Below are 65,810 nucleotides of genomic sequence, written 5' to 3'. Positions count from 1 at the left end.
TTTAGACAAAACTTTTTTCATTTCGGGTAGTAGCTGCGTGGAATGACCTTCCTCCGACGGTTGTACACGCTCCTTCTCGAACCCAGTTTAAAGCACTATTAGACATTTATTTATGCGAATCCTCGCGCTGGCGAGCATACTGCCCCGCGCTGAGAACATAAAGAGCAGTGCTACACCCTTTTTTCACTTGTGCCTTTCAGGTGAACGAAGGCCACTGACCGACAAGCACAAAACCGACCCGGGAAACTTGGGCAAAAGCCTCGATCCTGTGTATCAATCCGTGAATCCGTGAATCCGTGAATCAAGCATGACCAAATTGATTCAAGGTGCCATCTACAGCGATGTGGGCGAGACGGGTCTCCGTCAATCGTAAGACGTGGTATGCAGTGGAACGCCTGCAACGCCTGGTGACACCTTAAATACAGTGGTTTGCAGGATGACCATGCAAGCCAACTAATGAACTCTCCTGACCTGTTTGTCTGCAACAGCTGTAAAACAGTGCACTGCATTCCATGACAACGCTTCGGATGCGTGCCGGTTGAATATCAAAGTCAGGTGTTGTAAAATATTTTTTTACCCTGACCCGACTGTATCGTTTTACTTACTTCTAGTATGGCATTTAGCTAACAATTTTGGACGCCTCCTCTTTAGCAACACTCAAATAACCGTCTAACCCTTTCCCGCTTAATTAGGCTTCCTATAGTTATAAGCTTGCCAGGAATATTCCAGTGGGGCTTTCTAACACCTTAGTCAAGTCAAATAATGTAACCACTCTAATCTTTCCCTGAGCGGTTGGTATAGCCTGATTCCCCATCATTCTTCCCCTAATTGTGTCCAAGGAAGCACTTTGCAGGCAAAAGGCTCAGTACCAGACCCCATCTCTCCCCAAAAACGGTCGTTAGAGCGCTCCAAGTAAATTCAGACCGCTCAGCAGTAGTGACCAACAATCATCTTTCTGCTCCACTCAAAGAATGTCTTTCCTCCTCGTTAGCAAAAGAATATCAGCTCTACACTGGCCTGGAATATCTCAGTTCATGTACATGAAATGGAGAGCGAACTAACATCCTACCATAGAATTCAACTGGTGGCCTGCCTACTAACTCCTGATGCAAATGTGATCCATCAGATCTTGCAAAAGCTCCAGTCCTTGTTGACATTTTAGCCTTCAAAATTGGCCAGCGTATGGAATGCCGTAAACAGGCCTTAAAATGCAATGATTCTGATTGCGTCCCGCTGAAACGGACAAAAGCTGTTATCCTGAAAGCATGTAGCATGCATGAAACAGTCTGTAAAGCTAAACAGCTGCGAAACGGAACCAACCATGAGTTGCCCAATACAGATGCAATTCAGAGATGAAAAAGATGCAATGTCTCTCTTAACATCCCAGGCCCTTCTGTCCCCCCCCCAAACATTTCAGACCGCAGAGGTCAAAGCCGGCCGCACTCGACTACGAAGACAGCGCATGAGGAATTCACTCCAAACCGCTGGAGGCCACAATTAGCGTTAATTATGTAACGAACTTATTTGTTTCCCTATTCCTCAGGCTAATTCGCCACGCTCCCGGTGACTGCTCAAGTTTCGAGACTGAACTATTCTATTTTATACAAACTTGACTCTACCTCAACCGCTTTTCTATAGACGATTTGTTTACATTTATTTCTAGGCCTGTTGTTGAAAATTTGTGTTACTTTGAACTGAACAACATTGTTCTCTTTCAGTTTGTCCGATAGTGCATCGCCCTTCGTGTGCCATCCTGTGTTGCTAACCGCTGAAGGTTCAATGTAGCCACTAGCCTTTCTTTACTTCTCTTCACGATTTACTGTTAATTTTCCATAGAACCACGGTCTACCTATCTATACACTCTGCCCAAGTCCAATTCTATACATTGTTCGCTGCGAATACTGCGACTAGTGAACAAACACAGGTGAAGCTTGCAGAGTTCGGTTTCGCCGCAACTAATACTGACCGTCCGTCGGTGAATAAGATTGCGCGTTACCTCTCAGATAGGGCACCTAGATTGTGCGTTTAGGCTAATTAACCAATTCCTTGCTTTGAGATCACGGCCTTAGCACAAGTTCGTTCAATTAGTATCTATAAAAAGGAATCGATCCTTGTTTCAACAACCTGTATCAGCAATCACTCTAGGTGTGATTCAATTGCGTATTTCTCATGCAACCACGCCCTTAGAGTATCGCAAAATTCATATCACCGATGACACATGTGCACAAAGTGGCTAAGACCCCCTGATTGAAACAACAGATCACCAAATCGGCCACCTGTTTCGGACACTTCTAACCCCCCTGGTTCCGTCGGGCACCCAACGGTCAATGACATTGGTGCAGCATGTTATACTCCAATCGGATTTACAGGCTCCTCTCCAAATAATGGAACTGAACTGGTATCCCCTGACACTTGATGTTGTAGCACTGATCCCCTCCGTAAACTTCATTACTCTGGAATCGCTCCACGTCCAATATCTCTATACTATGATGCCTACTTGTTGCCTGATGCGACACGAACTACAGTGATGACTTCCAGCTCCGCTTCTTCTGCTCATGACCCTGAGCCCTCCACTTCCACCTTTGGACACTTGCCTAGGCCACCTCAGGTCTCGATCGCATCAACAAAAATTTGCCGCCGGGATAACAGATGCGGTAACTCATCAGCCCTTATAATGTGCTGCAATCGATGATGAGAGCACGGTCTCTCGCTCCAGACATCCCGATTTAATGACACCCCCCTCCGCACCAAAACGCGTCCTCAGGCTCAAACACCTGTTAATAAAACCTGAAATCGTAACGTCCCGCCCACGCAAACTTTCCGAATTCCCACTCTTCTCCCTTCGTCTACAAACCTGACCATGCCCCGCATAGTGCATAGATACCCTGTGGCCCCCAACCCCATGCCAGCCTTTGCGGTCCTTGGTAGGGCCCCCAACATACGAACGCTGTCACCTAACTTTAGCTATACCAAGCTTTACCACATGGCCACCAACGTACTACCTAACTGATATCATTATTTAGTAGCAACCACAGTGCTTCCTTCTCTAACTCCTCCGAAGCCGCGCATGGCGGCCTTTAAAAGGAACATCAAGCCAAACACATCACAAGCCTGGTAGATGCTCGTATCTACAGCGACCGGTGACCGGTTCCGACCCTCATCCGTTTCCATTACCCTATCCACAACTTTTCGTCCCACCTAAACACCATTTTCGGAAGCCACACCCCCCACAGACACCCTTCATTTTTACGTCTTATTCACTCCACATCTGACGATGCAGAAGACATAGACTGACAACTCTGTATTCAATTGCATGCCCTTCTCCCAGAGTAATTTTCTACCCTATACTGAGCCTGATGCAGTGCATATTGCCGTGGGTTCAGGCTTATCTCACCGGTTATTCACCCGTATACCACCAGTATTGTATACTCCTCCCCGGACACCAAACGATGATTCATATTATTACACCTCCAGGTACCAATTCCCTCTAGTACTAAACTCCACCGTGAGTGAGGTTGCAAACTTACTACTTTGTACCGCTTGCTCGCTTATGAGTTTTTCAACGATGTTGTCTAATGCCCGCTGACTGCTGCTAAAAGTCCACAATACCCGAGTCATTATTGCCACTGCATGACCATGTCTGATTTGTGTGACCGAAACATAGATCTCAGTTGAAATTCTAGACAGCCGTTTTAATACCCAGTTACACTGTCCACTTATCTGACAGGAGAAACTCAATAAATAGAGGATGTGCCATCTTTTCCAAATAAGGACTTCGCGCATCCCATTGATGATTCAGACCTAGAAGGGAATCCAAAGGCCACCCAGATATCTACAGAACAGACCGAACGATCCGTAATAGAAGGCTGTACGCTTCTACTACCACCCCTCTCATCTATATTGCTAACTTGTCCCGTGTTATCTCCACCGCACATGCCCTTCCTCATTCGTCAAAATTTGTGTTGGGTGACTTCAACCTACAATACATTTCTTGGTTTCCTTCTTTGAGCCCTGCTCGTTATGCCTTGCTTCTCGCCCAACTTAATGTAGAAGGTTGTTCATAGATTGTACGCAACCCTACTGTTGGCCTTCATACATTAGATATGATATTCTCAAACGAGGGTCATCTGGCTACGGCCACAGTTTATCAATCCTTCCGAGAAAGCGACCACTGCGTCGTTCCGTGCAACGCAATCACTTCTGGTGCAACCGCCCCCGCACCCTTCTCTCTTTCACGTCTTGTCTCCAGATAATTTAATGGCCTTTTCATCCTTTCTGGCCTCCCTGGACTGGGGTGACTTCTTTCTAACAACAAAAATAGAAAATATTTGTGACATCTTATACCCAAACCTACTGATCTCTGTCTACATAACTTCTCTCACTCAAAGTTTTCGCTCGGGTTTCTCGCAATGGTAAGTTACTTAAGATCTTGGATATCAAAATAAACCGATTAGGCGAAGAATATTAGAGATCTCGGGATTTCCTATTGATACTACTCATCAGCAAGCTCCCAGCTGGTTGAGAATCCTAACGGGTATCCTTCGAACCCTGTGGAGAAAGCATCACTCATGAGACCCATTCTCGCTACAAATTACTTGGCTGTCTGCTCCATGGGCACTGTACCCTGAGAAATCACTCAGTTAATTGCCTGCATTCCAGTGACGTTGGTCATATCACCAATCATGTCGATATAGCTGACCTCCCGAACGCATAACTTTCCGGCTGAGACTGGCCCCTTTCTCCAAAACTCAAACCCACAATCCATGCTGAACATTTCACATCTCCACAACAGAGTAGCCCCTCTATTTGCAATGTGATGCATCGGTCCTTCCTCAAATCCTCAAGGATTCCGTCATGCCGGGAGGGGTGACGGCATACGGCCCCGTGTTTTGGGAAATGGCGGTCAAGTTGTCAAAATTATTGTCCTAAATCTCTTTGGTCACTCAGTAAAATATGTATTCGTCTCCTCCCAGGGAAAACAATATGTCGTCCACCCGCATTTTAAATTCAGATCTAAGCAATCTACTTCAACTGCATACAGATCCATCATACCCCTCCTTTAACGCGAGCCCTTGAGCATCTGGTCAAAGATCCGTTAACTAGACTCCCCATAACTACGAATGCCATAGATAACGGGCAGTAAGGATTTATGTCTCAGATAGTCGTCAATGGTTGCCTCACTTCTTTGAGACCGACACAGCTGCCTATGATGCCGAGCAATCTATTGGGATATTCAGAAAGCCCACGACCAAGTACCTCATGCAACCCTACTGTGATGAACATGACTGATGCTCTATTCATTGCTCTATTCCTTATTCTCTTGTTTTAATATTCCATATGCTGTACATATTCGCCAATTCGAATACATACGTGCTGGTTGCCACTCTTCGTTGAATTCTGGATTTCTAGTTTGTCGGGTTGTACCGATATACGTACGAAACTTAATTACCACATTTTGGCGTCGCGATTGGAACAATTCATCATGCCTGCCGAAATGGAACCATTAGATGTTAATTCAACTGCGCGTGACGTAGAGGATTATTTGGAACGATTCGACATATGGTGCCTCACAAAATCCGATATGGATGATAAGAAACTCACTGCATATTTCCTACATTTCGTTGGCAAGGAGGCGTATACTTTGATCAAGAATTTAGTATATCCTGAATCTCCAATTGATATTTCTTACACTGCATTGAAAAACAAAGTTCTTCAACACTTCAAACCGATTAACTTCGTAGCAGCCGAAAGAGCTAAGTTCAATATGTTAGCCCGCTCTCATTCTCAGTCGGTTCGTGATTTCGTGTTACAGCTGCAGACACAGGCAGCCAAATGTGACTATGGTGCCCAACTGGAAGACCAGCTGCGTGATAGACTCATTGCTGGCATTCAACTGCCCGAATTACAGCAGAAGCTGTTACTCTGTCCGGATCAGAAATTTCAAACTATTCGGAAAATATGTGAGCAGTATGAAGATGTGAAGCATGTGACGAAGACTGAGGAAGCAGTCTTGTTAAATTATTCTAAAAGAAATAATTCAAGGATGCGGACGAACAACAAATTCAAACCTCGAACAGATTCTCGTGCCTCAAATCCATCAACACGTCACTTCACAGATCGTAACCCTAATCCGATGGCTCAAAAATTCGGGAAATGCGAGTCTTGTGGACGAAACCATTCCAGATATTCATGCCCCCACAGACGAGCCAAGTGTTTTAGCTGCGGTAAAACAGGACACATTCAACTTGTCTGTAAGTCCAAGAAAGTGTGTCACTTAACTTCTGACCCAAACACTGACGTGAAGACATTATCTGAAGATATTTCTACTCTTTCTCTATCTGTTTTGTCCCAAAATTCGTCACATGTTTTTAAAACGTTGATATCCGCTTCTGGTCAAAAGCATGGCTTTATTGTTGATACTGGTAGTGTTGAGTCCATCATTCCACAATCAGATCTAACTGCATTCTACCCCAGTGCCGTGATAGTGCCTACAGATATTAACATTCGCGGTATCACTGGACATTCTGTACCTCTCGTTGGTAGTTGCACGATCCCTGTGAGGTTACTACAAGGTACCTGTATCGATTGTAATTTTTTGGTATCAACGTCGGGACCATCGATCGTCGGACTCAAAGTTCTACGCTTACTGCAAACCAGTATCACCTTACTGACTTCTGCGAATGAGAATGAACTCAAGCAACTGATTCTTAAATGTTCTAAGGCCACAGGTGGCATGCAAATTCCCAAGATGAGGCTCGAAGTTACAGGAGAGCCTATATTTCTTAAGAGACGGATTATTCCATTTGGTTTACGCGAGCCTGTTCGTCAAGCATTAAATTCAATGTGTGCGAAAGGAATACTGACTCCTGTTGAGTCATCGAATTGGGCAACTCCGATCGTTACCCCACTGAAGGCTGATGGTATTACTCCGAGAATTTGTGGTGACTACCGGCTTACGCTAAATACGCGGCTACTACAACGTACATGCACCACGGAAGAGCCAGAAGATGTATTGTATCGTTTATCAGGTTCAAGTGTGTTTTCAAAAATCGATTTAAAAGATGCTTATCTTCAAATACCACTGGACGAAGCCTCCAGTAACCTTACCGTGATCAACACACCCTTTGGGTTATTCCGATACAATTTTCTTCCCTTTGGTCTGAACGTTTCACCAGCTGTATTTCAGCAAGTTATGAATACTATTGCAAAAGATTTGGAGGGTGTTGAGACGTACCAAGATGACGTCATTGTGCACGCTGCTGACAAAGCTACCCATGATATGCGTCTGTTGTCTTTACTGAAGAGATTTTCTGAGTTCAATGTAGCTATTCATCCTGAAAAATGCACTTTTGGTGTCCCATCATTTTCATGCCTTGGCTACATTGTGGATGGCAGCGGTTTTAAACCTGATACAAGACGTCTATCCCCTTTAGTAAATGCGCCATCACCGACCAATCTACAAGAACTGCGTTCAGTTCTAGGAGCACTTCAGTATTACTCTCGTTTCATTCCTAATTTCGCCAAACACGCAAGTTGTCTGTTTGATATCATATCTTCCAATCAATTTTCTTGGTCTTCCAACCATGAGAAGGCGTTGCGTGCACTGCTTGGTTATCTTCAGACTTCAGCTGTTTTGAAGCCATTTTCCGCCAAACATCATTCGACGATCATTACTGATGCTTCTCCCACTGGAATAGGAGCAATCCTTGAACAGTGTGGTAGACCAGTGATCTGCATTTCCCGTCGACTTTCAAAAGCCGAACGTGGATATTCTCAGACTCAACGAGAAGCACTTGCTGTATATTGGGCTGTCAAACGGCTTCATAAGTATCTTTTTGGATTGAACTTTACCATTGCTACTGATCACGAGGCTTTGAAGTTCTTGTATCATCCAACGAAGTCTCTGGCGAAGTCATCTGCCGCTATGGTGCAACGGTGGATTATTGCATTGAGTTCTTACACCTACACAGTAGTTCATCGTAGTGCGAAAATGATTCCTCATGTCGATTTCTTGTCAAGAATTCTATCATGTGACTCTGATTCAAACAACTCAGATTGTCTACTGATTCAACCATTACCAGTCAAGCGGGATGTGCTTGTTGCTGACACTAAAAGATATTTCGCTCCCATTTTCTCTGCACTGCGACGTGGCTGGACGCAGCAAGAACGACGCCGATTTCCTGCTTTTTACTGTCGCCGCGAAAGCTTGTCCGTTACTCCGGATGGTTTGCTGTGTTTTGAGGATAGAGTTGTCATTCCACCGACTCAGCGAGCGGCTGTTCTTGCAGATTTACACTCTGGTCATCTGGGTGTCGATAAAATGAAATCCCTTGCACGCTTGTCATGCTGGTGGCCGGAACTGGATGCTGATATCAAGCATACTGCTAAGAATTGTGTTAAGTGTGCACATAAGATTCATAACAAGTCTTCACAGTGGCATCCGTGGCCAGTTACTTGTGAAGCATTTCAACGAGTTCATGCTGACTACTGTGGTCCTTTTCTTGGTAAATACTATGCTTTAATTCTTATTGACGCATATTCCCGTTGGCCTGAAGTTTTTCTAACTACTTCTCCAAGTGCCGAATTCACTCAGCAAGCCTTGAGGAAAGTATTCAGCCACGAAGGTGTACCAACTGTTTTGGTCACTGACAACGGCACACACTTCACTGCAAAATTCCTCGAGGAATGGTTGAAGGGTCTTGGTTGTCGACATCTGTTTACTGCTCCGCGACATCCCCAGTCGAATGGACTTGCTGAAAATTTTGTCCGAATACTTAAATCTGCTATTATTTCACTCTCTCCCACTACTTTTGTGGAATTGGACCGTGGGATTGATAATTTTCTAATGCAATACAGGAACGCCGTCCATTCCGTTACTGGGAAGAGTCCCGCGCTTCTATTTAAATCTCGTTCGTTGCGTACAAGTCTTGACTGTGCCAAAACGGCTGATGTTACATTTTTCAAGGGTAATGATTTACGACCCGCAACAGGAATAGTGCTTTCATCAAATGGCAAACGAATGGTCACAATTCTCGATTTGGATGATCTCTCTTGTCATCGGAGACACATTGACCAGGTTGAGTTCAATACCAGAGGTCAGTCTGTTAACGGCACTCCTGCTGTTTCAAATACTAATGAGTCCTTTGTAGATGATCTTGTGGTATCCGAACAAAATGCTGTATCTGAAGAACGTACTACCTGTGAAGATTCTGAAGTTTCCATTCCGAGAAGATCCGAAAGATTGCGGTCAAGACCACCACTGGACTATAAACACCCGCACGCTCATTCAAGGTGTGGCGGATGTGATGAACATGACTGATGCTCTATTCATTGCTCTATTCCTTATTCTCTTGTTTTAATATTCCATATGCTGTACATATTCGCCAATTCGAATACATACGTGCTACTTGTTGCGCTGATCCGAATTCTGGATTTCTAGTCCGTCTGGTTATTCCGATATACGTGCGAAACTTAATTACCACACCTACTGAAGAAACTTAGTTCTGTTAGCATCACTGGATCCTTATTTCGGTGGTTTCAATTCCCACCTCTCTGATAGGGCCCAGATAACAAAACCGGTGACAGGCAATCATCTCCATTACCGATTACCGGTGGAGCCATTCAAGGGAGTGTTCTAGGTTCCCATCCTATCCCTACTGCACAGCAACGATGTCTTTGCCACCATGTCCTATGGTGAACCCTTCCTTTTTGCAAACTATATAAAGAACGCTTACACATTTCCCTCTGCAAAAACTTTTGCCTTTCGCCAGAGTCATCAAAACTGAGAATCTGACTGACTGGCTAAGTGCTCTTGACCTAAGCTTCTCTTCTTTCAGGTCCCAAACAACTTTTTGCTTCTGTTCCGTCCCACCTGATGCATTCGCCATTGGGAATACTGTAGCTCACTACACAGAGATCGAAGATCTTGGTCCCAAGTTTTCTCGTACTTTTAGCTTTTCTCACCAAGTCCATTTCGCCCGGTTAAGTAGGGTATGCTTTCTGATATTGTGCTCCTTTCATCCTGACGACACAATTTTCAAGCTGTGCGTGTAACCAATAGCAGAATTATGTATTTTCTCTCTCTCCTTTATAGCAAAGCTGTAGGCCATCGCTTAGGAACATCCAACGTTCCCTCGCCAAAGACTTATTCCTACGGCACAGTCCTCTTTCCGACCGCTCTCGCTGCGTAGTCTTGGGCCTTGAGCCTATGGCTCAGATGGTTAGAGGTAAATCTAACTCCCTACACCGTTTGTTGTACCGAAATGCTTCATAGCAGAGACTAGGTGAAGCGTAAGGTCCTATAAGATTCCTATAAATTTCGTGCAACCAGCAGACTCTTGGTGTATCTTCCAGGCTGTATAAACCTACGCAACTACTTTCTGGTTGAATACACTTGCAGTTGGAACATTCTCTCCGATCGACTTCGAAAAATGACATACCACCACAAGTTGTTGCAATTCATAGACAACTTTCTTATACGTGAAGCCGCAGCCGCCATACATAATGCCCAACTGTCTTCTAATATCCTTTATGAATCAAGTTCGACTCACCTCTGAATTTGACAAAGGTACGTTTTGTGAAAAAAACCAAGAAATGATTGAAAAAATAAGACCACCCTTTCACTATACCTCTTCACCTTTCACTTACTTGATGTATCAGTTTCTCCAAGAGGCCTGCTTGATCCGAGCGTGTTATGTTACTGGCTCGGCCTCTTCCCGAAGCAACTTATACTAGGCTTCTTTCAGCTTGCTACCTTCCCTTGACTACTATATCAGCTCTGTTTAATGAATGGTGTCTTGTATTGCCTAGCTCCAACTAACACCAACCAAAACGTCGGTTTTTCATAACCGAGAACGTATTTTACGCCACATAACCCGGTAAACACACGCGCATAACATTGCCGTACGCCTTAGCTTGGCTAGGTTGCCCACACTCTGTTGTCGTTTGGCCATGGTTCATACGCTTTGGGCAATTTGGTTCTCTTCCCATCGTCCCAATGGCGACTGCGTTTCATGTGCTTCCACTACGACATGCCCTTTCCAGCGGCTTTTTGCTGTGTGCTTGTTTGAAATGACTGTGATGTTTCACTGGCCTGGATTTCCCTTGGTAGGATAATATATCTGGTAGCTGGGATTCTTCAGTAATGCACAAGCCACGATTATGACCGCTTGATGAAACGCCACCCAGGAGGTCTGATAGCATGTACAAGGAATAAAACCTCGTGTTGTTGTCGGTGAGACCCGCAGACTGTGTCGCCCCGTGGTCTTGCACCATGGTGCATTCGAATGCACACCACCTCGCCAGTGACAAGGGTGCTTCGCCCATCGCTGGTGGTGCCGAGCATGACCCTTAGTTTAGGAAATATTCAGAAGGGCACTGTTGTTTTCTGCTTTCCACTGCTGGCCTGGATTCGCCCCGATTGTGTCATTTAACTGGCAACGCCATGAACTACGGACGGTAAAAAACGGACCTTCCGTCTGTTAAAAAAGAGATTTGAAAAATATCAGATGTGCTGCTCTGAGGACACTGAGCGCCCACGGCCTACATCGACGTGCAGAGCCGCATCTGCCTTCGTCATAGATAGGGTTGCACCGCACTAAAGCCAACGTCGTCAACTAAACGAAACACGCATCTACCTACTGCTTTGAAGAGTGGACACATACGGTGATGGTTGCACCTAAAGCCAACGTCGTCAACTAAACGAAACACGCATCTACCTACTGCTTTGAAGAGTGGACACATACGGTGAGAAATATACATGCACATACAGTGAGGTTCCCAGCCTTCCAACACCAGCCTTCAGTAATAGCGCTAATGACCATGCACCACTTGTTAAATGAAGGTTGTAGTAGCGCTTCGGGAACTGGCAATTATTTCCCTTGCATTCACTTTCTCTCCTAAATTATGGTCCTGTCCGTCTTATGTTAATACTTCCAGGTAAACTAGTCTGTCATCCAGGCGATCTACTCCTGCCAGTCCTTGCTCGTCTGAGTTCCTTAACTACACCACCTCTTCATGTGCTTATACGCGTTCGCTCTACATCTTTTGTCTTTCAATATCATATGTTAGCAAACTGGTCCGTTGCTTGATCGCTAGTCTACCGAGTACAAATCTACCCCAATCCTGTCCCATTTAATTGCTCCTCGTCACCACCAAAATCGTGGTAACCATTAAGTCTTTTCTTTCTCTATTGTTGCACACTGTCCAATCGAATGTCTCCTCAGACTCACCAGGCTTCACTGATATTGCCACATTCCCTCGTCTTCCCAAGCTTCGACCTTCGCCATTACCTGGTTTGGACTGCTTGGGCTGTTATTCACCCAGCAGGGCCTTTGATCTACATTCACAGAGGCATCCAAACGGACCAGAAGAAATGACTGCGACCTTACATCTGCCCTGTTCTAAATATGATGTCCGTTACGGAGCTGTCCAAAAATTGAAGTATGACAAGTTAATAATGGCACGGAACTGCCGTAACCAGTTTGATAGCACACCCATAACTATTCTTTCCACTCTCTTCCCCACTCTTCCAATTATGGCAAACACGAATAAAGTCTTCACCTGACCCAGCCGCCATGAGGACGCGTTCATTCAAATGTGCTGAACCTTTTGTCCGGATTTGACCATTTCGGAGGGCTTGCAGTCTGTGCTCTCCTCAAAGTCAATTATTTTCTGTACACTTCGCTTTCTGGCTCATGTGTTGTCACAAACTCGCTCGTTAAGGAACATTCGCACTCAACTGCACTATAGAGGCAACACCAGTGAGTCTCCACATTTTCACTGCACAACATGATTAGGAGATTCTTGCTAATATTTACCCGCATTTTGCTTTCCTCCACTTTTGCTTTTCGCGAATCCAGTCCAAGACAGCGAAGTGTCAAGGTAACCGGCTGAGTTACACCGAATCTGCTGCTTCACCAGGTCCGCCGTTTGGACTCCTCAATTCCCGAGATTCGTGGTTTCATTTTCGTGTGTCAGGCAGGATGTTTCTTATTTTGCCTTTTCTCGTTTTGTTTTTATCCGCCACCTTCAAATACCAACGTCTACACCAGAAAATATCGATAGTTTACGACACTGTCCGTTTTCCACACAACCTTCTTCCAGTCGTGCTTTTTCCGGCTGTGACGTTAGGATCATGCCTGACGGTAGGCCACCCACCAGTTGGGAATAAACATTATCAGTATTAAATAGAGCTACCAAAAACGAAACCTGATCCCCTTCGCCAGATCGGAAGTGCCAGTGTGGATGTTCCGCTTCAATTGGGATACTCGGAGCAAAACTGGGTTGTTTTTAAAGCTCTGGGCGACAAACACAAAGAAAACCACGACATGAACGAAAGTTATTAATGAACTTTTTTCCTTAAACAAGCAACTTGTGCCATCCACCCCGGGTCCGCCAGCAGCAAAAACATTACTCAAGCTCTCTGATGTGCAATAAAGACCGCCACGGCGTCTTTGGTGAACAGACGCATGAGAGAGAGCGGGCTAACCCAACTCTCAAGACCCCACACAGACAACATACCGATCTAACCGCACTCCGACGCCCAACAAACCAAACGGACGCGCGTTTGCTCCAAATCCTTGTACAGCGGAAATATACTCGTCCGAGAGGCGGTGTTAAGCGAGCTACAATTAACAGTGGTCAAACTTTTCGCCCTCAAAGTGAAAAACTACGTCCTCCAAAGGTAGAAGGCTTGCTTCAGCTGGGCTCCCACGGATCGAATAACCCTGCAAATGAAAAGCAGCCCTCGGAACCACCAAGATAGAAGGTGGACAATATGCCGCAAAGTCCGCCTTCAAAACCTTGCCCTCAACCTGGACGTACAGCTAATAAATCCGCCAGCCTCTATGGTTGCACACTCCTCGGCTCCTCACCTTCATAGGCAGTGGACGCAGTGTTGAAATGCTCGTCCAAAACTGCCTCCGCCTTTTCAGCGCTCTGCGATATTTAACAGCCAGTTTACCTTGAACAGCCCCCCATAATCGCACTCACACAGACCTGGCCCACACCAGATATCTCTAATGCAGAGACCTCGATAGATGGCTACTCTGTTTTTTCGACCTGGCTCATAACGGGGGAGGGTTTGTGAGGTGGCTTTGTACTTACATACGGTCCTACCCATCCCTTCTGTCCTCTCTGATATCACTTCTCTACCTTGTCAAAATGCAAAGCGGATTCAAATCCCACCGCACAAGTCCGATTTTCACTTCTTGGTGTGGTCTATTGTTTATCCTCGAGTCCTCCGGAAAGTGACTGATTTCCCATACAAACCATTAAGCAAATATCCTACAACTACAACTTCACTCATCTTTTGCCGGTAGGTGGGTCCAGATTTTCGAAGTCCTCCTTGATAATACTTTAGCGCGTTGGATCAAATGGACTATTTGCTGACCAGAGTCGTTCAACAGAGCGCTTGAACTCGGCCTGACGTCACACCCACTAGACACCGCGCAGGTCAACAACCATTCTTACTGGATTCCGTCATCAACAACAGAAAACTCCTCCTCCATCAGATGATAATTAACGCTCCACTGGGCAGTGCCCAGTGTGTGCTGACCTTTGATTTCATCCGCTACTGGGCTGGAAATCCGGAACCTCAAACGTAGATTCCACACTTCTGTGGTGCAGATTTCTCAGAATACACTTCTTTCTTAAACAAGTTAAACTTCTATAAGACGTATATATTGGGCTTATATATAGGGCTTATATAGGATTATATGGGACCATTGTTCAGAAACTTCATGGGGCTGACGCTATGTTTGTCACAAAAAAACACCGCGCAGTCGGATGGGCCGAAACCTAACTAAGAGGTCTTGGTAACCTCCGGAAAAGAAATCTCAACTATTTCTTCAAAAAGTTGACTAGTGAAAACACGGAAGATGAGCTGGTTCTTCATAAAATGTGAAACCGCTGCAAATCAGCAATCCGCTAATGGAAGATACAAAGACAAAGCACCATCCTGGACCTCGCTCGGAAAAACAGAAATGTGCTTTATAAACGCATGAGATATCGCTGCAGAAATAAGTAAACCGAGTTCTCCTTGAGGGATAGAAACGGGGAACCCACGATTGACCCAATAGTTTGATCTGGAGTTTACACAGAACATTACTCAGGTCCATATTCAGCCACCGCGTCCTCGTCACATCCAATCTTGTCAAGGCATAAGTACAAACGACTACTAAACGACCTGGTATTGGCGGAGGAGGACGGTCACCAAGTCTTGCACAATATCTACGCATTTTTTGCGTTAAGGCCAGACGAGATCCGTCCAAGCAGCTCAAAAGAGATGTCGTTAACGGTGATAAAACATTTTTACCTGTGTTTCGTCAGTCGCTTGACGAAAGGAAGTGATTGACACGCCAACCTATGAAACTTATGGCCGACTATTACTGGGCAGCAACAAGCCTATTATCCACACTAGCGTACCGTACAAGGTGATGGAACGCATTCTGAAGCTGATCATGCTAGATCGCGTTGCTACCAACAACATCGTATCTCCAGTTCAGCATGGATTTCCCTCAAACCGTTCCCAAGTGATGAATATGCTCGTTTTTATGGGTAGATTAATCCAAGCCAAGGACGACGGACTCACATCGGATGCCATAATTTTCGACTTCTCAAAAGAATTAGATTGAGTCCTACTTGTACCACTGCTCAAGAACTCGAGTCTTGAGGGATCCAATACGAAATTCTACGGTGGACTGAAGTGATCCTACTGGACAGATCGTTCCGAGTGAAAGTATGCTAAACCTACTCTTCTTCAGCGCCGGACTCTATCGTAATCCCCCTAGAGACCAATGATGTTTCTAATATACGTTAACGATCTTTAGACTCAGCGAATGCCTGCGTCATGCAACTTGAGAATCGACCAGAAGACACCACGAGGATAGATGCCAGAAAGAACTTTGGTTTCTTGACCCCTCCAGGCACACCATTATTACTGCGCCATGAGAACTTAGCCTGAAAGGCATTCACTATTCTACGGGTGACTTCGCGCAACCTATCCCGCATTATTCTTAGGGACTTCCAAAAACTCTGTGGGCACTACGTCAGACCGCGTCTGGAATCTGCCAACCAAGTTGTCTACCCAGGAGGCGCTACAGAAAAGCCTCATTGAGCGTGTCTGGCGAGCTGCCACAAGCACGGTTGCTAGCTTTAAATTTCTGGACTGTGAAACGTCTCGTGGTGCTTGACTCTTTTCCTCTGTAGTATCGTTGCCTCCAAATATATCTGCTTCTTAACTGTAACCTGTAACGAGGTTTGGCTGACAGGCTTTCACCGTGAACCAAGATAACACGACGGAATAATGGTAAGGGGATTCTCAAGCTCAGAATGCACCCTCCGATAAGGCAGAACATTTCTCACTTCGGGTAGTTGCCACGCTCAACAACCTTCTTCCGACAGTTGTCCACGCTGCACCTAGAACCCAGTTCAAAGCACTATTAGACAATTTTTATGCAAGTCCCCACGCTGGCAGGCATGCTGCCACGCACTGAGGGCTTGTAGAGCAGTGCTTTACCCCTTTTCACGTGTATCTTCTAAATGAACCGCAGCCGCTGAACGACAAGAACAAAACAAACCCTGGAACTTGGGCGAAACCCTCAATCCTGCAAATCAATCTGTGAATCCGTGAGCTCCAAGGCTGGATGTGACTGCATTCTTGTCTTGCCTGAATGGATGGAACAAAACAAGGTATACTGTCGATGGATTCAAACTGGTCTCGATCCTTCACAATTCCTTTGCCAATCCTAACTACTCTAATAGCTCCAGCATATTCGCCGGAAACTTTCTCGTACGAGGCCATTTATAGACCAGAGTACGATGGCGCGATAGCGACACCACTATTGCCATACACAAACTGGTGTCCGGCCCCTAATTTGTCAAACGTGCTGTTTTTCGGCCGGACGTGTTACGTGAGTCCTGATTAGTGATTGAGTCATTGTGCTGATTGCCAATTCCGTCCATAATACCATCTATAGTTGCCGTGGCGATAATTTTGTTCCATGCAATGCCAACAATTTCCATGCTCAGATAAGCCCCAACACACACTTCTCAAAACCAGTGAGTTTGTCCGATTTGAACTTGACCTAAATACATGTGACAGAAACCCACTTTCTTCCATAGTCCGCTAAGGTGTGCTTCGTCACCATCACTTCGATTTCTTTGGCTTGGGCAAATATTCCGACAGCCGAGCATGCCATTCTTTCAAAGGTTATCACTTTTAGTCCAGAGATGTGAGGCTTTCTTTATAGCAAGCTGTGATGATTCTAGTACAATTATTCCAACGTTCCTCGTGTCCCGAGTTGCCTTCACAATACTTTCACGCCAGTTTTCTTTCACCGCCCCCAATATCCACTGCATTTAGATCGCGCCAACTTTGGCAAGAGAATTGCCGCATCAGAAATGGTCATTTCTCTCATGGTCGTCCAGCTTCCACACATCGGTCAGTACCCGAAAACGACCTCAGTCATTTTATTGATCTGACTGCACCAAAGTATTCATGTCTGACGTGCTGCCACTCACAAGTTGTAACTGAACACTTGTTATTTCAGTTTATTTTCCGCAATCGGTCCCCGGAAACCGCCCGTGAGTTAAATTACAAAGGATCGCATCAAACCGGCGGTCTTTATAAAAGAAAACTCCTTCATCACTGGGCCGGATAATGTAACCGAAAATCTTCGTGGCCACTCATCCAAATAGCTGAAGTAGTAGAATTGATAGCAAATATGGAACACCTTGCGGTCTTGGCTGTTCATAACTGCATATATCCTCCAAAGCGTCGCCAGGCTCCCGGTCCGAATATCCTCCCAGGTGCGTCGTTAAAAGATGGGGGTGTGATCTTCAGTCAGAGTTGGTATGTCTGATGGCGTCTGGAAAAGGATGTGGACAATGGAGGCACTATTCAAAATCCGCGACGGGACGCTTGAGGTTTAGAACGCTTCATGTCTCCTGGAAGTCATGCTAACTTCACTTATTAAAATCCATGAACAAATATTCAAGGCTTAGGCCGCGTTTACTAATTTGAAAGCTATACTGCAGCAAGCCTGCATGTCTCTGAACGTCAAGGGACCGGTTTATCATGCTACATTGGAAGCTGCTTTGTTTTATGGCTGTCAGAGCTGGTAGAGACAACGGAACTGAGACGTTTTCAAGTTTTTGACAACGGCTGCTTCAGGGGCATGGATTATATGGGTCGGTGTCGGCAAAGCTGTAACGACGCACTTAGAGAAAGGGCTTTTGGTTGTGAAACGAGGGCTTCCTCTGGAAAATGCATCGGGCACCAGATCTTCCGTTACCAGGTCACGTATTGTCCATGTAGAGCCATCGTTCACCAGTGTGCTTCTTTCTGCGCCAAATTTACAATGGCAGAAGTAGAGAGGTGACCAACCTTTGACCAAGTAGACAGGCGTGAAAGAATTTACCAAAGTCTGAGTGCTGTTGGCTCGCTGGCTTCATAAAATGGGAGGCATGTAATCCCAACTGCACCTTGTTAGAGATGCAGCAGGATATGACTGCTAATCGAGAATCGTGACGAATCAAGACCAGTATGGATTAAGGATATTTTTAGATCCGTCGGAGACGCGCGGTAGTTTATTGCCGGCATTTTAGCGAGGCACTTGGACAACCGAATCTACATGGGAAAAGTGTCAAAAAAGTCCCCGACCCGGAATAACACACAGCCAAGAGTGGTCACAATTCGTAACTACTTCAGAAGACGGCACTGCCCGTTTTCGAAGACAGATATCGATATTCAGGTTCAGCTAACAGATATGCGGTCTACGCGAACATGCGTGGGCATGTGCAATTAAGAGTGTTTATATTGGCTTATCTGTGCGTAATCAAGGTAGCCCGAATCTTGCAGGGACACGAGATCGGGTAAAAACACGAGTATCTGGCGGTGTTTCGTGTTTGTAGGGTGACGTGACTTTGGAATAGTGTGATTGCAGTCTTGAGAAAAACATGGAGCTTTGCATATCCCGTGTATTTAGTGAGTCATCGTTAGCATTTTTCGCTCTATTATCAATGAATTTTTCGATTCATAGGGGGACTGCCTGGGATATATGCTGTTGGTGATTTGCCTTCAGTTAATTACGGGAGCTTTATTTTCCACAGGCTAGTAATGCATATTTGGGAAAGAGAATAATCCACACAGTTGTCCCTTGCATATCCTTTGCAAAACTCATGCTGCTGTCTAACAGTGTTGTACCTAATGGAAGCTGAACCCTATGGGAAAATGTTTTGTGACGAAGCTCGCTGAACAAAATCATCTCATTTGTTGAAGTCGAGGTGTATGAAGCAAAACAACGTCAGTGACTCATTTTCCTGGCGAATTTGAATTGAGTATTCTGCATATGTTGATTCATTCTTAAAGGATACCGAAAGAACACCAAAATATGCTAAAGTGCTATTTAGTGTTTCATCTCCCGTAAACCGGTAACAAGATACGGATCTGTGATGGTCCGCATTGGAATTTAGCTCACCTAAACAAAATATGACCGAAAGGGACGAATGGATTAGAGTGACTGTCCGTAAAATTCGAGTCATTGAAAATGCTGTAGTGACGGCAAAAATAATGTGGGTGTGCTTTTAGTGAGCGTCCGCCCCAGGCACACAGGACACACGCAAAGCTAACCGCCAATAATGGAGTAATATACTAAAACAAGTCCGTCAAATGAATGCGTAGTTCAGGGATATTAAAATGCGGGGTATTGCATTTTTCATTACGTTGAGACAAATGAGGAGGTCCTGATGCCACCAAACTGCCCTCATCTCCTTCTGGTTAAGAGGCCACCCATTGTGCGGAACGTTCTGCACAGATTCCTCACCCGGGCACGGACGCGTTCTATCCGGTCTAGGGAGCTGGTTAAACGTGGGTGACTAACTGTCCACCATCTCTTGTGCGCACTATAAGAAATATGACTTTCCTATGGATCAACGGCGATTACTTTGTGCTGAAGTCGGCCCGAGTAGAGAATAAACGGGAAATATTATCACAAGAACTGTCTGCTGTGGGCATCGGTCAGTATTGTGGCCCGCACCCCACCAAAAGAATAAACACACAGATTATGAAATAAGAGTGCAGACACTGATACGAATAAAACACAGTTGGGTTATTCATTGCTGCATGAACGTTTTGTTGATCATCTCATATGCCAAAACAACAAAATTGACAACCATCTGATAGTTCCTTGCAACAGCAACATTGGAAGCGGCAGCCTAGCTTTCGAAGAAAACCGTCAGTCTCATTCAGACTAATCCCAGTGGGGTGTTACCATACTGGAACACTTCACAATCACCTCCATCGAGCTGGGAATTAACACATGGGTGAGATTATTTCCAGTCACAAAATTCCAGGGAGTTGCTGTGAAAACAGAAAGCACTCCAATATAATGCGTATATACGCCCCATATCCTTGTTGCGTGTAGTACCTGGTATTAGCTGTTCTATCAGGCAAACTAAAGAATATTCGGCTAGAAAAATCCCAGGTAAATGCGTTTAATGTGAGACGCTGTTGCATTGGTCATTCCAAAACTAGCTTGGCCAGCCGCTGTAAATTTGTTGGGACGAAAAGAGTTTAATTGGGGGACAACGTAGCAGTGGCAACGCGACTGATCCTTGGGTCATCTAAAGGAAGGAATTGAAGTTTGCGCTTATTTAAAAAAGCAAGCAACAGTCGGCGTTTGTGAACCGCCTTATAGAAAACAAAAAACAAGAGGGTGCGTGTGCAAGTAAATACATGAGAAATCAAGATGACGCAGTACGCACAACTGTAATTGCTGCACAGAACGAAGAAATGGCGCCAAATTGGGATGAACATCGAGGTGTAGAAGGAACGGCATGAAGAGCAAGCAAACTGAAACTTCCGACTACCTCGATCACCATAGCGAGCCGCTATAAGAACCCATCGGTGTTAAACTGTCAAGCATGCTGGAAGACTTCTGTTTTTGAGCCGGAAGGAGGCTTGAGGAGGCCACGAAATCTGCACAAACCTGCCAAAAACATGGGTTTCTCCCTGCCCTTACCTGGTCAGTCACATAAATCAAAGTATACTCATATGCATAGTTGGTGTCTTTTATCCCGGACACAAGATTTTGTAGCTGAAATAGGATTCGCCATTTCGTAACGTCATTAAAATGGTGGAATAAGCCACAAAAAACAGGCATACAGTTTGCCCAAGCAGAAACATGCACCACTCTGGTACTTTTCGTGGCTTGTTTGATCTGCTTTGGTCTGAACTCTAGGCTTTCATCATGGGCATACGGGTGTGCCTGTTCACTGAAAACACTGAAAAACAGTAGTTGAGCGACTTACAAGAGAACTCAAGCAGTGGAAGACCGAAAACAAGTGAGTGAACCACCCGGGGGATACAATGACTTCTGAAACTTTTTCCAAGTTAGCTAATTCTTGTTAGCTTCACACGTGCTGGTTGATCGACATTTGGCTTTAAGAATGAATGCTTGACAGAATTTACGGGGCAACTTGAAAGTTGAAGAGGAGAAGAAGCGCTCTTCTCAAGAACCGACAAAATCACACCATTGTCTATGCATCCGTCAGGTTCAGGCTTAAATTCTTCTACCGCCTCGGGGAATATCACAACTGGACAAGCGGATGATGTTCTAGAAACATCCTTCTGGAAACGACTGAGAGGCCAACGTTGCACCCATCTAATACGGAGACACCATCCTTCAGTTTATTTTCTGCGCACTCATGGGCGCTCTAGACTAGCTGTGCTCAAACATAAAGGTAGGAAAAAATTATAAAAAACCAGGGCAAAGCACTGTATTGGAAAACATGTGGTTGCGAAGACAAACTGCGAGTGCATGTGGCAGTAGTGAAGCTTTTTTCGCTTGACGACACATGGTTGGATGCCTTCCGTGTGCTGGTGATCACGGCATTACGCCAGTGACTTATGGGGGACAGCTCAGACGAAGGCTTATAGCTTGTGACCATCGTCGGCCTTGAGTTTTTGAGAACTTCCAGTCCCCCTGTTGATGGTTTGACCAAAAAGGCTAAGCATTCAATTCAGTCAGCAGAAATTAAGTAACTATTCGGGGTCAAACATTTAGAGCAAACGTCAAACATTGCAGCGCCGTAAAGGGTTTAATTGCCTCAGCCTCAAACAATGAAAAATCAATCGAACCATCCTTCCCGTTAAATATATCTAATCATGGTCAATCTACCGAAGTCCACCTCAGCTACTTCACCCACAGCGTGATTGTAACGAGCGAACGGTATCTTTGAGTGGCGCGTAATACCAGAATCTCCGGAAGGTAAAACAAATTGGGAGCTGGGTTTCTGTACGGTACTATTATTGTAAGACATTCACAAATTATACAAAACTTGACAGCAGATACTTGTCCGAAAAAATGGTTCACTTGGAACACAAAAATACAAACGAAAGGAGTAAACAGGCTCCTGTGTAAGACCTTCACCCGCGCACAAAGTCGGGTACAAGTGGCCGGACGACCTCAAGGCCAAATGGGTGAAGTGGTAAGGACAAACAAACGTCAGTTCATATAAACACACTAAACACACAAATAGGGACAGAATGAACGTGGGAAATTTCAGTTGGCAACGTAATGGATGATACAATGACCTTAAAATTTTTCAAGTGAAACTTCCTCATTAAGGCTACGAGAACATGGGGGCATCTATCGAAAGGAAAGCTCGCAGCCATCTTTTTTGGTCGACTCAACTAATTTGACTGCCCTTCGTTCAACTGGACAAACAACAGTCGTGCACGCACTGCCGACCTGTACTACATAAATTTCCGCGTCACAGTACCAGAGCTATACCTACGTCAACATGTGAAGGGAGCAACAATGTCAACAAACCATCCTCCGAACATACTTTATTTGGTGCTGCTGCCAAGAGGATCAGATATGATTAGGCAGCATGTGATATCAATGAAGTTGCGTTAGTTATTCGCATTAGCTGCGTAGCACCACCTTTGCGGCGCGTGACAAAAATGCGAATAGCCATTAAGCTGTGACACCCTTTTGGTGCTTAACCGCTATAACACCAGAAGGAAGCACGAGGGCTGGGATACCGCCAGGTTGCTCAAGCCTAGACAGAGGAAGTCGAGATACAGAGGTCAGGTTCGAACCACGGACCATCTCGCCAACAAAGATGTGGTACGTTTAGAATTTTTCCTTCCATGAGATGATGGGGGCTGTAAACCTGGTGGTTTGAAAGTCGGAATCATTGGATGTTGGGATTTTGTAGGAGCACATGAACTGCCATACCCGGATCCAGTTGGATGCTTCTGCAGCCCCCATGGGTTAGAAAGCCTCCTTGGTTCTAATTCAAAATTCCTACGTCAATCAAATCGAGCGTGAAAACTTCCATAGTACTGGTGTAGGATACTACCGCAACATGGATATCCATAACAAATAGACCAAGTTTTTTGAACTTCCAGAATTTGAAGAGATATTAGAATTTGAGCAAAAAGCGCCTCTTGAACGTCAGTCAAATATTTTCGCCAGCACATTTCAAAGTTTGCTCTCCGTATTGCGAAGATGAGACCAACAGAGACAGGGCAACTCTCTTCTCATACCACTTTGGATCTATCCACTTTTCGGAGATTGAGACAGGCAATTCAGGATGATACTACGTTCGACGTCCGCGACATGATGGAGGGCTACTCGCTTCATGACATACTAATCGCCTAAACCCAACGGTATTAACACTGGTGTTTAAACAGTTAGTTAATGTTGTTATCAGGCCCTTGGTGAGATTATAAATTACCTCCTCGGGGCGCGGTAAAACTCTTCTGAGAATAGAAGACTGTGGTCATCAGCCAGAAATTTGAATCAAGAAGAGAGAATTTAGCAGTAAATAACCGACCGGTTGGCCCGACTTGAGTGCTTGGCAAAGTCACTGGTAAGTGTCGCCTGACGTTTCATCTAGAAGTAGGTGAAACGTCACAGAACATCTAGCACTGTTTCTGCCGGAATCTCTCTCATGTGAGGGTGCTGGGTGACCGTAAAGCTCACCAGGGTTGATGTGATATTCATAAGCTCAAGTAAGACGTTTAGCAAAGATCCCCACAGCTGACTGTTAAAAAACCAGTCTCCCCAAGGAATCTTTTGTGGTACATTCGGCTGGATCTCAGGTTTCTTTGTCAGTCGCAGTATTTCTGTAAGGAGACAAGGGGAATCATCTGCAAAGATCGGTCATCAGCGGCATCCATCAGAGTTACGTCCTGAGATCGGCGCCAATTTTGTTGATTTCATTGTTAGGCACAAGATCATTGATCAACTTTCTTAGCGTGCACAGACGTCACATTGCAGTGGAGGCCAGATGACGACCAGACCCACTGAAGAAGGACAGCTGCGGGCTTGATAGATCATTGTTAAACCAGAGAAATGAATGTTCATGTTTACAGAGAAGTAGATGTCAGAGCGTTTCACTCAATTGTGACTATACTTGGGATGCTCCAGTACGAGGAAAAGTTTCACACTTACCATCTCGAATAAACTCAAAGCACTGGGAATACGAACTGGGCTTGTGTGTCGACGCGAGCAAGCGTAGGGCCGTTCGACGATCATTCTCCGAATTAATACAGGCAGCATATGGGGACAGGCTTATACTTGCACTGAAGAACATTTGAACCGTATCTAACGTGTGCAGAAGGTGGTTACAAGTTTGATGGAGGTTAGAGGCAGCCTAGTCACACTTGTCACATTCTTCGTGGACGTACAAACACTGAAATACTAATAGACTTGCTGTCATTTAAAGGCGGGCTACAGAGAATGCATCGTTCTACGCTCCTTAGGTGGAGTGTTTGCAGGCTCTCATAGGCTGTTATTAGGGGTTGACAATGCTCAGATCTCGTCGCCTGCTTGGCCTGAAGGGTAAGAGGATATCAACACTTTTAAACACAAATCAGACGAACATGTGTGAGAGGGATGTGATGAAGAAACCGATCTTGGTGACGAGGCACTCCCTATTAATGTGGCGATGGGGCTCAAACGGAATGCCTACTTACCTCGGTTGAATACTTACAAAATTATGAAATAAAGCTAAAACGGAGCATGAAATTTGGCTGGCCTGAACGTGGATTCGGGGTGTGTACCAGGGTTGTTTCATCACAATTTTGGCCAGTTTATTCGTATTTCCGTGATTTCGCTCATGGTTAGAAGATCCACCATATTCGATGGTGGAGGTCCGATACATCAGTAGTACAGTGTTGAACAAATTACGCAGGGCAACCCACTCTTTATACGACTCTAATTAAGGTATATAGTCGTTGACTGACAATATTTGATTCAAAAGTTCGTCCTGAACTGTTGTTAATATTTTGGATGGACAAATATTTTGGGACTAGTGTAGCAGTTGATGATAAGTGATCTACCGCTGTCTAGCGGTAGATCACAGTTGAATTTAAGAGGCACTGGACATCCATGGTGAAGTTTCGTGAATTTTTATGCATTTTTGAGCTTGATTTTGTTCTACATTGTATCTCAGGTGTCGCCATTGATCGCATGGCTAATTAGGCACAGGAATTGTAAGTCACTAATAAAACCTGTCCTTTTAGTGAGAACAGTTGACTAATTTGTACTGCTTTGCCATGTGAAACGTTTGATGGTCTCAGTAACCAACCGGTTGAATGGATTCATATGAAACTTGAATGAGAACTTTGTAGAAACACGACACACTGTGGATGGTCCAATCATGGAGCAGAGCATGACGAACCATAATTGCCGTGCCAGAGTGCTCGGTGTTGGCAATAGTGCAGAAAATCTCATGCGGTGCTTACGGTCTGTCTATTTGTGCATGTTTTGCACAATTGGGATAGTATGCACTTCGTTTTCTGTTTCCAAAAGCCCTTATTCGACTGAAGGTAGGTCAGCTAAGCTTTGTGTGCCACCCCTTGAATGACGGTTTGGTGACTACCATTTCCTTCATGTTTGTACTTTAAATGGACTCGCACATCCAATGATAACGGTTACTAATCACTCTTCTGTCCACCATGAGCCATTGTCCTACATAAACTGCTTCTCACATCAGGGAAGTTCAAATAAGTTGCTTTTTAACGATAAAAAGTCGATAAAGTTCAGCTATCCGAATGCATATTGTACGAACCCTGGAATGGACCCGAAGATCCCGCTGAAATTGATCGATAATACACGTGATATTATGTTCTACTTCAAAAGAATTCTGAGGCGTGCCAAATTACTTTAGCTGTGTTCCTATATAGATCTTTCTTAATTAAGGAAATAGGATCAGTAGGAATTGGGTTCCATTATTGTTACTCCCCCTCCTGTATTAAATCTAATAATAATAGTCCCTCTTACACCTTTGGTGGTTTTCAGCATCCACAATTAAACTAAATTCGTTTATTGATGCCTCTGATTCAAACTTGAATATGGTGAGCAAACGGTGGAAATAGGTGTAATATTGAAACTCATTTTATGATACAAACCTGTTACGAGTGGTCAGGATTGTCTCTTCTATCATGTACTCAAAAACAACAAATGATGGTTGTTGGTTTGTTCGCTGAGCTGGGCAGTTTGATTGTAAACGTCCCATCAACACAGGAGGAGACATCATCAGTGCGTTGTTAGGGAACGTGGTGGAGCGTAGCAATGGGTTAGTGTTTGTGCTACCACAATTCTCCTCTATAGCAAACAACAAATGATGTGGTCTAGCCTAATTCACCAAAACTGGTGCATAAATTCACCTTTCGAAGTGAAAGTGGAATAACGCGACCCATTTGTAAGAGTGGATAAACATTAGCTGTGTTTCTAGTATAGTCGACGTTTAATATTCGCACATACCACATACATACTAGTTCACTGTAATGATTTTTATTGCAAAGAAATTAAGAGAGCAGTTAAACATATCTACAACAGTATTCTTTTGTAGCCATCAATGGAGTTCAGGCTAATTTGAAGCTATGAGAAACACTGAGCCAATTCCCAGTGGCAACCTGATACTCATCAACAAGGTCGGCATTTAACAGAGGTCCCACAGACAAAGAACACTTTTCAGTTCTTCCGAGTTTTACTACACAAGCATATTGTAGCCGTTTCGGTAAATATTGGTATTCGGGAAGTGAGACGACTGCACTTTGGCTCCAGCAAGAATGATTTCTAATTGCGCCTAGACTAGAGATATATCTTTCAACGGTGACTTTTCACCACATCAGTCCAGTATTCAGTTACTGTTATTGAGAGCGCGAAACAGACTAAGCGGAGTTCAAAGAAGGAGGGACTACGTTACTGGGTGGTATTGATAACCTCGGTTTACAATGCAGTCGATAGCTTATAGCTTGTGAGGAAATGAAATCTACGCAATGTTACTTGAGTTCTTCTTTGGGAAACTACACTTGAGGTGTTGTCCAACGACTCATCTTTAAATTTTTGCGCACTGCGCACTGATGATGTCTCCTCGTATGGTGACGAAACGTTTGCAAGCCAATTGCCAAGCTCGATGAACAGATCAACAACCACCTGATCAACAACCAAGAATTTTTGCTATATATATTGATTTTATTGTAGTTCCTAAAACACAAGTAGTCCAAATACCGCCTTGATGAAATGGTGACTTTTCAACAATTGACTTTGGTGCAAACGAAAGTAATCTGTCTGCTAGATAAGATGGCTCACAAATGCTACTTAGTTGAGAAGAGAATAAAACAGTAACAAGACGGTAACCTGCCATTTCCGGTAGAACGACACATGTAGTTCTTTCTACAGTAGTTTGAACCTCAATCTACGAAACAAACACAGTTTGCCGTACCAGTTGAGTTGAGTTAAATTAAATCAACTCGTGTTGACTTTTCCGATAGTTTGCGCTGTCCACATGCAGTTTCACGCGATTCAGGCTTGTGCTTGCTCAGCCACCGGAGGCCGTAAAGGAACCATTGGTTTATCGATTAGAATTAGACATTCGTTTTGCTTGAGTTTTGCGGTTAATTCTACTCAGGTCCAATGTTTACTTCACTGATGTTGACACAGCTGGAGCGTGCTTCGATAATTGCCTGTTGAAAAAGTCCCAACTCAATGTTCTTCCGTTTCGCTGTTCGGAGCAAGAAATGCAAAAATATTGTGCGCTTTATCCCGTAACAACCAAAGTTTCCATACTGTAAACTTGGTGATCCGTTGCTTGTGGTGAAAGCCTCTTGGGATATGCAAGAAACCTCCCTCAATGAGGATATTTCTTCGGCATGTGTATTTTGTGTTGCTTTGGATGACATCCGAAGTTGTTTTTAATACTTCCTTCAGGGTTTAGAGTGATTTTATATCGTCTAATGCAGGTCGGAGAGAGGACCTCTCTTAAATTTATTATGATGAAGGCGAGATGACCCAAGTGGTTAGAGCACGAATTTACTGACCGGAAGGTTCGTGGTTCGAACCCACCTTCCGCCCCTCGACTTCCCCTGTCTAGGCTTTGGCGACCTGTTAGTACCCCAGCCCTCATGCTTCCTTCGAGTGGCGTAGCAACTGTGCACCGAAACGGTGTTACAGCTGAATGGTTTTTGGTTTTAATTTATCGGGATAATTCACGTGTTTATATTGAACGACCTGAGCAAAAATGCTCAAAAAAACGAGTGCCAAATATGTGCCTAAAAATCGCACGCTTTTTGAAATACAGCATTCATGGTCGTGAAACTCAACACTTGGAGGATGAGCGGATTTGAATTTCTCTGAGTTTGGAACTATAGGTATTAAGTTCAACGAAATTGTTACTTATGCTATTGTAGAAACGGAGCAGGGCAAGGGGAGTGAGAATCATCGTAAGACACTGATGAAGCTGCTGCGGCACCAAACTCTACTTGTGTATGATAGACATAGATCTATACCAGTTTCGCCAAACAAGCTTCGAGTGAAATTGGCGAGTTTACTGAACACAGACAAGAAATAAGCTATTTGGCTATATGTGGAGAGTTTTGTTTGGTATCTGTCCTTGTGCTGGTATATCAACAAATATGGAGCGATTTTAGTCATTACACACGACAAAGCAGGTGGTGGCAATAATGGCGTATTTTCATTAGGAAACGATTGAGGTTTCTGGGCGATAATTGAGCAACGATGGCCATGAAGGTTGCAGGCGACAGAAGCCAAGGTGGAGAATTATGTGATGGTGAATAAATTCATTCATTCAAACGAGTACACAGGAGTTGGACCTACGTGAACCATGGGGAATAACGTCGAATAAATAGAAACAGTCATAGGGCAGAAATAATCGGCAAGCCTTCACCACTGCGGAAACAGAGTACTTATCCTCTGTTATAGGTTGAATATGTCTCCATGCCAAGAAAGAGGAAGATTTTACCCAAACATGCTTGTCAAAATCTCTCCGTAAGAAGTCCTTCACGTTTGGAGAAAAGTGGAATGTCTGATGTTATTATCGGTAAGTAGGAGAGAAGGAGCTTACAAGGTGAGAAGATGTGACAATTTAAACAACCGATACAATCTAATGATGTCTAACATTGCTAAAAGAGGAAGGTCTCCTGTGATTAGCACAAATACCATTATTTATCTACATTCCGATTTTGTGCAATGATCCGTGTCATAGGTAACGGATGTGTATGAATGAATCGCCCATTTTATTAACAATGTAGTAACGCCTAAGGATACTTCGCATAATGGAAAACCACGCCAAAAGATCTGGCTAGTAAGTGACTTCGGTTTAAGTGCGCTTTTTTTTAGTACAATTATTAAGCATGAGTCTTTTTTCCTGTAAGCTTCAAACTTGGTTTCCGGTCCAAAATTGTACACCGGGAGTAAATCAGGTCTAGGGGCCTCGTTGTCTTTTGAACACAATAAGATAGGAAGCGAAATATTTATCCATTGAAGAGACGGACAGGTATATGATGACAATCGATGAACATATGTGGTGAGTACAATCGCATCGTAAGTTGCTCTCAGTTTTGGGCGGAACCCAGCTGAGAGTCCAGTCCTATTTTCACCATTTGGTCCACCATATAATACGCGATCGCTCGGTGTATCAATCAAGAATTACACTACCACGACTGTTCTTTTGTAATTGAATAGCTATTTCATGGACAAAAATTAGGCTTTTGTATGAGGCGCAGCTTGGTTCGGCCCCCTAGACGCACAGCTACAATGCAGATCAAAGCGGGCACGAGAATTATGATAGCTCTAGCTTGCCGAGGCTCAGACAGGAGCAGTCGAAAAGAGAGGACTGGGTTCGAACGATGGTCCTTTCGGTCAACGGTTTCACACCTCAACCGTATCATGAAAATATTTGCATAAGCAAAAAGTTACACAAGAGGGGAGCTTTATACGCAGAATTTCATCAGTCGTGGGCTTACTCGACCAAGAAATTTATTGTCGACCACCATCAATAAGTGATTTATTTTTTCCGAGACTTCGATTCTCTGTGGTATTGAAGAGTTTGGTTTTTGCCTTTTGTGGGTCCACAACCACCGAATTAACTGGAAGTTTCATCCATAAAGGGCACAAGCGAACCTAAATCACAATCCAGGCGGCAAACCATCCTTGTGTCCCGGTTTTCAAATTTCCTATTATGGTAATATGCCAAACTTCCTGTAGCTTGAACAGATACTGGAAAAACAAACATTATCAGCAAGTTGTAAACGTAACAATCCGGTCTCCAGCCCAACAAAAATCTACAGTACCAATAAAAACGAAAAAGCACGTAATCTATTTACACGCTGGACTGGCCGTCTTCCTCAACTTAACTGTCACACAATACCCTACAAGTAGACTCCCACACACAACGGTCAGCGTCACACGCAAGTTGTGATGGACTGCATCCGAACCTACCTGAACCTTACCTAAGAGATGTGAACCTGATGAAACAAAGCCGGACAGCGTAGAGGAAGGAAAAACCATCAGCACGTTCAGCTGCTCTTGTCAAGTCCGGTTGGTAATTTGTGGTCTGGTGATCATTGTCACTCGGGAGACGAGTCCTACGCATATATAAATGGTTAGGCGATGTGAGATCTTAAACAACGTGGTCTGTAAAAAACGGTCGCGGAGAGTAGTCTCTGGCTCAGTCGTGTCAAGGATTGTAAGTTGGAGTTGCTTTAAGTGTGCGTGACAAGCGGAAATAATTTCGGCCAAACAGATCTTAGTAAGACAGTCCATCAAAACAAGAAGTGTTGAAACACAAATACGGTGAACTGTACCAAAGAGTATTCAACATAGCTAAGAGATGAAAATAAAAAGAACCGGACGACCCCAGCTAGAAGCAATAACTCGCGAAGCTATAGACTTGGACGGTGGTACGCACCAGGATGACAGACGGTATCATCTACCACCATCCCTGTTTTCATAATTTTTAAGTAGAAAAAACAACCTCTTATGATTTGCTAAACACAGCCATTAGCAAGCAAAATTGTTTTTTCGAGAGACTCACTAGCTAAATTTCTCCTTTGTCGTGTTGCTCCTGATATTTATCACTATGATCCGACGTCTTTTAATTACTTAGACTAAATTGCCAGAAGCCAACATCATGAGGACAAATGTTGTATGTCAGCCCGAAGAGATACACTAGCGGAAAAGTTGACAAACTTAAAATTTTAAAGACGTACAGCGAAATCTTTTAGCGCCGAACTCAAGTTAAGAAGAGAAAAATAATGTGATCAATAAAAATGATTTTGACTTCGAAATATGAACTATGTACCACTAATAGTCTTTATATTAGGCATGTTACAAAATCCACTAACGTTCTTGCTTGTCTCTTCTTACTCTCCCCTATAAAAAGTTCTACTTTATCGATTGTGCCACAACTGATCAGAGTATGTGATGGAACAGAGCTCGACAATGCCGGTGACACCGGTAAGATCAGCTCCGAAATAGGCTTGCAGTTTGGCAAACGAATCATCAGCTTCATTCGCCATTTTACGAGTCTGCGTAGCACTCGGGTGTGTATTATGTTGGAACATAGTCGGCCAGTGGATGGTCACATATACAAAGTCGCGGACACTGGTTCACTGACTTCATTCCCGAATAGGTTTACGATTAAGTAAATTGGAGAACTATTTTGAAAGCTACTTATTCTTTTCTGACAATGATCTGTTCTTGCCTGCGTTCATGTTAACGACAACCAAGAAATCGGGCGTAGAACATAGCCCAAGTCATAGCGTAATATTTAAATTACAAGCCTTACGGGCCCTACAGCACTTTGTTAATTTAACCCCGCATTAGCAAAGAATGATGAGTTGACGGGATATCGGGTGTTAGTGTGAGTTTACATTATCCATCCAAAATGATTGGACAGGGATGACATGGAGAAAACCTCCAGGCAGCAGGTGACTGAATGTGGGGAATGTACGCATAGTTGGTACACTTCGGGGTGTCATATTTACCGACAAGATGAATGTCTAATTTAAAAAGCGCTAAACTCGCAGCAGTGACTTTTGACTAATGTAAGCTATGAACCCCTGACTTTAACCATAGCCAGGTAATTGGTAATCAGAGATGATCTGAGAATTTCAAATTAAGATTTCATTCTGTGAGTAAAGCCCCTCTCTACCGAAAAGCCATGAAGCACAGTAAAGCTCTTCCATTGTTATTGTGAGTCACAGAACTCCGGAGATTTTTGAGCCCACGATCTCCCGGCTAGTAATGTGAACATCTATCCTTTCGGCTGAGCAGCAGTGCGATTAGCTGTCACTTAGGATACACCCTAAATCATCCTTCAGTTAAGTAAACGACGTCAATTGGCCACGTGTTGAAGAGATCATAGAGTGACAAATTCTTAGGTAAAAGTTTCACTTGTCTTGTTGAATTTCACAACTGTACGTGGTTCATGGCATTTTGGCATAGACTGGTTTCGCTTATATAAGGAAATCGTGGTTGAAAATTCCCAGTTTCCTCACACTACCAACAGGGTATAACTATCTCAAAGGAGACCAACTTCCATCTGGGAAGTTGTGACTAAATGAGTCAGCCAATGTGTGATCAGGTTATGCGGATTCCGCGACTGAAGGATAAGTGGCGCTACATCCTGTCAGACTGCGAGTTAATCAAACAGCTGACCAACCGTCCGTGGCCGAACGGTTGCTTACCAGCCGGGAGGTCGCGGGTTCGAGACTCTCTGGAATTTCGTGAGATGCGCACGGATGACGACTCCCAATGAGAAGGAAACAGCCGTACGGTGCTTCTTGGCTTTTCAGCATGTGTTAGAATCAATAGAAAATAACCGCATAGGCTAAAATCTGTCTCATACATAGACTGGGTTAATTTGGGGTTCTTTTGGGGGAGACATTTAACACACAACAACACTCTAAATTAGATTTGGCTTTTCGTCAATGCTACGAAAGATATTTGCCGCCTTATAGCAACCATTTTTGGCAATTTTAGGCGTAGCTTAATTTTGTACATAGATTGGTGACTACTTGATGAACGCTTTAATGCAGTGTGTCAACCAGAGTTACAAATAAGCCTGATGATTAATCGACTGATTTGTGGGATTTTCAAGCACATTTTCGGACGCCTGCAGTGGTCCTTTAAGTACACATTGCTTGGGGATTCCAACAAAAAAGCGCTTTTATGGTGCCCCTTTACATTAGCAAACAATTCAAACTTACATACTGAGTATAAATGGGAAGATCACCACTCATATCAGTCAGACCCCCAGCAACTGTACTATATCCACAGATCTACCAATCTTGTTGTGTGCGTACAGTATGGTTTTCATAAAAAAATGTTTCCATTTGAGTTTAATTTCCGTCGCTCACTGCGACAATCTCGTCAAGATAGCGCTATAGCGTATACGTGTCTAGCTAACACAGAACATCCACTGAGTACCTATCCGTCGCAGAGATAGCCAATTAGGAAGTAAATTGAACGTTGCAAAATTACTCATACAGTCCAAAGATCTAACGAACCAGTGATTTAGTTTACTTGATTGTGAGAGCTTTATGACCTGCGGGGTTTCCCTGTAAATCTACAACTGGGTGATGTAGGGAAGCGCATTCGTCACATTCATCAAAGTACCTGGCTCTTCTGTTGCCCGTTTTAGCTACATAGATATAAAATCAGTAGCTTGTTAGGAAGGAGACTGACGAACTTCAACGTAGCTGATTGGTTTTACAGATTACTTCAAGGTAGGGCTGTTATAAAATAAAATGGGAGACGGAAACACATATTTGACTGTTACGGAATGCGCCACAAGCGAAATTGTAGATTCATAATTACAGTAGAAGAGCACTCACCTATACAAAAGCAAACCGGAAAGCTTATATAAAGTCACATGCAGCGGACTGTTGAGCAAAGCATAAATATAGGTTTCAGCTCCGAAAGATTGCGCGCCACCTGACATACTGGCTGTAGTGAAAACAACGTACCATGTTTCAGCTGCAGTTAGTCAATCTGAGCTCCACATTGTCGCGTGAGCGGGCATTCTTTTTAGGATTACTGTTTCACAAGGATCTCCAGCGATCATTACTCGTAAACTACTTGCCACTTGGCTGCGGAAGGCGTCATTTTGAGATCTAGTAGTTGAGAGACTGTCATCATGGTTGTGAAACCTTTGGACGGCGCAAGAGTTTACTTTAGAAAGCCTGATACAGTACTTCGTCCAGCTCTATTGTGTCCTAATGAATTGGTCAATTTTTTTTCGCAAAAACAGCCGACTTTTCGGCAATACACAGAGGTAATTTTGTCGACCTGTCTAAAATAAGGTACACAAGAAAGCTGAATAGTAGCTAAATATGTTTTCGATTATTTTTTTCAAAGTATTCATTTTTGTCTTGAGACCTCTTTGTGTTGAGACCTCTAGAAAGTTTCGGAAGAATTGACAGTTCTACTTTACCGTCCTTTAGGTTTTGGATAGGGAAAGAATAACGTGGTGAAGATTTAGACGGCACGAGGCATAGCGATGGAATGTGAAATCTACAATATTACTTGGTGAATGCCACTAGTTGAGCGATGCCATATGGTTTTTGTGTTTAGAACTGTTCGCTATTTTATTATAGGTATTATTTATTGGAACAAGAATGGTGACGGTCCATTTTCTACGGAAGAAGAAGCAATTCCTGCTACGACCAGATTTGGAGTCACAGGTTTTGAGGACGTACCAACGTCTATTTTTCTTAAATCAAGCTTTTAAATCAAAACATTTAGATAGGATGACGGCATCCCGCCCGCTTCAACACGGCCAATCTGAGGGTGATTCGGCTCTTGTATGGTGTAGAAAAACACTGCTTCTGGAGCACCCAGTATTAATGATGGGTTATTGCCAACTTAAAGTGTTTCTCACACACATTTTTTGGCGTCCAACTTTGCATACCCTTTTGACGGGACGCACTAAAAATAAGATCACTGAAAGCTGCCCCGAAGCTCACATCCCCGTTCCATCCTCTTCTGGTTCATCAAGTAGGTGCATTCCTTGCGTTTCCGTCGACCACTTGGTTTTCATGAACAAAAATAATAAAAAAATCAACAAAATATACTCATCTGTAAACTTAGTTGATGTTAACGGATTCAATCTCGCAACTTTAGTGCAGGTGAAGATTACCCTAAACGGGAGCCTTAGCTGGTATTCAGTTGAATCTTCTGGTAACTGGACTTCACTTCGCCACTTCATGAACAAAAAATTCATAATGTGGTTTCCAAGTAGAATATAAGGTTGAGGTAACTCGGGGGCTGCGCCTACCTGATGAGCCCCAAGAAGGGCGAAACCGGTCGTGGGCTGTTGACGTGTTTTCAGCAACCTTATGAGCAGTGCATTACATAAAATTCATAAATTTGAACATGTTAGCTGACTGCATCTTAAGGCATGAGTTATCTTTTCGGGTAGCTAAACTACACAAAATGACTTTAACTTGGAATTTAGGGTTCGAAAATAGCGGCTCAAGGAGTTTCCGCACATTCATCCCACCGAGGGATTAGTCCTGGAACGCAAAATATCAAAGGCATCATATTTCGGTCGAAATGTTACCCAGTTTGTTCATTACTGATAACGAATCCAGAGGAGTAAAGCCATCTGATGAGATACAAATAGAGCTAAAGCAGAGTTAGGTTTATTTTATCACACGTCGAATGCGGTGGATCTTAGTGGCAATGATAAGGATTGGCAACAGCACTGTCGGCATGTATCTGTTGGAAAATGCAACCCCCTCTGAATGTCACTCGTATATCGCCAAACTTGTCCTTTTAAGGTCTATCCAAAGCTGTTAGACTCGGATGAGGATTTCACAGCATAAAGCACGGACTACTGTCAGGTTCCAAACACGGTGATAAGACTTGTAATAATGATGAACTATTACAAACAGCTCTTCAGTAGTTCTTTACTCAAGAGGCATTGGTGGAATTGCCATGAAGTTACATAACGCTCTCGTAAAAGAGTTAGAGGCTATAACGTAATCTACCGATGTGAGACTGCTATTAAGCGTTCTCTCCGACTACCCTCAAAACATCCAAAATGAGCTCTTTGTTTTTGTAAACGTTCTCAGTTTGGTATGATGCATTTAAAACAAATGCGTATCTCTTTGCTTCACTATGATCCAGAAAGCTGCTTTACCCTGCCGCAGCCGTACAACCAACAACAATCGATTTGTATCGAGGTCAAAACTTTGAATTGGCTTTTTGGTTTTATGACACCTGAACGAAGACCACTGAAATAAAATTGCGTAAACTGAGCGAACAAGTTTGCTGTGAACATGCAAAAACAAAAAGTACCCTGACAGTTTGTAGGTTACTGTGATTTAATGAAACGTAGACACGAGTCAGACCTCGAGCGTGTATGTTGCAGTGTTGATGCAGCCAACAAAAAGGACATCTTGTTGGAAAGAATTGCAAGCTGTTTCGATAGACCGTTCTTAAAGCTCGCATAGACTACTTTGTCACCCATGAACTGTGTATTTGTAAAATATCACAAGACATTTTTTGGGATGGTCTCTTTTTTCTGTTTTGCACTGATGGCAGTACAAACTAGTTGCTCCGTCCGCATTCGTTTGGGAACACATTGTTAAATTTGGTCGCTATTTAGTCATTAGGTTTGTTTTCATGTTTCACCCGGCAACACAAAATAGTTTTTGAACTGTATATGAGTTTTGCTTAATAATGAGTTTTGAAATCAGTATAGACGATTTACTAGCGAATTGTTGATACTAGGTGAGATGGATCACCGACATTACATTTCATTCATGGTACTGCTTGGACTTTATTTTTAATTTGTCAGGGAGATTTTTTTCGTATATTTAACTGTTCAAAGTGGGTTTTTTAGAGTGGAGATGAACCAACAGTACCACACAAAATCCCCTTACTTTGGCTTAAACACTGAGTCTGGGTTAGTTACCACTGCATTGTTAGGTTGATTTCGCTCCCCTTTTTTGCTTCAGTTTCCCATGATCCTTCGACTCCAGTCGCACAGTCCTTAAAATGGTATCTCCGGTTTGGTCAGTGCTTGATGGAAAGCGTGAGGAAGCATCACTTCTTCGGGAGCAACTGGTTAATACTCCAATCAAATAAAAAGCAGTTAATTTGAGCAACTTGCTCGAAATCATCCGCCATAATTTCTCCTACCATCCAAAAGCACGGCTGCACGGTACAATGAGAGAGTTGGGCTGATTTAATTTGCTTTATCAGAGGTTACTCCATACTGTAAATAATTGGCTGACTGGAAACGGACAGGATGGTGTGTTCAACGTAACACACGTTTCTAAACAAAAAGTGAATGTCCCCTGCATTCGTTTACCACAAGCAAATCAAGTTTAGAAAGATTACTGTACCAAAATAATGAGTTTGACTTCACATGAAAATCTGAAATCCGGTCAATAAATTTGTACTGGCTAGATTTTCCATTTATATCATTCATTTACCGCTGAGCCAGTAATAGTTTTGAGTTACTGCCGTGGCACAAGAGCTTGATAAGCATTTTCGGGGCAAAATGTTCTTCCTCCACCGCTGTTCTCTCACCAGCTCGTGTTCCCAAGGTTAGCTGGTTCTTATCCACAGCGTCGATTGGGTTATATACACTTGCCGTCTTGAAGGTGAGCATGCAGAATCCCCAAAATCAGTGACTAATATTGACACACTTTCTCAAGCACAATTTCGTTCTTCAAGTTTATGCTTTAAACTTCGGGGTAACCATGGACAAGTCTAATTATGATAATAATACAAAAAAGCCCTGGTCAAGAAACACACGCTGGTTTTGTGACATCTGGTTTGTTTCTGATAAATTTTGACAGATCATGCCTTCTCTCCACCTGGATGTCCAAAGTGTGTTGAGGAGGAGCGGACTCTTATATCAAAGAAGACTAGTATTTGAGAACGTTGTATTGAATTCCGCCAATTTAAGGCACAATTTAGGCGTATGGCTAACTGCAGTACATGCGAGTTTGTTTTTAACGATGCTGAGGTTACTAAACATGGATTTAAGCCAAATAAAACTTAAATACTACAGTAGTTTTTCGCGAATGGATCCCCTCCAAAGAACGGTCACTGCTCTGAGGGGGACAAACTGGCATTCCTCGACCAGTAAATTTGTGTAGCATAATGGAATGTAGAAACGCGATAATGTACAGGCGAATAAAACGTCGATACTGACAAAATTGTAGTAAAGTTCAGAAAATAGAAGCCTAAATATTCCTTCCGAGCTCGAGCCCAAATTCTGTATCCCGGTTGTCCCCGTCTAGGTTTGGGCAACCTGGCAGTGTCCCAACCCTCTTGTTTCCATCTGGTAACACGACATCTAGACACCAAAAGTTTGTTACAAGTAGACTGTTGTTCAATTTAACTAACATTCGTTCTTTTCACTGCGGACTTTCTGAATCAGCGTGTGCTTTGAATCCTTTCCAAACTTTCATCTTCTAATCACAACTTATCACTGCATGAACTGGTTGATTGTCCTTACCCATCAAGGGTATAAATTAGCACCATAAATCCACACCCTACTGTGTTTAAATCGTGTTCATAGTTGACCGCAGACTAGTAAGGGTGTTCTTACTCAGCAAGACCGCACTTCCATACGACGTAACATCTACTTCGACAATTACTGTCATTTGCAAATGGACTTGGTCTTGACACAAGACTCGAATAAGTCTCAATGAATCTCTCCCTTATAAAGGTTCACTTCGAATGAATTTGCAGCATATTCAGTTGGAACGGACCACCATGAACTAAAGACTCATTTGGATTCAGCTGAATCTCCTGTTAAATCCAAACTCGCGTGCGAATGATTTTACCCAATTTGGGTTCAAATGGAACACACGGTTGAGGAAAACTCGAGGACTTTGCCTATTGCAGGAGCTTCTGTTTCAAGAAGACTGGAACCAGTCATAGACTGTCGAAGAGTTTTTAGCAACATTAAAATTAGTGTGTTGGGTCTGAAAAACGTAAAGTTTAGTCGTAACGGAGACCGAATGAGGCTAGATAGCAACTTTCCCGAGAACATCTATCTACAAAGCAGTAACATTTATTTTTGGATGCTTTTACTGAATACGTTTTAAGTATAAGTACTGCAAACCGGCTCAGTGGATGCTTTCGTACATCATCTTCAATTCCTTTAAACTTCACCCTCCTATCCTAGACTTACAATGGCCTTTTGCTTGCCCATGAGAAGCTTGGTTTTTGTGCCACACTTCTTTGTACAGGAGGAAGATCAAATGGTGATGGGCCTACTGATTATGCTTCTCAGCTAAATTCCCTCCTCAAATTCTGACCAAAATGCACCATGTCAACTGAAAAATAACTTAAGCTGAGGAGTATTCAAGGTTTTCAACCCACATCAAGTTCCCTTTCTAGTATCATTGGTTGCTGCTTGTTTGAAGTCGGTAAAAGTTTTGAAGCCTGAAGAAACGGGTTCCGACCATCCTTCCGACTGCAGAGACATCACTTTCTTTCACTCAGAAGCTTTCTTCGAAACGTGCTTAACTAACAAAATCATACCTCATACATAGTGATTAAATACTACATTCAGAAAAACTGAACGGAAGTATGAGGTGGAGTTATCAGATTTGGTCCAAGCAAAGACTCACTACTCAAAATATCTTAGGATAATAAATTTTTACTCAGTTTAACGCCATTCAGAATAATCTGTTTTCCTGTCATTAGGCAGACTTACAACATGTTTTGTTTTAACGATTTGAGTGGGCGAATCTTAGCCATTTTACAAATAACAGGATGGGTGTCTCAATCTTTTCTGACGCAACTGTGATCTCCGTACTGCTTATGCAGGTGGTGGTTGCTGAATGGAAAGTCTACCAGGAGCCATCATTGAAATAAAATGCCAAAAAGTCGAAATGAAAATTTTCACTAAATAATTGAGGGAAATTATAAAAACGCTGAGCCCTAAAATGTTTCAGAAGTCAAAGGGTTAGGCATGAAAGTTGCTCGTCCGAGTCCATGGGCCTTCAGCTATGTGTAAAATCATAAATTTATAGAACAAGTAATGGGGATTCAGAATAATCTCTTTACAGAAAACTAACGAGTACTTTCTTTCATCAAAGAAATTGGGATGGTCTCTTTTATTTTGTTCATTGTTTTGCAAGTTTATTCGCGGAATACAACATTGATTTGGGTTGACATTCCTAGAAGCAAAGTATGATCCTGTTGCAGAATCGAACCGTTGGTGATTAGAAACCAATGTTGAATCAATTATTTTTTGCACAAGGAATAAAACTATATCTGACCAAAAATATGGCTTTATGTGTTTTCATGTAGGAAACTACTCACAATGTCGCTGAAAAACCTTCGACATTGTGATTAGTTTCCTTTATTGGAGTATACTGTGATAACTGGAATATCGTATCAACCGACCTTTGATGTGGCCTGTGTGCGGTATATGCAGTTGGACAATATTATAAGCGTAACAAGCGTGAAAACGAAATTGGTATGTAAACAGGTATATTTGTCGATGTATTTGACTTACGTTTGAACTTGTTCGCCAGGTTTGGATTAAGTGATATTCTTTAGTTGATTACGCCAGTGTGACAGTTTACAACTTGAGCATTAGTACTTGCAAAATGTCTTCAGTGGAGCACTCATGCAGTGGTGGGCATTTCTCTGTTTGGAAACTTACCACACTAGAGGTCCCATAATTTTACCATGACGCACTTGTTCGCATTTGTGCTGTCAATTCCATTTATTTTCAGTCCATATAGTGTTTAGTTTCACTCGTTTAGTGACAAATTCACAGGATTCTAGGCATCACCAAAATCAGCCAATAAATCAAACACACTTTTCAAAAAATACACTCATTTGCGAATCAATTTGATTTTCACGAGACACTCAACTGAACCTCTCGTTAATGATATTCTGGTAGATATCATATCCAAGTAGAACATAAGGTTGACGGAAACTCGCAGACTACGCCCACGTGATGAGCCTCAAAAAGGGTGAAACCGGTCGAGGCTAACGAAGAGTTTTCAGCAAACTCGTTATTATTTTCATTTGCGAAAATACACTGCGATATCTCGAACATCGTGCCATCTAAATCATGAGGCGGCCTGTGAGCAGCACAGCCAGTTGTAGAATATCATAAACGAGACATTCAGTTGAGTCTCTCGTGGAAACCGAAGTGGTTTGCAAATCAGTGTATTTCTCGAAAACAGTCTAATTTGGGTTCAAGTAGAACATAAGGTTCACGGAAACCCGAGGACTGTGCCTATCTGATGAGCCCCAAGAAGCGCAAAACCAGTTGTGGGCTGTAGATGAGTTCTCAGCAAACTTATGAGCATTTTCCTATATGGAAACATTCTTTTGATATTCTAGGTCCAGTGCATGCACTGACAGCACATTCTGAAGACCCTCGCTCGTTACTTATGTGGCTTGGCAAAAGTGTTCAATGCACGGCACAGTTCGTGATGTGAAATATGCTTTCAACACACAGTGCTTTGCAGAAACCTTAGCTGTAACAGTGAGGTGGTAGTTGTCTATTTGGAAGCGCATTATGAACATATTTCAAAGAAAACAGTGCATGCTGCGAACCTGACTTGAGCCTTATTTTTGCCAACTTCGATCTCAGATACTCGAAGTTCAAATTCTCAGTGCTTACAAGTCAACGAAATGGTTTATATTGAACATAATTGCCTCCAGGATCGTGAGCTGAGCGACGGAATTATAGAACCACCTGTGTTTTGAACCATAAATTGACTACCGAATAACGCCAGAGATTTTTTCACCTACTGATAGGGGACGCTGAAAACGTAACACAGAATTTGCCGGTATTGTATTTTATCATGAAAACCTGACGTCAAACAAAAAGGTAGGAAAATGAGAGAAAGAATTTTTGCGAAAAATCCAATCCACCGGAACACTCCCATTAGACGCTTTTCGATTCCACTCAGAAATATCTCGACGATATTTCCACCGGTGATCTTTTACTCCTGTCTAGCAGCAGTTATTCAACTGGTTTTGGTCTCGGGATTTCGCAGCTATGTGGATTCTCTGTGTCAGCGTAACATGCACTTTCGTCGTCGGGCTGAATTCGGGAGTGTAAATTAGTTGGTTCAATGAATTCATTGGAACGCAAACAAGCCAGTTTCCGGTGAATGGGAGTGTGTTAGTGGCCTGATTTATGCAAATAGGTGTACCTCCAAGAGGAAACTACCCACAAGGTTGCTGGAAACTCTTCAATAACCAACGATTGATTTTGAATTTCATTGGGCTCATCAGGTAGGTGCAGCCCGTCAAACTTATGTCATACTGGAACCTTCTTATTGATCCCTCTGCCTTCCGACGACGGTGAGGTCGGATGATTAGTCTCCCTGTGTTCGCTTGTTTTCAACAGATTCCTTCATTGTGCCTATTCTACAGGTAATAAAGATATCCCTTTGGAATACGATGGATTTCTTTTATTTTTCCCGCTTCGAGGTTGTTGCAGATCTTTGAGATCTCCGAAAGAATTAAGGGAGCCACTGATAAAGGACAACGTACATCTAGGCCTCGGCTGGATATGAAGACATCTTAGTTCGCAAGACGACACGTCTTGGTGTTGTCGAATCAAATTTGCAATTTTATTTAATCAGCGGGCACATAGGAGACTTCAAACAGGAATGTAACATTTCACACTTTTCCGCTAACCAAACCCGTCACATGATCTGTCACGCATCACCTCGGTTGATCATAACAAAGAATCGATCGGATAAATTTGTGAACGTGTGCCCTAAAACAAAATGGGTTGCTGCTGTTAGACAGATACAAAAAACCGTCGGTGAAAAATCTCAACCGAACATTCACCAAAAGCACCGAAACCTCATAAAAGTTTGGAACCGCACTGATAGGAATGTGCAACCGACAACTCCCCGGACAGAACGGGGCCTTAAGCATGGTCTTATATGATTGTTGTGTCCACATCCCATTTTTATTGATTTTGTGTCAGTCTATCCATCGCATACTCTAGAAAGTCCCAAGTTTAGCTTATAATGGATTCTCCTATCTGCTGCTCAAGTGTTTGTTCGGCCCTGTTCGGCGCTAGTCGAATTTTGGCGAAAAACCATTATAGGCCTTCAGTATGGTTCCTTTGAATAGGTTTTGTCATTATTATATGGTAAACAAGTGGTCCGGTTTTGTAAGAAGCACTTTGACATTTTTTTCAAAATACAATGCGTACTTTTCTTCGGCTAGTTATTTTTGCAAACATTTTTCTAGTACATTCCAGTGTTTGAAAGGAATGTAAACACTTCAGTTTTTTATAAGGTATGTCACGTCTCACCTGTACGCAACAAAGTAGCCAGTTTAGATAAACGGGGATTCGTTGTCTCAAGGTGGTGCTTCTTTTGACTCCGAGTGTTGGATCGATTCACTGAGCAGAACTGTGTGACTTCCACTTTCCTAACGAATCGTTTGCATGGGTGATGCGACTTCCTGAGAATGCCAGGTTTTTCGGGTTTCACTCATATTGGACGTCACCATTCTGGAATGACTAATCTTGTAAACACATCTGCTCCTACGTTTGGCCTTCTTTGAATTTGGAATTTTGGACGACCGATTTATGAGGAGGCGGCTGAGTTAGAAATCAACCATCTGAATGAAATTAGAAATATAAATGTCATGGAAGAGTTCCTTCATTTAGCAGTATGTTCTTCCACTGCCTGAATAAGCTTGGAAGCCAACTTCTTGGTTTTAAAATGTCTCATCGTGATTGATGATCAGCGTGGTTTAGGAGGGAATAAGAGAAAGGCGTAACATTTTTGTTCAACTAATTTTTCAGTGGTCACTTAATTGGGACTAAGTGGTAATAATTGGCTCATAATCAAATTTGTGAAACGAGCGTGAAATTAATAAACGATATTACAAGTGGAAGAATATCCACGCAAGTTTCGTAGACGTATTGCAAGCTTAGAGAGAAATTTGGTACCTGAGATTCGTCAGTTATATTGCAATTTGTTGTGTATACCGGTGGGATGCCAGACTGTTTGGTTGGCAACGTTTTGTCGAATCCCTAACTTGCTAGGCAACGGGACCTAGCTAGACATAAGCTACGTGTGGGTAGAGGTTGACGAGCTATGCATCATGTTAGCAAACTACTACTGGTGCATAAAATCTACTCACAAGTTTGCTGAAAACTCTTCGACAGCCCACTACCGGTTTCGCCCTTCGTAGGGATCATCAATTAGACACAGTCCCCGAGTTTCCCTCAACCATGTGTTCTCAAACTTGAGACGGCCTTCGTGCAGCACACCGAAGAATATCATAAACGAGAGATTCAATTGAGTTTCCAGTGAAAACCAAATTGATTTGCTAACAAGTGTATTTGTCGTTATTATTAGTGCACTTTGAACCAGGTAATCTACTGGCATGAGACGGTCGTTAGCTGCCAACAAAGGTGAATAAACACAAAAGTGCGCTTAGCCGATTACTACTATCGTTTATTTCTGAAGAGCATGGTCATGGACAAAAAGTAAATGCAGGCGACGGATGTGGAAGGGCTACAGGAGAATATTACATAGAAGAGAGAAGCGTCCCATTCAAAGTCATTCCACCAACAGTTCCAGTTAAATAAAGTGAATCCCGATGTATGTAAGAATGTTTCATGTGGAAACAAGCGTGCAATGCTAGAAACAAGTGAAGCGATCAAGCAGGTGGTTCCTGTCCTCCAGCAAAGGGGGCAAGTGAAAGTTTTAGGATGGCCTTGTCAGAAAAACTTTCCTATCACCAAATAAATATTTTTGCTGTTTGTACATCAACAGTATAGTAACTCGCTTTGTCCGAGTTCTGGCCCTCGATCACTCAGATGTTGAAGACTAGAACAACTCCAATTTAAGCAGTATGTTAGAAAATCAAGAAATTCAACTGAGGCTCCGAATGGAGGATAACGTAACAGAGTGTGGCTAAAAAATACTGGTCTATGCACAGTTATGTAAACCATAATGTCGGTAGTGTGGGGGAGATTTAGCAAGTCTAATGGAGATTTCGTTCTTTAAGAAAGGCCAATTTACTCTGAAAAACCTAGGACCTAATTACTGGGGATCACCAGCACTGTGCATCTCGCGAAAACCAGTTAGTCTTGAATATGCAAAATCTCGTTGTCAATTAAGAAGCTAGTTAGGACGTGTAACCGCCTGATATGGATCACGTGTTTGAGCGGCACTATATTCTTTCTTAGTGCGACCTGATTGCACTGCTGACCGGCCACTCGTGGCTAAATGTTCAAACCACTAGTCAATTGGAGACTCCTTGTTGGATTTTCCTAAAATTATTCTGAACAATGGTGAAACGGACGACGGAATTCAGCTTTTGAGTGAAAATCGGTTTTACATACAGGACGAAGTCTCCATGTAAGTCTTCATCTCTAATTTTGTGAATTAAGTGTAAATATTTCTTATTGGCAAGAAAAACTGAACTGTCGGACATTGTTTTCTGCAAACTGCAAGCGAAAAGTTAATCAGTATTAAATACCGAAAACTATGGGCCTAGATTATCTTATGGGTGGCTTTGGAAACCTTTTGATATAAAGAGATGTTTTTGTCTGACAGATTTTCGTCGCGAGGTAAATAGATGACAGATTTTCTCACCCCATGAACTAGTGGTAATTGGAGACTCATTCCAGTCTTACTGATCTAATTTAAGGGTACTGAAATCGACGCAGTTATCTGGCTGGTCTAAAGCATAGGTTGGTTGTGAGACGCCTTCTAGGCATCCAAGGTAAGGTAACAATGGTGCCGAAAAATTCACATATGGTTTTCAGATAAACTTCTCATCTACTTCTACTTATGGTGTTTCTTTTAAATTTAGTTCTTTCTCAAAAGCCTTACAGAAAACTAGGTGAATCTGCTAATCAAGATGAATATCCTTTCTCCTATTCTAGGGATATCAACTTTTCATCTTGTGGGGGCATTCCTTTATTTCTTGTAATCCATAGACAGTCCAGCAACGTCAGCTCACACAACTTACAAGCCACCGGTTACAGCACGAGGAAAATTTGCTGCTCGAATACGTCGCAAATAAAGTGAAGATTTCACCAAGGGGTAAACACGTTACGCACCACATAAATTGCTTTTGTTTCACCCAGGTCAGCCATTTCTAATTCACGTACGGCGAAAATGCAACAACAGTACTAAGCAGCCTTAACAAAGCATAGTCGTGCAAACATGGATCTGTGGTAGACTGGATCCCAAAACTTCAGTAGGAGACGAATATAGTAACATAAATACAGCGAACAAAGAGATTTAACGTTTCTTAATCCCTGTGGAGTCTTTGGAGAGTTTTTACACATACCCCATCTCAATGCAATACCATGTTTGCTGGAATGAAGGCCTCGATTAAGTACACATGTGGAGTGGAATTAAAGATTTACTAACTCCTGAGGTAATGTTAAAGTCAGGCTCAGCTATTTTCTTACTGTCCAACAAAATGTAGTGCTCAAAGGCCGTCTCACGGTTTATTTGGGCTGGCGCACAAAATACCGTGCCAAGAAAGATGAACTATATCCAGATCACCAGTGCAACTCGAATTTTTCAGTCGGGCTTTTTTGGTAAACGTATCAATCTGATACTGGCGCATAAGAAAAGAATACACGTTTTTCTACTTACTGCCGGGTCGTCTAAACAAAACACTAACATGGCATCAGTCGCTCAACAATTCTGCTAGATAACTCAAGAATTCATAATTGTTTCATCCTCTAGGCGCAACCCAGTGGCTTTCGGTGAGCATGTTGGTTACAGCCATCATCGCACTCATGAGCTTTGTGGCCACGTTGTTGTTTGCTTTGGGCACACTGTTGTTTCCGCTTGTGAATCGGACATATGGGGTGGTCGTGATTATATTCGGCTGCTTGATAGGTAAGTTTTGTTTTGAATCGCTGCGTTGAACATTCATTAAAAAGCCCATGACAGGAGACCACAATATTTAGAGAAATGTCCTATATTAATGAAAGAGTTCCTGTTTTATTTCTCTTGTAATATGGGTGGAACATCTTCAGTTGAGTGGGTGAATGCAAGCCAAGTCTGGATGATTCATCCTCGACAGGAATATCTTCTCCTGAGACTAGTGGATCTCCTGTCCACTTTGCTTAATATAAACGGTTGAAATTGAAACAAAGACAGCACTTCTTTGGAGAGTAGTCATCTTGCAGAACATGAAAAAATGCGTACAGATTGTATTGTAGGAGCTTTGAAAAGAATATTTTTGAATCAACACTGGTGAAGCTAGTTAGGATCCGGCATCTCAACATATTGTCCAGCATACTACTCAGGCTGCTTCTATACTAATCCTGTCAGATACTGATTCCTAGAAAGTTGAAAGAAGAAATAAACCATTTTGATGTAGAATTCAGAGTTTTTCAATCGTTTTCAAGATTTTCCAAGCCATTCTCCGAGTGTGCGGATATGATTTATGCAGGATTGATGATAACCACATTGATCAAGAGAAAGGACAGATTAGTTAGGTCTTTTACGGTTTCCTACTGCATTTGAGCTAACTGAGTATTTTACAAAATTAACCCCAAGGTGAAATTTTGTTTCCACCATCAATATCATCGACAGCCTGACATCAGTGTCTAAACACTGATGCATTACTCTGTACAACCATGATTTATTTGAAAGACTTATTGTGAAGAAAGGAATAAGAGTGGATGGCTGAGAGAATTAGTTCTAGCCGCCTTATTAATCCCGAGGTGTTTCCACCTCCAGACACTTGTTCTTTTTTGTCATCAGTCGTGGGGATATCATCAGCGCGCATTTAGGTGGTTACCTTTTCCATATGTATTTGGGTTTATATGGTTTTCAAAACAATATTTTTCATCGCTTGATTTGATTAGGTGATTAAGGAAGGACCTTATCGTAATTTCATGGGTCCTTCAGCGATTCGTGCTCCGTTGTGGTCATTGGTCTCGATGGGCTCCTTGAAAAATGTTTATTCTGCTATGGCTTAATGAATTTCTCATCGGTCGGTTGAGAAACTGTTTTGCGTTGTGTTAACTATTTTTCCGAATTGAGTGGGGATCCAGGAACTCTTTGTTTTCTAGTCATCTCTGTTTTGATTGGCCGGTTCCCTGTTCGCACTGCGTTGTGGTTTGACTACACCAGGCCCCTATCAGATCAACAGTCACAAACCAATTAGGGCAACATGGTACCAGTATTTCGATATATTTGCCGGACGCTGAACGCACAAAACAGCTCGTCAGTGGGAGAGTTTCGCCTGCTGACAGTCCTCCATATGGCAACAACTTGAATTCCTTCACGCGAAAATGTCCGCTCGCGTAGCGTAATTTACGGACTCGCAACTAACCAAAAATGTTTGTACAGTAGCCAGACAGTGCGGTGGACGCATGGTCAGATTCATGAATACCGGGGCGCATAACCAGAGAATGCGAGGAGATAGAGAAATCTGCCTAGGATCAATAAGATCAGTAATGCTGCAACTCAAGATGGTATAAGAATGACAAGTCGAGTCCTCTTATGAAAGGAAGTTTCCCTTAAAAAAATCGAATTTTCTAGGTTGACTGCAGATCAGTGTGACGAAAAATGTTCACAATCAAGCCTGTAATGAACATAACTTGACCTCATACTTTCTACATTCTTTTGCTTATGCCGTCCACGTATTGGATCGCTACTTGTTTTGCTCATCCGTATCCACTGTCCACCTTGTCAGAAAGGCCGTTCCATCCGAAACTGATGGGCTGTGTGTGGGCATGTGTGTGAATATGCGCAGCTGACCTATTTACCCATGGGTGCTCGTGCACAGTTTGCTTAGCCTGCCGTGACTCGTTGTGTCATGAGTTGCGTGTAACGCCACCGCCAATCAGAATCACCAAACCGTCCCCTGAATGGACGACCACAACCCACACTAAAAAGCCAACATTCTGCTCGCCGTTGTTTGGTGTGCGGGCCTTGACACTGCGCTGTGCCGGTCAGTGACAGACTTGTACATGTCTGAACACCACGAAAGTTGACAACTGAGATTTATTGCATGACTTTACTTACCTTCGTGTAAACGGTATCGTAGACTTTCGAAACCAAACTTACCTTTTGATATTCGGGGTGGTCAAACTTCACGTGATTCCAAGTTTCTCAGCAGCTCAGCAGATAAAGCATCTTTATTGAGAAAGAATGAAACGTTTCCATCAGAGGTTTCTATCATCAGTGAGGATCACCTGCCCACGTACGAGTTAATTACACCGCCGATCAACTGCTTTTGGTCGAACGGCTAAGTTTTTACACCAATAGCCGAGAGGTTGCGGGTTCGAGATTCTTTACTGAAGTTCCGTGAGATGCATCCTACAGATGATTCCCAATAAAGATGTAACAGCTCTACAGTGCTTCTTTGGGCTTTCAAATATAGATTAGCTTCAGTAAGGGATGGAATCTCAACTGAACATTCCAAAATCACCCCACGATATCATTATTAGACCTAGGTGGTGGGGAATGCACAACTTGAGTTAACTATGAAAGTGAACTGAACATCATTGCACTTACTTCGTGGAAAGTGAAAAGGTGATAATGGAGCCAAAATTCTGAGCTTTGTGCGAATTTCCCAAAGCTCGGGATCACTTAAAATTAGGAGTATTTCAGTTGGTTTTATTCTGCCTGACCTCATTATCTGACGTACTAGTCAGTTGACCGACACATTCAAGAAAGCGACTGAAGTACGAGTTGTGATAATTCAGCGTGCGCCCATAGATCGTGGTGGCTCGCTTACTCCGCACGTTGGAAATTAGACACAACAAGAGCAAAACTTCCATTTTGCTACAGGCTAAACGAAACAAGCTGATTACTGTTCCAACGAGAGTAGTTTGGGTATATATCATACTATGCTTAAAAGTGTTTACAACCAATATGAGTTCTGGTAATCAGAATGTCTGTCATTCCATCTAATCTTTTTTCCGCACAATCGTTGTTGAGCATCTGTGACAACATACGTCCCAGACTTAGATGAGTCAAAATCAAGTGTACTTCATTCGTTCGACCGAAAGAAAGATTATTTAACAAACGACTTTAAAAATGGTTCCTTCAGGGCCTGATGGAAATCGTATTCTGATAAATAAGGAAATTTATTTTTGACAGCTATCTAGGTCCCCTGGAATGTAAATTAGTGTGTGTCATTGCTGTATGTATGTGAGTCACATGGCCAGAGGAGAGAGTTCTTGTTTATCTGTTGGGACCTGAGGCCTGTCTCAAGTTTTCTTCAGATCTAAACACCAGACACATATGGACCTTGGTGTGTTCGAATTCCTCCATTGTATTGTTGTTTGGCAATTACATTCAGGGTGACCAATTCTGATCGCAAAACGGATTCTGCATCAATGGGCAAAGTGCCTTCCCTTTTCCAGTTTTTTTCGCCAGTGTCTCTTACGGTCTGCTGCTGGGATACAACCATCATCACGTTACTGGCAGTTCAGGGAAAAGCGTAGCCAGTCCAACTGTGGGAGAATGGACATTTGCCAGTGCAGCGCTTGGAACGGGCCTACTCACAATCGGCCTCGTGACACTCAGTTCAGACGACAATATGTTGGATATATAAAGGAAAGGAACAAGCACAATACAGATCCCTAAAATGTGTCCATACATGTTCATACGAACAACCCCTTCGTTGTCATACACATTTTGGTCATTATAACGTCTTGGACATGCTTGTTATTTTGTTGTACTGTGAATATCGACCCTTTGAGGATAAAGATAGGCACTACTATTAGGATTCGATCACGCATACAGTGGCTGCTGAGCAGATTGGTCGAAAACGATCGCTTCAGATATTGGTAAGCCGTGGTTAACATAGCCCCTGCTGACGCATTTGTGTGAACTTACGGCGTAACAGGATCAAACAGAAAAAGTCCTAAATAGTTAAGAACTCACTACATTGAGGGAGTAGAAACAACATAGAGCCGGAACTTATGTATTTGAAAAGCAGGCCCAGTCTACTTACTATACGAAAGACAGTTGGTCTCACTGCATTGAAATCCCATCGCTCACAGGTCGTGAACGTTGAAGCAGACCCCGTAAAATCTCATGAGCTTTATTCTTTTAATGTAATCCGATAGTATGGTTTTTATTGTGCAAGGTGCAAGAAAGGGATCTGAGCATTATTAGCAACTAAATAGAGTGACGACGTACGTTCAAAAAAGCAGTACCGTTGTTACATGGCGACATGCTTCACCCCCCCCCCCAAGCTGCGTTTAACCAGTCCAAACAACGAGTGAGCTGAAGCAAAAATAAATCCAGATTGAGCTAGGTTCTTTTGGGAATTCAGTCACTTTGTTCAAGTCAAAGCCGTATGGCCATCCCTCAGGGCGTCATGTGAATTCGGCTTCGGCAACGAAGCTGTTTATTTGCAATATCTTAAGGATTCAACTACACATACCGACTATATTCAGAATATTTTGTCGAATGCCGCTGCTCTGACAGACTCTGTTCGAAATTTGAGCAATAAATGCCTGAGATTGTCTAGACAAGCGTTGAAAGTCTCCACTCATTATGGTACCTGTAGTCCTGTCTGGCCTGTTCGTTGACGCACACAAATTCGATCAAGCCAATCACGTTGTTTGTATGACAATCGCTACTGACGCCACGGCAATTAAGATTCAGCGTCACTGATAGAGCGTGAGGAAATCTTTGGCTCTGCAAAGGCCATAGGTATCATCAACTTCAAAGCTGGCAAAACCGGACAAACGAGACAAGCTTATTTGGATTCTCAATCACTCATGGATTTATGTGACGTCTAAGGTCTGCATATAAAACTATACACAGTAGTTAATGAGTTCTATGCATTGTTTGTTGCTTCATGGAAGAATGTTTCTAACGCAGAAATTGATATTTTTCGGCTTGAAGTTAAATATTATTTTTCCACAAGCGAGAAGGAGGGCTTCTGAATCGTAAATCACGCATTGAGTTGTGAAATCAAACTTTTCCAGAAATGCAGCCAGTAAAAAGCAAATAAACCCGAGTAAATTTAAACAACTCCGACTTTAATGAAAAAGCGGGGAAAGTATGGATTGGCAGCCGGAAGAAAAAGTGCAAGTGGGAACTGAATGTAAGGGAAGCCAGAAGTAGAAGGCATGCCAATTCTGTGTCGTCCGTAAGTGGCTAAGCGAACTTCGCAGTTCTAGACCATTTTCGCATACCGTGCGTCTCAATATTTGTACATTCAGTAAAAGCGAATTTCCCTAAAAGCAAGCCAAGTAACGATGGTCTGTTTCACACGAATTAAGCAACACTTATTAGAGATTAGGTTAACATCATTCCAGGGTGTTAATGAAACAAAAAGGCGTAAGCTGAATGATGTGAGCACGCTCCCCAATACCAATAAAGAAGTTTGGATAAAAAATACTGTGCAGTTATTTCAGATCGACGTACGTTCCTCTGCCTTCTCTGTCTCCAGTAAACTACTATACCAAGGTTGAAGCGCGCTCACTCGTAATTAAATCATCTAGATCTGCAGCAACCACGGAGCAAGAAAAACAAAAGAAATCTATTGTATTCAAAAGGGATATCTCTGTTACCTGTAGAATAGGCACAGTGAAGGAATCTGGTGAATACAAGCGAACACAGGGAGACTAATCATCCGACCTCACCGTCGTCGGAAGGCAGAGGGATCAGTAAGAAGGTTCCAGTGGAACATAAGTTTGACGGGCTGCACCAAGGGCTGCACCTACCTGATGAGCCCAATGAAATTCAAAATCAGTCGTTGGTTATTGAAGAGTTTCCAGCAACCTTGTGGGTAGTTTCCTCTAGGAGGATCACCTATTTGCATAAATCGGGCCATTAGCGCACTCCCATTCACCAGAAACTGGCTTGTTTGCGTTCCAATGAATTCATTGAACCAACTAATTTACACTCCCGAATTCAGCCCGACGACGAAAGTGCATGTTACGCTGACACAGAGAATCCACATAGCTGCGAAATCCCGAGACCAAAACCAGTTGAATAACTGCTGCTAGACAGGAGTAAAAGATCACCGGTGGAAATATCGTCGAGATATTTCTGAGTGGAATCGAAAAGCGTCTAATGGGAGTGTTCCGGTGGATTGGATTTTTCGCAAAAATTCTTTCTGTCAATTTCCTACCCTAATGTTTGACGTCAGGTTTTCATGATAAAATACAATACCGGCAAATTCTGTGTTACGTTTTCAGCGTCCCCTATCAGTAGGTGAAAAAATCTCTGGCGTTATTCGGTAGTCAATTTATGGTTCAAAACACAGGTGGTTTTATAATTCCGTCGCTCAGCTCACGATCCTGGAGGCAATTATGTTCAATATAAACCATTTCGTTGACTTGTAAGCACTGAGAATTTGAACTTCGAGTATCTGAGATCGAAGTTGGCAAAAATAAGGCTCAAGTCAGGTTCGCAGCATGCACTGTTTTCTTTGAAATATGTTCATAATGCGCTTCCAAATAGACAACTACCACCTCACTGTTACAGCTAAGGTTTCTGCAAAGCACTGTGTGTTGAAAGCAGATTTCACATCAACTGTGCCGTGCATTGAACACTTTTGCCAAGCCACATACCCATCGAACCAACCTTGTGAGTATTTTCCTCTATGAAAATTGATCTAGTAATTTTTGATTATTTTTTTCATGTCAGTGAGGCTATTCTATAATGAGTAGCCAATAAGCACTGTATAGCTGTCTCCTTTTCTATTGAGAAACACCAGAAGTGTGTTTTTAACGAAACTGCATGACATTTTGATCCTGGAAACTCCCGACCAGTGGTTGAACACCTAACCATTTGACCACAAGTGGCTGATAAGCAGTATGATCAACTTACCTTTAGACAAATATAATGCCTGTCATACTTCAATCATCCATATCACGTTGTCAGTTTTAGTGGCTCGGCGAGAAACGACTCTTCAGGCGGAAGTTCACCCATGCTGTAAAATTCTTATTCTTCTAAGCTACTCATAGATTGATCGCAGTGTGAGAAAATTTGAGAATTTTTCAAATGAATATTCATCCCATAAATGAAGCCACTCTGTACCAGAAAACTGAGAACAAAATTACCTCCTGTAATAAATAGACAATATGAATAGAGGAATTAAAATCAATGGTATAACATCCTTTCCTTGAAGGCTGTGATCGGAAGGTTTGTCCGTCACCATGCGCGAAGCCAAAGGGGTGATGAGCTGCCGTATAGCCATGAATTAGAGTGGAATGTAATCCAGTGACTCAACCAGAAGGATGAATGGACAGTCTAAGAAACCCCAAGAGTATCTTGAAAAAAACTATTGCGCGCGATTTGACGCAAAAGAACAAGAAAATAAACCCTTGTTTATAGCTTTTGCTGAGCTATGTCAGCCCAAAACCAATTTTCCGAGTTAACACGGTGGTGCGGTTGAAACTCGGTTCCATTGCTTTACCCGTAAGCGAGATGACCCGCGTAGCACCCATCCGCGCCCCTGATTTGTACGATTGAAGTAGTGGTCCACAAATCGTGACAATAAACTAGAGCGTAAAATACCTAAAAGATTCCCTGAAGACACTCATTTGCACTCTAATCTAGTTTTAAATGTAGACTCAAACGAATCCCCGTTGGGTCTCTTGGTTAGGATATTCTTCAGCTGGATGTGCAGCACAAACGATCGTTCATGCTGTAATTGGTAGGATATTCGAATGTATATTCTTGGAGGAAGACTACTAGCTTTTGACAGCCCGCAAAGGGTTCCGTTGTTTACAAGGCTTAGAAAGGCGTTCTGTGTCTTCATAACTTAACTTTAAACCAAATCACCTGAGGTTATTGTTCCAAAACACAATTCGCGATATTAACTTTAGACCAACAGTCACATTGTGGAACTGTGAGAGACACCTTTTTTTAGTTAAGAATAGAGAGTATCAGGAAAATGTGCGCTATGCTTGAACCGAATTGGATTGCGTCATGATGTTTTTCCTGTTATCAGTGAATCACGTCTGCGATTCAAGTGATTGCGGTCGGTTTTAAAACAGGTGATTTTGATTATCTCTTCGGTATTTTAACTGCACAAATACTTTTATCTTGTGGTGGTATTTTTCTTACAAATTTTTATGATGAGAGTGATCATAACAAAAATCCAATCCACAGCCGACCAGAAAGGCTCTGTTGAAGTGAACGTTGAAGTGAAAGTTAAAAATTCAGGAAAATAAACACCACACTTATTGCAGTCCTAAACTCAGGAGTTGTAAAAATGTCTTCATTGGCGGTTCTGTCCAAGCGACCACTTGAATGAGATGCTCTAACGATACGTCTCACAATAGTGCTTACTAGAATGCTGATGTACACAAACCCATGGCAATTCTAAAACGTGAATACGTTAGCTGGAGGCCACAAAAACTGCTGAATACAAAAATGAATTCCCCTCAACCAAAATTGGGGCTGACTTTGTCATCCTATTCAATGCTGTTTTCATGAAGACATTTACTTGATCGTTACGCCATCACGGCAGTCCGATTCACTCATTCTCCTCTCCATACCGTAACACCAAATTTGCAGATTTATTACAGATTGTCTGCGCATATGTTTTGATTCCAGGAGAGGAGTGCCTTTTGAAGTTATTTGGTGAACTACCGTTTACATCGAGTAGGACCAAGTAGAAGACGCCTTTGGTCATCTTTGTTATCAATGACTAAAAGAACGCCGCACTCTGCTGAAATTCTAACGTAATGAAGGAGTGCAAAGTAGGAATTCGCCAAGTGCTCAATTGTAGAGTACATATCTGAACATGTTTACAGCTTTGGCGCACTGAATTATCAATTGCTCCTCAGAAAGATGGTAGAGGACTTTTGATATAACCGCCCTAAAAGACAATTCGGCGCAATTTAACTGAATAGAGAGTCAAATGAAGTAATAGTTGAAGAAGTAGTCCTGCTNCTCCAAGGAGTACTTTCAAGCCGAACCTGGAACTGCCGTATTTTCATTTATTTGTTTCGTTTTCTCACGTGCACTTTTCATTTCCGAAGCAGCTTTCGGAAGCATGCTTGACTTCCCCTGTATCAAGCTATGCCTCCAACAGACGGTTTGGAGTGCTAGTTAAAGTAGTTACATTGAGGTGAAGATATTTGAAAGTAGGCTGCGTGCAATCTGTTATGAAGTAACAATTAATCCAGCGAACCAGATTGCTTAACGTTAAATCTATGAGAAAAAATCACACATACAACTCGAGCTGAGTAGAAGCACTTGTCATCAAGCCCCACGGTTTGGTAGTACAGAACTAGTGATCTTCGCGCCCAGCACGAATTCTATGTTGGCGACGAGGTAGCCACAAGAACGCTGGAGTTCTCGGATTTGTGCAACATGTTAGTTAGTGAAGGGATCCACAACTCCGTTGTGATAAATATATTGACGATTTACGTGGTACAATTCTTTAAATCGGCAGATTCGCCTTCAAATATTTTTTACTAGATTGTGAAAACAACCTTACTTTTTCCACTGGATCGCTGGATCCTGAACTAAAACGTTCCTAGAGTAGCGTGTCTGAACCTGGGGATCACGCGTTAGAGCTAAGTCCTTGTCGGAAACAGGGTGATTTTTCGCTTAGTGTATTACCAACCGGTTTTGGTCTTGTTTTCCAGTAAAACTTGATTTCAACCACAAGTTGTTGGTTAAGTATAGTTCTCACTTGCAACTGCTGTGTATACTGAACCTTGAAGTAACTACCGAAACGTACACATTTTTTCAAAAAAAACGGTGCACGTCTGCTCCAAATCAAGCTTCAAAGATGAAACAAAAATGCATGTCCATCCCTTGAGTAACGACATTTTAGCAAAAACGTATTCAACGATGGGCCGAGTAACTGAACTTCAAGCTACCTCAGAGGGAAAGCTGATCTTAATTTAAGAAAACATCTGTGAATGCAGACGATGCCCATTTCGTAATGACAGCGCGCCGCTCCTGAGTACTAAGCACGGTAGGCATCAGCTGCGCAAAGTCCTTTTATCGGCACAGAGAGAGGTTGTCAAATAGCTTAAATGTTGGCCGCTTAGCCATGGAAAAAGGTTGTACCCACTTCCCCGTGTTTACTGTTGTGTGAACTCTGCTGGAATTCGGAGTGGAAGTCGATAAGCTGTAAATAATTTTTGAGTTCTGCGTGGGTCGTAGCGATTCATCAACCTCAAATGAGTGAGCGGCCTAGTATAAGAGCTGGTACGCAATTATGGTGATAGACCACTGTGGACTGGATAGTGTAGAAGTGCCCCACGCAACCAATGAGGTGGGACCATGCAGTATCCTAATGGGAAGCTATTGAAAGGAAGAAGGCCTTCGATGAGGTGCTATTTATTCGGAAATGCCAACTGACCGGTTACAGAACATTGAACAAGGAAACAAAACTCTAAGCTGCATCTTAGTTACAAAAACTGGACACAGATCTTCTCCCGAACGAGTCTTCCTGAGGATTCATTGCCGCCAATCATTCGTAGGTCAAATAAAAGCAAATGTTACAAAGTGGCCTCGCGAATTCCGCAACAGAATTCCATTTTTCAATCGACGCAAAGCGAAATTCTACGAACAACACATACTACTCGCGTGCCTCCCGATCAGTAGTATCACTGTTACACTAGTAGTGAACGTATAACTGTGCAGCCTCTCCTGTACGTAGTAAATGAAGCAGGCATGTAAACTGTGACAAAAAGACGTTTATAGTGAGTGAAATAGCTGTCAGTTGGCAGGTTTCGAGATTTGTTGTTGGAAAACTATTTCCGGTGTTTTGCTGAATTCAGGGTTTTCGATGGGCGGTTGGGCACTAACAACCTGGAAATGCGTGATCAAGTTCTTTCATTTATTTCAAATGATGGACCCTTGGGGAATAGCAAAATGGTCATAATGAAAGGTGCTCTCCATATGGAGAAAATTCAGTGTTCCTGTAAATAAAGAACCTCCTTGGTGAAATTCAAGTTCCACGTTTTCATTGAGATATGGCCTCGATAAATTTCATCAATCCTTCGCATTGTTGGCCGGAAATAACCCTAGGCAACTGAGTTGTCTAAACGAATGCTTGTTTCCCACTTTGTGATCTCATTGAAACCTGTCAAACAAGGAAAAGCTTTCTCATGCCCCTTGAGATAATTGGACTGTTCGAAACGGACATTCTGTACAACCTTTCACTAGATTTTTACGCGGTTGAATTTTAGGGAACCATTTAGTCCTGAAGACATTTAGATAGGTCGATTAGGTGATGTTGAACATAGGAATTCCTGTACTCCACGGTAGATTTCGTGAGGTTTTGCAGTAAGAGTTATCTCTTGGATTTTGTTCCGAAGCCATTTGAGCAGTCGCACTTTCACCAAGCAGGGTTTAATTTAGGTCCATGGAAAATCTGTGGTGCATCCCGAAAATACAACGTTATAATTAGTACCAGGTAGTATCTTATACTGTACAAAACAGTAGGCTGTCAATGTGACGGAATGATGATAAAGGGTACAGTGCAGATAAAGATGCCCCCTGGTGAGAAAGAATGTTAGTCCCTTGTCAGCGTTATCGACCCACACATCTCAATACGCTGCAAATTTGCGCTTAACTCAGCTACTTGGATACGTCACCAGTTAGGTTGAAATAATACCGATTTCATAGTAAGAAATCACTGTTCGTCTGTTTGGCGGGAGAATTACAACAGAGTTAACAGCATTAAAATAAATTCATGTTCATGAAAGAGATTGATTGTTCCGCAAAGTGGGTTGTCACCTCCTTTTACCCTAAATTCAAACTCCAGTTACTCTATCGTTGTCGTTGCTTACCAAGACAGCTAACGAGGGGTATGACAAATTCTAACGACAGAACACACCTCAGTTACGAGGTCATCAAGCCAGTGGATTGAGACTCCCGATCTTCAAGGGGTCTACGGACACGAAGCCGTCAGAAGCGTCGCGGTTGTCGCAATGGTCCATCGGTCTTTCAAGGCTGTGTTTATTTAAGCAACTAGCACGTCGGAGCGAGTAGCATTGGTTAGGTTCAACTCCCCCTCCCCGATAATGGTCTCTTCCACAGTTTGACCGGTTGATTCAGATACAGCCAAACAGTATGCGTTAGATGTATCTTTGTCCTTCGTACTGATGATCGTTCCTCAAACTTTTATGAGGCTGCTAGTCTCAACAGAAATACTTAGCACTTACTACTCCAGAATCAGTCAGTATTCAGAAGAATACTGCAACAAGAGAAGCCACAGTCTTGGTTAAAAATGAGGAATCTTTGTTGTACAAAGTAAGCAGAACCAAGTGAGCTGTCCTATATTTTCTGTTTATTGTCTGGGATTTTCACTGCATACAAAGAGCGTTCTTGATTGCCGCCTTTGTTGGAACTCCTCAAGTTTGTCGCATTTCTTGAGGTTGCTGTAATTGTACCAAACAGCAATTTTCAGTACGCTGTGTGGAAGAATGCGAAAGCAACTACTGCCCTTATCAGACAATAAAGCATAGCTGTAATCTGTAACTGTGAATCTATGTGAACTTAGGTGTTCGTCTTACAAGTGGTTTATCGGGTCTGTACGATGTATAGCGTTATCTTGAATATCGTGCCACCTGAAACATGAGGCATCCTGGTGCAGCACACTCAGTTGCTTAAAAATACCATAGACGCAAGATTCAACCGAGTTCCAGGGGAGTCACCCGTCATAACCGAATTGGCGTGCAACTGAATGTAGTTAGCTAATTCCGCACAATTTGGGTTCAAGTAAAACATAAGGTTGTCGGAAACTCGGGAACTGCGTCTACCTGATGAGCCTCAAAAAGAACAAAATCGGTTGTAGGTGTCGAAGGGTTTTCATCGACCATACGAGTACCGTATTGCTGAGTTGTTCTTTAATGCCCACGGCCGATTTCGCTCTTCTAGGGGGTTCATCAGGTAGGCGAATTCCTCAAGTTTCCGTAGGCCCTAGACTTTACTTGAACTCAAATTGTATGAACTTAGGTATATGTACATATGTAAGGTGGGATTGGGGTGTGTTTCTCGCAAAAACCAGATTGCTATCCTAATGAATGCATTCGTCGAGGTCGCAGGCTCATCTGTTATTATCCATTAAGCGTTTAGATCAGTAAGCACTCCCCCCCCCCCCCAAAATCGTTCGACATGCTGATACTTTGTAGATTTTTGGATGGATTTTGTTCCATCCACCGGCAAAATCGTTCGACATGCTGATACTTTGTAGATTTTTGGATGGATTTTGTTCCATCCACTCATCTTCGAAGGGTTCTGCCTTACACCCCACGGTACCTTCAGACCTCTGCTACTCGTTTGCATTTCCAATCCAGTGTGCTTTATTACGGGTTCGTTCGAAACACTTGCTGAGCTAACACTATCCGGGGATAAGAAGATAATACTGGTCATGTGGAGGATACAGATGAAAGTAAACTAGCGAGAAGATTACCCAATTTGCCAAACATCTCTGTGATGTTGGTCTGAAAACTTTGGAAACCTCCAGGTAAGTAACGTTAACGAATACGTGCTTGCTTGGCAGCTTGAAACCCTCAGACTTTTAGTGAAACTCAAGGATAACAAGCGGTCGAAAACTAATTACAGGATCAAACTCATCATTAAAAACGTTGGAGTGAACGAATAGCTTCTACGCATGGCTATCGCCTCAAATTTGCATTTATAAAAGCGTTTGGTTTTATTTTTTGCCGAAAGCTGATTGTTTTGATTGGTGAAGCCTTTCGTCTCCGGCTCTCATATTTAGATTTGCTTCTGTAAAAAATTGAAGTTTTGCATCTCTTGAGCTGGACTGGACCTTACCGTGCTGTGGCCATTTGTGTGACTCGGCAACGCATTGATCTATACTGGGGTGTGTTCACGCGATACTCATAGAGTTTCTCATACCAGGTTCGTAAATGGGTAGAGGTCTGACGAACACAGTCTCTTGGCCCTCCAGGTTGGGAGTTGGAACATGTGTAGCGACGTGTTCCGTAAAAATGGTAATGTACTTGCCAACACCGCTGCCTTGCTGTTAGGATTTTGAGTCAAAGGCTTTGGTTGATAACGCTAATCGTCCTCCTGTCTAGGTATGGGCGCCCTTGAAATATCCCAGCCCTCGTACAACTAACAATACTCTTATGCCACTTCGGCCGTCGCGTGGTGACATCAGTTGGGTCGCCTTACTTGCTGCATACAGCAGGGCGGGTAAGTGAAAGCATGCTACTGGTGATGCCTTCCCTCTCAGTCTTTCGTATTTTCCGTCTTCTACCCTCCTTTATCCAAATTAGTATACGTTCTTTACAATTATTATCTCTAGGACTGACCGTTTCGCTCGCCCTGCATCATACTCAGCTGCAGCGTCTGTACGTCCGGGTTCAGTGACAACCTCAAGCACTTCGAAGTCTGTTTTCAAACCTTGAAATCCTGTCTATTTAACCACCTTTAATGTTCGCACACTGTGGGAAGCAGGCCAACAGGTGACTTTTTCTCGTTTGCTGCATTCCATCTGCATTGATGTCTGTTGTCTGTCAGAAACAAGGACGCAGGACACAAGTACTGTGATCGAGCTGACTGCACCATCGCTCTATTCCAGGTTCCTGCTGCGCATCTCGGGTGATGCAGGCGCCACTGCAGCTGGATATGCTGGGGTGGGTTTTGTATTGAGCAAACGAGCCGAGGCGTCTCTGCTTGACTGGATACCCGTTGATAGCCGCCTCTATGCAGTTCGTTTGGCAACACCTGTGAGAGAATCTAGAGGAAGTAAGGTTCATCTCAATTCGTTTATTGTGTCTGCTTACACCCCAACTGAACATAGCTCTGAATCGTTCAAGGACAGTTTCTATGACAGTTTCTCTCTTACGCGAGGGCTAGCTGGCTGCGGACTGTTCTTTGATTGTGTCAGTTTCTCTGGCTTTTTGTGCAGTATGTGATGAAAAATGATGAACATTCTTCCTGAGTTCTGGCTGGAACGTCTTTCGGTATAGAGAAAGCTTAAGATAGATGTCAAAGTGAGGAATTTACTCAGTAACCTGCCTTGAAACACCAGACTATCTATCTGATAGTATTTCGTCATAATATTCGATTTAAAACTGCTTTCCTCCTTAAACCGAAGTACCATCTCAGTTTGACAAGTAAGTCATTCCTCTCATGTCTCGCACCATCTTTCTTCGTTATTGTGTTTCGTGTTTCTCGCCATCATTTCTCAATAAAAACTTCGCAAGGCGCAAAAACGTCATGAAACTGTTAAATCTTTCTTGAAGGAAACTACTCACTAGGTTGCTGAAAACTCTTCGACAAACCAAATTGATTTGCAAATGAGTCTAATTTTCGAAAAATTTTAAATCTATTAACGTAATTATTTCTCCACGTAACTAAACTGTACTCATGTGACTGATAAGGGGTCACTTTCGCTGTCTCTGGTTCTAAAACCATTTATTGATCCGATATCGTTTGTCAGCCGATCACTTACCATCTTGGGCAGAGATGATTTGTGCTACTGGAATTAAATTCATTCACGCTTACTGGCTTTCAGAGTTATGATGACAAAGATGGTTGTCTCTTTTGTCAATAAACTTTCATCATTTGGGTCGATATTCAACATACCGAAGTGTACCAAATAGTAAATCTAAATAACTAAACAGACAAAGAATATGGCCTTTTCAGAGAAGCTTGACAAACGATTAGTTAGACACGGTGTGTTTTCTTTCGGACCGGGCTACACCACCGATTTCCGCGCAAAACCATTTCCATTTTTTCTATTCAAACAGTTTGAAACACACTCTGGTGCAAAGAATTGGAAAAAGATGAAGGTTTCCGACGGGCGTTTGGTAGCTTGAAATTTCTGGATCCCGCGTAACTTGATATTACGTAGTGATTATTTGTGTAACTGTTCAGTATCCAATTAGCTAGAGTATGCATGAAAATGAATTGGTTGTTGGCTGTCGAGGATTTTTAGGCAACTTTGTGAGTAGTTTCCTTTATGAAAGCCAAATAGCTGTTTTCTCGAACCAACCGTGAGTTCCCTTCAGTATTCTCGAGCAGATTAGGAAAAAAAGTGATGGTTTGTTGGGGCCACTGATGAGAAAATGCTGATGCTAATTCTGATTGTGTTTTCTGCGGATGAACACGGGTTGTCCATTTCGGAAGTTGTGGGCAGGGTGGTGTCCATCCCTGACGCTCCTGCATCAGTATGGCACCAATGTGTTACGTTCAGACTAAGAATTCCACAAACCTATTCAGCCATTGTAGAAAGATCAAGTGATCTTGAACCATTCATACACTCAATACAGGGAAACCTGATGACTGACAATATGCTGAGATTAAGTCCTCATGATTATTCAGTCGATCGATGGACCTCTGGCGCAACATTTTGAGTGACATCACTATAACCTGCTGACTTTGTGCTACATAACACGCCTGTGATTCACTTGTCTGGTTGGTTGCTCCTACGGTACTGGCATAGTTAAACCATATTAGGCACGCATAAACAAGGCCAGATGCACCAACTCTATCATCTTTTAGTAGGCACAAACTTGAAGAATACTTGTGGATATTTCACCAAGATTGAGCTAAATTACTCCAAAAACCGACTGAAATTCACTACATTCTTCTACATGCGGGTGCAACAGCCCAAAAACTGACATTCTTAGGTCGTCTTGCTCTAAAACACAAGCTTAAGAGTTTGTTAACAAGATGCCCTCGATTGGTTGTGCAGCCAGCGGAAAGTGCCAAATATGGCGTTGGTTAGAGCAGCTTGCCTGCCAACATGCCTGCGGATATTCGAGGAAATAAGTGCACGCAGCATGGTTTGTAGTGGTGAGCATTTCGTGATATGTTCAAGACTTAAGCGGACTTGCTTTACTAATCTCATTATGGAGATAAACGAGCTACCTGTTATACAAACTCACAGTTGGCATTCATTTTAAGTCGATGACCATTTTTACTGCAATGCATGTCTTCAAATTGGCTCCTCTTTAGGAATTTTCCATATTTCGGGAGAAGACCTCTTCTTTTTAAACCGAAAAATGTTTTCGCGCCTTTGAAATGGCTGAGATTATAGAAGCCAGGGTAGTGAGTACACCACCAACCCCGGGACTATTATGGCTGTCATGACATGACTTAAGAAACGTCTAAAAGATAGCCTTTTGGTAAACGTACCATAATTTTTGAAACGATGACTCTTTTACTATGTGCGGCCTTATTGACAACAGGATTCTAATTTAGTGGCTTTTTTGGCTCTTTTATTTAATCCAACTGTGTACTGATCGATACCTTCCGAGGTTTTGGGCGATTGGATTGAGGGCTTTGGAGCAATTGAAGAGTGAGCCCACAGCCAGTCAGATTTACTTCATCGAACATTCATGTGACCTATTTATATGCCGTATTATCCCCCTTACAAAGCAAGACAACTCGTTATATCTCCACAGAGTTCCGGTAATCAGTCGGTGTACTTGTTGTTTACCAAGCCTTTCTGAAAGAATGAGTACTAATCTGTCCCGAACATTTTCCAGTTGAGAATAAGATTTACAATTAAAGACGCCAGAAATCCACTCGGGATTGCTTTTTTGCCTTCATTTTACAACAAGGCTTACTGGCTACCCTGTCCACTATGGAAGAGCTCTCCAAATGAAGAAAATTCAATAAACAGCATGGGATTTTGAGTTTCTTTTAACAAGGATTACTACTCTGTTGTAGAAGTGGAAAAGTGAAAGATATAAGCACTCCAAAAATAGGGAAGGTCAGTTATAAAGCCCCGATTGTAGTGGAGTTTCCCTATTCCAGCGTTTCTCTTGAATAGAACACTCATTAGTTTCTTATAGGTGAAGTCACAAGCGACGCATATAAACGGCCTGATTGCGGCTTGAATATGAAACGCATTTATGTAGTTACTCTTATTTCATGAAACAAACTGATCAGTTGCTGCGAAATCCTCTACCATTTTTGGGGACACCGGAGTGAAAAACAAGAGGTAACTGACGACGATGGCAGTAGGCTGCTACTGTGCTTTGCTTAGGATTTGGTAAACATCAAACGATGTGGTTTTTTTGAATAAATGTTGATCAGCTAAACCAACGTGCCTGCAGAACCAAACGTTCAGCACCGGGATCTCCAACAATGCGTTAAATGCACCCAGTAGTTGTGCTTCTCCAAATTTATATTAATTATTGTGTCTAGTAAGCTACGAAACAGAACCGAAACAAAAGGATTCCAATTAATCGAAATCAAATAACTGTTTCCAGTGCTCCCTTGCAGGAATGTCTACAAAACCAAGATATCAGCCAGATGTTTCTTCGCAGTAGTAGTTTGCACGTTCTTGCGGCTAAACTTTGGTACTTATTGTCAGATTTAACTCTTCTACTGCCTCATAATAAAGAAAAACTACCAGCACTTATGAGAACGAAGAAGGTAGCGATCAAAGCTTGTTTTCTGTGATTGTTCATCTTGGCTAATACATAACAAATTTATATGGTAGCAGAAATCACGTGGAAAAGATTACGATCGGGGCTACATACACTTTAGAGAAACGGAAGTCAAAGGAAGGGGGTTGGGTGGGGGTTAGGTCAATGGGTCACGGAGTCAAGTAAGTGAAGTCAATGTCAGACAGACTTGTGGGACCAGA

The 65,810-nt window shown here is 42.8% G+C and overlaps 1 protein-coding gene across 1 annotated transcript; it reads left to right on the top strand.

The window, feature by feature from the left end:
- Positions 1 to 25,677: 25,677 nt before the first annotated feature.
- Positions 25,678 to 50,922, top strand: T265_03009 (hypothetical protein; the record flags this gene model as incomplete). The annotated part of the gene is made up of 3 exons (XM_009167399.1): positions 25,678 to 25,846; positions 47,015 to 47,170; positions 50,659 to 50,922. The coding sequence occupies 3 exons, from the start codon at positions 25,678 to 25,680 to the stop codon at positions 50,847 to 50,849; spliced, it is 516 nt and encodes a 171-aa protein (XP_009165663.1).
- Between the last annotated feature and the right edge of the window lie 14,888 nt (positions 50,923 to 65,810).

Source organism: Opisthorchis viverrini (assembly GCF_000715545.1).
Source record: "Opisthorchis viverrini unplaced genomic scaffold opera_v5_41, whole genome shotgun sequence".
NCBI classification, from domain to species: Eukaryota; Metazoa; Platyhelminthes; class Trematoda; order Opisthorchiida; family Opisthorchiidae; genus Opisthorchis; species Opisthorchis viverrini.
This window is presented reverse-complemented; position numbering and strand designations above follow the sequence as displayed.